The 72089-nt window shown below is 40.7% G+C and overlaps 1 protein-coding gene across 1 annotated transcript; it reads right to left on the bottom strand.

Moving 5' to 3' along the window:
- Window positions 1-14903: 14903 nt before the first annotated feature.
- Window positions 14904-44662, bottom strand: PDGFB (platelet derived growth factor subunit B). The gene is made up of 7 exons (XM_089674291.1): window positions 44344-44662; window positions 34154-34250; window positions 24710-24802; window positions 23716-23909; window positions 20946-21093; window positions 18465-18640; window positions 14904-16387 (listed from the first exon to the last, which is right to left on the bottom strand). Exons 1-6 carry the CDS (start codon window positions 44398-44400, stop codon window positions 18504-18506), a joined length of 726 nt encoding a protein of 241 aa, XP_089530417.1. The 5' UTR covers window positions 44401-44662; the 3' UTR covers window positions 14904-16387; window positions 18465-18503.
- Between the last annotated feature and the right edge of the window lie 27427 nt (window positions 44663-72089).

Raw genomic sequence — 72089 nt, 5'->3', positions numbered from 1 at the left:
AATTTCGGCCATGACTGTATAGTTGAAATGCATGTAAGGATTGGGGGGCTGGGAGAGCTGCTGCACACAGAAGGTTTTTTTGCCTTCATGCATATAATACATGAAGGTAAAAAATCTTGAGCCTTTACACCCACTTTGAGCCTGCAGACTGAATAAACACAAACTCTAACAGATACCTCCATAGATGCTATACACATACATTGATAAATCCTCCTGCTGGGGGCTGTCAGAATACCTGAACAGCAGCTGCATCTAATTGCATGCAGCCACTGTTTGGCCTACAATTTTCTGCCTGGGGCTTTTAATTTTTCAAATAAAGAGTGGAGGGTGGCATTACAGTAAACAACTTTCTCCCTATGACCATTCATCTCAGCCATAATGGGACTAGACTAGACGCTGCATGCCAACTCTCCAGACTTGCAGTTCTTGAATGCTAAGCAGCCAAACATAGCAAGTGACACTCCTAGAGAGGACGCTATTGCACCAACAATGTATTATAAAAGTTAATATATTCAATAACTAAAAATAAACTGTATATGTTCTGCCTCTCCATTCTAAGTACTGCAAGTGTAATCTCTATAACTGCTCCAGTTGTGGTAGGATAGCTGTAATTTATAATCTCAGTAGAACTGGCAGACAATGGCTTGATCCAAAAGACATCTTGCAGATCATAGAAAGCTTTAACTGGAAACTTGTGAAGATCTTGATAGCTGAACATTCGAAAAAATCATAGTGTGTCTAGCTCCAGCAGAATACAGTTCATGTTGGTGAATGGAGACTAAAGTATGAAGAAGAAGTAGGATGAGACTAATATAGAGCATCCCTTACCTACGAAGTGTGGTAGGGACAATTTTTTTAAAGGAAAACAAATGCATGTGTTAAATGATAGTATACTGTATATAAAATATAAATAAACATTGAAAATATGTAATACAGTCAAACTAAATGCCATTTGAACTTTAAACTTTTTTTTATTACGTAGGGAAAAGTAAAATCCCTGCTGTATTGAGTAGGGATGAAGAGGTGGAACCCGACTCCCCAACTTTTCTCCAGGAAACTTCCCTGTGCCAGCAGGGAATTAAACTTTTTTTTTTTTTTTTTTTTTGCAGCTGTTGCACTTTGTGGGAATAGGGAGCTGCAGACTGCTATGGGGGGAGCCTAAAGACTTGACCAGGAACCACTTTAAATGGGTACAGATCAAGTTTATTGCATGATTAATCCTTTCACTGTTACACATGTTAAAGCAAATTGATGAAAGGATGTAAACAACCAACAATAGTTCACTATCTGGGCACCTTCATTTTCTGATTGATCCCAAGATATCTACTTCCCCATCTGAGCGCTCCTCCGTCTCTCCTATTCCCTGGGCTCACCTTACTCCTTGTAGCCTGAGGCCAATCAATGGGAGCATTCAGGATGGCAGAGTGGAAGAATATTGTGGAACTCCAGTTGCCTGATATCTTTAACATGTATATATCACCATATCATCCATGTATGATGAAGCATACAGCTGGTAGGATTTTGTTCATGGCTCTCTGGAAAGTTGCTGGGGCATTTTGTAACTCAAAAGGCATCTACTTAATGTATATTGGAACAAACCCTTAGGGGTTACAAATGAAGTATTTTCCTTAGCAATTTTGGTCAGAAAAATCTGACAGTACCCCTTTGTCAAGTCAAAAATTGTCTAACGGGATGTCCCCATTATTGATGGGCTGCATGTTTGAGTCGAACGTACATTCGACTTGAACATAGGCCGTTCGTGTGTTCAGTGAACACACAAATGATACGGGCATTCAGCAAGCTGTTTGCCAGCCGCGCCCCAGAATGCACTGCACCCTGACAGCGAATTGTGATTGGCCAAAGCATTGCATCTGACCACAGGTCAGGTGCAATGCTTTGGCCAATCACAGAGCATGATGATGTCACAAGGGGGGCGAGGGTGATTCTGCATCATCACCCTATTTAAGAACTGTCATCACGGCACAGGTGTCAGACAGTGGAAGCCACTGTCGAGGGCGTAGCGGATTTTCTTTTTTTGGGTCGGCAGTGGTAGTGGGCATTGTGATTGATGTTGGATCTACTTTGGGGGACATTTTTTAAAATTTTTTAATAAAGGACTTGTCAAAGACTGTCTCCTGTCTTTTCTACACTATGATTTTTTTTTTTGAATGGGTAGCAGTACCATGTACCGCATATTCATTCACATGGGGGGGGGGACTGGGATCTGAGGGCCCCTCACTCGCAGACCCTTACAACCACTAGCCAGGGCTGTGGGGAAGAGACCCTTGTCCCCATCAACATGGTGACAAGGTGCTTTGGGGGGGAAGCCCCCCCAGCCCCAAAACACCGCCCCCATGTTGAGGGCATGTGGCCTGGTATGGTTCAGGAAGGGGAGCCACTTGCTTATCCCCCCTTTTCCTGACCTGCCGGGTTGCATGCTCAGATAATGGTGTGGTATAGATTTTGGGGGGACTCCACGCAATTTTTTAAAAGATTTTGGTGGAGGATTTCCCTCAGAATCTATGCTCGACCCGAAAGTAAATGTTGTCAATTCTTTTGATATTCAGCTGTCAGCGGGGACTACTAAAATACTGCATGACTTAATAATTTAACTCATGCGGTATTTTAGTAACTGAGTGGTATCGCATACTCAGATACGGTAAGATACTGCTCAGTAAATTGTCTCTATTCAAAGTTAGCGGTTGAAATTAGGTTCAAATGTTCAACTGCAAACTAAACAAGGTGGTGTTCAGCCCATCACTATTCCCCAGTCTGTCTTCAAGCTTGTTTGCCCAGGGCATGGGGTAAATGTCAAGTTTTGTCACTAAATTGAGCTTCCTGAAGTCATTGAAAAATCTCCAACTACCGTCTGGCTTTGGAACAGCTAAATGATTTCATCTGTCTATTTAACTATTTGCCTAGGGTCAAACTTTTTAGGCTAGCACTCCTACATCTACTCTAATTGCTGCAGCAATAAAAAAAAAAAACCCAAAACCTACTAGGCTAAAAGTACCTTTAACTCACCTAAACCAAGGTCAAGTGATGCATTAGGTCTTGATTTTTCCAGGCTGCAGTGGGAAGGTCTTTCTTCAGGTGCCTACATTCTTGCCTGGGTGGGATGGATGCTTCCTATTGTCTGTCCAGCAGCTGGGTGCTTTCAGACTCCAGAAGACTGCAATGTTTTGATAACCCCATGATGAGGAAATTAGTCAGTGGTGGGCACAGACTGCAATACTGGATCACAGGTTTGCACTCTCCGGAAAAGGACTGTGTTGGATCATATGACAGCAAACTCAGGTAAGTACTTTAGAGGACTTAAATATAAACAAACAAAGAAATGTGAGGTGGAAGCAGGGAAGAGATGTGGGATGGGAAGGATGAGGGTAATTAACATTTCCCTTGGAGATCGACCTTAAAGGCATTATACCCTTTCAAATGTTTTTGTTAACTTAAATTAGGTATTAGTGTAGTTACCACCCCCTCTATGTTGCATTGAAAATGTGGGCATGCTAATGTGATGTACTGTATATCAACTCCCAGATGCATGAGTGAGCTCTCTTTGTGTCTGTGAAAGCTCTGCCTGCTTGTGTCTGTGTTAGATCTAATTACTGTATTGCTCTCACCTGCAGGAGCACTAGACCTAGACTGAAAGGTGAAGTATTAACCAGTGCAGTGCCATGCTGAATGTTTCATGTTTCAACACAAAGAGAAACTGCTGAAACAGGAATATGAAGATTTACTCTACTACAGGCTGTGCATACAGGACAAACAATGACACCATGAAACTACATGTTCATTGTACATACTATGCAGGTGAAAAACAGGAGGTGCAGGTAGGAAGGTTTACATGCCTTTAAATAAAAACATGTCATGAGACATAAATGCTCTACAACAATGCTGTTGGGCCTTGGGAGTCTACATATTGCAGAGTAAGGAAGTAGATCACAATAATAATAGATATAAAAAAGTCCCAAATTTTAAAAAATCAATAAAGTTTTAGTGTTATTGGGATTAGGGGCAGTAGGGGGCCCCATGAGATGCCCCTGGTACCTTTTTCATGGGCTTTTTTGAGTTTGGGCAAGGACACAGGGGCCCCATGATCCCCTATTGCCCGGGGGCCCCATGAGTTGTCAGTCCGCCCCTGATTGTGATCCACTGTTACCCAGCACTATAATGACTCCCAAGACTGGATAGCATTGTTGTTCAGCGTGATACACCTAATCATGGGATGTATTGTTGAAGACCTTTTGGAAATCAACTGTGGATTCCTGCTATATAAGCTTGTCAGGATGGACACCAATTGGTGTTTTCTCGGCTACTTGCCAAGGTGAGCTACATACTGTATATTGATTTAAATTTTTATGTTCATCTGCCTATATGCTTAGATGCACTGTGCTTTTGTTTTTTAGGGTTTTCTTAAGAAAAGCATGACCTCTTTGTTTTGAAAATGTTTGTTGCCTGGCTGTCACGTTGATCCCATACCTGTCTGTTTTTCATGCAGATCCGATCGGAACACCCATTGTTCTCTATGGGGAGGCAGATGTAAATGGACAAGTGTCCCTTTACACCCGCCTGCATCCGATCTGATCCAGTCTGGCAAAAACAGATGGATGGAGATACGTTCACCATCCATCTAGTGCGCAGGTGTCAAACTGGCGGCCCTCCAGCTGTTGCCAAACTACAAGTCCCATGAGGCATTGCAAAATTGACACTTACAAGACTGACTCCCAAAGGCAGAGGCATGATGGGACTTGCAGTTTTGCGACAGCTGGAGGGCCGCCAGTTTGACACCCCTGATCTAGTGGATCAGATGTAAACATCCGTCCGCCCAATAGAAAACAGCGGGCTGTGCCCGTGTCCCCTCTGCACAGACAGAGCAAACATGGACCTGTCATAAACCTGCTCAGCAGGGATCAGCAGATATATCCTCTGCTGAGCAGGTGGATCTGCTTGATGTGAAAGGGGCCTAAGAGATTATGGAGAAGAGGAAAAGGGGGAGACTAGGCAAGATCTGTGCTTTTTGTAATTTATCAGAGATGAAGCAGGCAGGGTGACACCACGTGCTTAGAAATTCAGAGCTGCTTTGTTGTGTAAAAGAGAAAGGTAGAAACATAATATATTCTGGCACAGATGCAGTTATTTTTCTGTACCTGGAGCATTTTAGTCACCTATCTGTCAAAGTACATTTATAAACATTATGGTAGACAAGTAGTTAAATCAAGTTCACAGCTGCTGTTGTAGCTGTGAGTTTAATACCAATATTAAGCGTCAGTGAAGGGCTTTCCGATAAAAGTGATTGGACAGCTCTCAAAGGGGCACCCCCTTTGCCGTTGGCACCAGTGGCATCTGCGGTGGTTTCTGGACTCTCCTCTTCCACTAACTGCTTCCCTAGATAAAGCTGGAGGAACTCGGGGAACATCCATTTTCCAATCTCTCCTGCAACTAATGACACTGTATTGTATTGCTTCACTTTCAGGGTCACAACTGTCAAGATCTATGCTGGCATAGTTGCATTGGAGGGCAGGGGAAACACTGGGGGTCTTATACACGCCCAATGTCTCTATAAAGAAGAACTGTCACCTGCCCCTGCTATCGTATAGGGGACTTGCAAGCCCTCTATGTGACGACAATAAAGTAAAACAAATACATAAAGTATAAAAATGTATAAAACAAATAAAAATAATTAAAGAAAACATTTAAAGCACCTCCATCACCCCTGCAAACACTCCAAAAAAAAAAGTGCAGTGTAGAGCAAGCAAGTGTATATAACATCAGTTTCGCCACACATGTAAGGTATCATTGTGAATATCGGAGAGCAATAATACTTCGGTCATAGTTCATGGTTAACTCTAAACTGGTGACTTATAGGGGTTTATTTACTAAAGCTGGAGAGTCCAAAATCAGACTCCCTTCTGCATAGAAACCAATCAGCTTCCAGGTTTCATTGCCAAAGCTTCATTGAACAAGCTAAAGTTAGAAGCTGATTGGTTTCTATGCAGAAGGGAGTCTGATTTTGGACTCTCCAGCTTTAGTAAATAAACCCCATAATGTCTTTCAGTGCATTGCTTATGAAGATTTTGGGTAGCATATTTTTTTTCAGTTCCACAGGTGTAGTCAATTATAAGACTTTGCATGTTTGGTATTTATTTACTCAACACAACCACATCCTTTATACTTTGCTTTGGGTATAATATTGTGTTTGTTTTCAATAAAATGTATTTTAGTATTTTTTCCTGAAATTATGCATTTGATAAACAATATGCAAAATTAAAAATTGCAACTACACCAATTTACTCTCCAGGGTTTCTACTTTCCGAAAACCTATACATTTTGGGGGTTTACAGTAAAGCCTAGCACAAAAAGTGCAGATTTTAACGTGTGAAAATAAGAAAATGCTGTAGTAGACAAGTGGTTAAAGGGATAAAACCTGTTTTGCAGAAATGTAATAAATATTTTTTTTTTCCAGACATACACTTTAAAGCAGATTTTCATGCTCCCTATCCCACTTTTTTTTTTAACTCCCACTTACCTAGTTGCAGGTCCTGCACATTTAAGGTAATCACCCATCCAGTGGATCCAGCATTGTCCTGCTGATATCTGCTTCTTTTCTGCCACCACTCCCCTTGGTACCACACCACCATCTTCTTCTGTGACGTTATCTGTAAGCTGGCGGCTGTTTTGGGTTAGGCCATCGACTTCCTAATGACGCACCACCTGGGCCCGCCCCCTTCCTCCGTTTCCAGTGAAGAACTATACCTCCTGAGATGTGTGATGTACATATCCAAGGAGGCAGAGCAGGCAAAGTGCATGTCATTCACCTAGGTGAATGACATGCACAGGGGGGCAGCCCAGGGCTTTGTTAAAAAAAAAACCTAAATAAAGGACAAAAGAAAAGAATTCCTCAGTTCTGCAGAGGAGGTAAGGAGGGGTGAATGGGAGGCAACATGCCCTGGAGGGTGAAGCTCTGCTTTACTTACATGTAACAAATGCACAGTTCTGCCTTTACCTGAATTTATAGTAGTTGTAAAGGCTCAGGGTTCTTTATCTTCTTACATTTTATGCATGAAGGTAAAAAATCTTCTGTGTGCAGCAGCCCCCCCTAAAACCCACCTGAGTCTCACCTTGATCCAGGGCTGTGCACGAGAGCCTTGGTTCTCCCAGGTCTCTCCCTCTTCATTGGCTGGGACAGAAGCGGTGGCCATTGGCTCCCGCTACTGTCAATCATAGCCAATGAGGAGAGAGCAGGGGGTGGGTGAGCCACACTCTCTGTGTGAATAGACACACCGAGCAGCAGCTAGGGAGCAAGACTGCTCAGGTGCCCCATAGCAAGCAGCTTGCTATGGGGGCACTAGGCGGGAGGAAGGGGCCAGGAGCACCAGCAGGGGACCCAAGAAGAGGAGGATTGGGGCTGCTCTGTGCATAACTACTGCACAGAGCAGGTAAATATAAGATGTTTGTTATTTTAAAAAAACATTGCCTTCAATATCACTTTAAGGATGAAATAAAGCCAAAAAATAGTCATGCAAATGGAATTTTCAGAAGCAGATCAGCAATGTGAGTCTCTATAGTTTCCTCAGATCATTCCTAATATTAACAAAAAAATCTCTAGTCTTTTTAATTTTATGCTTCATTCACACAGGTGTGAATCAACTGTTTGTTTATGTGGCTAGAGCCGCTAGGTGCTGCATACAGGCAGTCCATGTAGGTCTATGGTGATGCAGTGGCAGCATGGACACAGCAGCTCATCCTTGACTGGCATGACGGTGTGCCTGCTGTGTGGGCTGCTCACCCTCACACCAGAGGCATAACTGGAATCTGCATGGCCCCCGGTGCAAGAAACCATAAATCGCCCCCCTGACCCCCCCCCCCCACCCATACATCATGGTCTAAAGTGCTCCCCTTTACACTAAACATCGCAGCATTCCCCTTTACATCACAGTCCACAGCGTTCCCCTTTACATCAGAGTTCTCCTTTACATCATGGTCTGTAGCATTCCCCTTTACATCAGAGTTCCCTTTTACATCAGGGTCTGCAGAGTTCCCCTGTTCATCAGAGTTCCCCTTTACATCACAGTCCACAGTGATCCCCTTTACACTAGGGAGAACTCTGCAAATCCTGATGTAAAGGGTAACTCTGATGTAAAGAGGAATGCTGCGAACCTTGATGTAAAAGGGAACTCTGATGTAAAGGGGAATGTTGCGGACCATGATGTATAGGGGAACACTGTAGATTCTGATGTAAGGGGGGGGGGGGGGATTCTGGTGACCAGAGTCTGCAGCATTCCCCCTTACATCAGAGTCCACAGAGTTCCCCTTTACATTAGTGTCCACAGGGTTCCCCCTTAGAGTGTAAGGGAGAGCTCTGCAGACCCTGATGTAAAAGTGAACTCTGTAAAGGGGAATGTTGAGGGCCATGATATATAGGGGGATACTGTAGATTCTGATGTAAGAGAGGGCTCAGGTGACCAGAATCCGCCTTATGTCAGAGTTCCCCTTTACACCAGAGTCTGAAGGGTTACTACTTACAGTCCCCCTGCCATGCTCCTGAGCCCGCCAGAACCTGAGCACCATTTGGCCATCTTAGGCCCCCCCCCCCCCCCTACAGTGGCGGAACACCAGGACCCAGTCGACCTTTGCAGCCCTGGTAGTTCCACCACTGCCACACACCTGTTATAAAAGGACAAGGGACTGGTTCCATGCAGCTGCTGTGTCCCAAAGGGTTACATGGGATGGCTATACACAGCACCAACCGCATAAACAAACATAGGATTCATGGTATATGAGCCTGAGTGCCCGTATGAATGAGGCATTAGCTGAATTGATCATTTGATTAAAAATGTTAGCATATCATGTTAGTTTATTTCTGTTTATAAATGTACAAACCGCAAAAATAACTGGAACTGGAACATGCATTTGTTATAGATTACAATCCTGGTTCTCATATTTTGTCTAAAGCTGCCCATACACTATACAAATATTTTCTAGTTCCTAAAGAACCACTCCCCCGAGTGACAAGTCGATGGAGCCAGACTTAAAATTGTCAGCTGAACAGCATCTACGTCCAATCAGATGCAGACACTGACTATTCTCCCAGGCGGGGTCGGCTGTCAGAATACACTAACTGCAGCAGGAGATTCGTCCATCTGCAAGGGTAGCGTGGATGGAGGAATCTGTTAAGATTTGTTTCATTCAGGATGCAGGCTGAGTGAAAGAAATCTATACGTGTATGACCAGCTTTAGTTTGAGCAAAATGCAGGAGTAGCTTGGTCCATGAAAGGGTTAATCGTAGACCCTGGAAGTGCATATATTGCTGTCTGCTCACCTCAAGCCTGACCTTACAGTCTCTGTAGGAGGGGCAGGTGAAGCTATCCCACCCTATTTCTTGGCAGGGCTCCTAAGTTTCAGAAGCAGCTGCTCGCAGCCTTTTCCAAGTTCTTTGCCATCTATAAAATCCCTTCTCACTTTCCAAGGGATATGGCAGCTACCTGATCCTTCCTCCAGCGTGGGGTTATCTGTGCAGCTGCTGTCTTCCATCATATGTCTGGGGAGAGGCCAGCTCCTTCTTAGGAAAAGTAGAGTAATTATTTTTTTTTACAGAAGTACAGAGGAAAATATTTGTCTTTATATTGGGGTGTATATAATTCAGTTATCCACACATATCAGTTTAGAGACATCATAAAACCATGTAATAAAGGACAAATATATTGCATCTAGAGGGATACACAGACATAAAGAAATAGTTGTGCTCATTTTCTGTTTACATGCATTCACATTTTATGTTTTCCATTGACACCTGTCAGCAGGATACCCAGTGCCAGATTACCAAATAGGCCTATGGGCCCCACACTGTTTAAGGGCCCCAAGACAATGGATCAAAATAATATTGATTTTCTCTTGAAAGAAAATAACGATGATGATTTCTTAAATTGTTCACAGAAGATAGAAAAAAAGAATCAACTCAAAGAGATGAAAACTTTACATAAAAGACTATAGAGAAAATACTGTATTAACCACTTGCCCTCCACAAAATTTACCCCCCTTCCTGAACAGGCCATTTTTTTGCGATATGGCACTGTGTTACTTTAACTGACAAATGCACAGTAATGCAATGCTGCACCCTAATGAAAGTTATGTCCTTTTTTCCCCACAAATAGAGCTTTCTTTTAGTAGTATTTGATCATCTGTGCGTTTTTTATTTTCTGCGCTATAAAAAAAAGACTGACAATTTTGAGAAAAAAAACATATTTTTGAGTTTTTGCAATTAAACATGTCCAGTAAAAAAAATGTAAAAATGTAATTTCATCATAAATGTAGGCCAAAATGTATTCTGCTACATGTCTTTGCTAAAAAAAATCCCAATATGTGTAAATTAATTGGTTTACCTGAAAGTTATAGCGTCTACAAATGGCGGTATAGATACTGGAATTTTTTTTTTTTGTAATGGTGGCAATCAGCAACTTATAGCGGAACTGTGGGACTGCGACAGGCATTCTGACAGTGGGGGGATGGGGGGGGATGACTGTCACTGACATCCCCAGTGACACCAATACAGTGATTGCTCACATTACAGACTGCTCTTAAAAGCTCATCTTCTTTCACCTGTCAGATTGTAAAAAAAAAATTGGTGCCACCTATGTACAGTATGTGCAATGTACAGTAGTGATGGTCACCTCCATCTAGCTGCCAACTTATGCAGTACTTGCAAGTAGGGCCCCAAAGTTTTCACTACCTAGGGGCCTTCACAGAGTTTAATCTGGCACTGAGGAAACTAAACATGCTTTTTACAATAACCATACAATAGATAATTCCTTGATTGTTTTCATTGATCTAGTCTGAAATATCCTTCTTATTGCCATCACACATGTACAGATCTCTGATCCTTCCTGCTAACAGGTCAAAGATTGGCTCATGTTAATAGTATTCTGTGTGCCTTCAATTGGTTGCACTTGGCTGGCGGCATTAGTGCCATCAGTAAATGTAAGCCTTCATCAAACCTAACACAGGTCCCTTAGTGCATTCTGTCGTGTTTTTATTAACAACTGCTCAAGTTCTGAAGGAGGAGGCTTTCCCCCCTGAATCAGATTGACTGTATGTGATGTTCTTAACCATTAAAAGTTTTAAAAAGAGAAGTGACACATCCAAGAATTCAAATCGTTGCAGAATTTCAAAGTTTCTCAGAAATCTTTTGCTGCACCATGTTTAAAACTGATCATAATAAGAGATGGTAAAATTGTAGAGTACTGATTGCCTTAAGCCGGCCACAGATAAATGCAATTTTTTTCCTGCAACCATGGTCAGTGTTGATGGGGGAATCCCTCCCGCGGAGCTATTATGTTCTCCCGGCAGGGAGGCGTTGGGAGGGCCATCTCTGGTGGGGGAACACAGATTATTGCTAGCAGCTATGGCCACTGGCAATTATGTGAAAAATTTGACAGGCTGGTGGCACCCAAGTCATATAACAATTGATTTGGGTACAATCAGCCTACCCATAGATGGTTGAAATCTCGGCTGGTGCCTGCTGAACTAGCTGAGATTTGAAACATCTATGGCTGGCTTTAGGCTACCTATAGTCCCGCAAGGGTGGTCAGATGTGCATGTACCTCACAAAGTATAAGTTGGCGGGTCAATGTAACAGAAACACCCCGTTGGGACAATGCCACCAACACCTCTTATTTTATGGAGGAACAACAGCAACTGGGGCAGGTTTGTTTTAACCAGTCAAATGGTTCTTCCAGAGATCAGCTAGCAAATTCAGAGCTCTCCATAAGTTATCACCCAATATAATTTATATCTATGGTTGTCTTTACTCCCAACAGAATTGTCACAATTAACGATCACTGAACAAAGGTACAATTATTTACACAGATTGAAAACCCAAATACATACAGTATACATGGAGACCTTGGTAACATTTACTTAGCTCCAGACTGGACAATCCAGTAAAAAAAAAAAAATCAACACCTTGCATTCAGTACATAAGCCTTTAAAATGTTTGATCCATGTACCAGTATAAACTACTTTTTTTATCAATATATAAAGTCTCAACAACAGACTCACCCCAAGCAATACGTTCAGTCACTAGTTTGTGAAATATCCCATCTTAAAATCTGGGATATTAGGGATGTGTTAAGTTCCAAAGGTCAGAGGGCACCAATATGACACCTAGGTCACAGAATGTGTTTTTTGTGCATTCACCTTTGAGCACTGCAACTTGTTCATCTTAAGCAAAGCACAGTGTTAGGCTGAACCTTCCAAAACAGGGCACAAATGTGATAACTATTACGGAGAACAAATATCACTTCTTTGACGACAAAGCAAACAAAGTCACTATTTCCTATTACTAGGATTGTTGAACCTATCCCATTAGCTCCTGTATTTGTTGTTATTAAAATACTTTTTAAATGGTCAAATGTTGTAAATGATGGCACACTGGAATTCTAGTATTTTTGACATGTCATCTCATACCACAGTTGTGCAGTGCCAGAATCACAGAAGGATATAAGTGAACATTGCTTTCCCAGAAACAGTTCAGTGGGGAGAAGATGGGTAAGTATTTCTTATTGGTGGTTCAGTGAGACATCTAAATCCCTCTGTGCCCACTCCACTGTTCACATCTCAAGAATCATCAGCTCAAATGTTAAACTCTGCAGAATCAGTCAACTGGATAAACAATCCAATCTACTGAGTCACCTATGTAATAAAGACATTTGCTGGAGCTGCCATTTACTCCAAATAAAGTACTTTTTAAAAAAAGTATCTGTGGTATTACAAGGCCCACTATTGGATGCCACAGAATATGAAAACCACTTACCAGGGGAAGTTCTCTGACCAGCTGATGAGGCCAAAACAGAAAATATTTAAACTATTTCACAATGTTAGAATCCACAGGATGGAAGACGTCACCAATACAACCTTTGACTACATAAGTGGCACTTGGGTGATCTTACTGAATATACTGTATTTCTTGCTGTAATGTATTATTCAGTGTCTTTTTCTCTTTTTTTTTGCTGCTACAGTTTAACAGTTTTACAATGTTGTCTGGCTACACTTTTACTTGTACCAGCCTGCATTTTTAGAATACAAGTGATCAGTCTATAAAAATCTTTTAATATATCTGAGCAGTCTCTGACAGACTTTTGTTACATCTGTGCAGTCTATGACAGTAACATAAGAGCAGTCTCTTGTAATATTTAATACAAAGCTACTGTGCTATCGGGGAAGGAAAACATTGGTAAGTATCTGCTGAAACTGTGCCAACTGCAGATCACCACCTGACAACATTAACCACACCAACAATTGCCGCCCCATCAATCCTGACACCTAACGTACTTATGAGTCCAGCAGATTTCCCAAGATATTTCTCACCACCATTAACTTCTGTCCTCAGTTGTGAACTCCACATATTTTAAGACGGTTACAGTACATAATTACTGCGAATGTACTTACATTGTGCAACACTTCAGTTATTTGACTAAGTTAAATCATAAGTTCATCGTTGGTAACATGTTACCCATATTCAGGGTGTAACATGCAACATGTTATAAATGGACCGGCCCCCGCTTCCTCCCGATACCCCATCGTGACAGCTAGCAGGGGATCTTCTCCTCCTGCTAGCTGTCACAATTTTAAAAACCATGACCGTGCCAATGAACGTGCTGTTGAGTGCTGTGGTAGTTCATTGATTCTTCCTGTCAGAGTGTATCTGCTTGCCTGTATGAGGTACAAACAGACAGATACATTGACAGGTCTGCAGGAGTCCTGCATGACTCCAGCAATCTGCTGATCACCGGTGCAATGCTTTCCATGCATCCAAAACAAAAAATAATAAATGTACATTTTTTACTTGCAAAAAAAAAAAGTGCATTTATTATTTTTTGTTAAAAGGTGAACTTATCCTTTAAGGGTCTGCTTCTCTTCCTATATGAGTCTATGGCAATCCAAAAGCAGGTGAAATGCAAGTCAAATGCAAGTCAAATGCACCAGCAATGAATACCAAATTAAGTCAGTTGTGTCTTAAATATGATGTCTGCATGTAGAAGCCCTTCAACATTGGCTCTTAGGTAATCTCCAAATGGATCATTATTCTAATTGAGCTTGAACTCAAAAGCTTTGTGCATATCTTCAGGTTGTTATGGCTTTCTTCCAAAGAATAGGACAGTAGTTTAAAGCAGTAATAAATCTGAAACCAATAATGTAATATATTGCAGCTTACCAATCATTAGACATGGTGGCTTCATTCGTTTTTTGGGTTTTTTTTTACTTTATGCCTTTTGTTTTCACCTGGTGATCTGGTCAACACACCTCCTGAATTAGAGTGCCCCCACTCTTGATGAATGAGCAAAGGGGACACTTGTAGACAGCAACATTGTCAGTCTAGGGGGAGGGTAGTGTTAGATGTACTCGCATATTTAGATACACTAACAAACTGAATCTAAACTTCAACTCACACTGCAGTTATACAAGCAGGTTTTACATAAATAAATAAAAGCCAATTGTTGTAAGCACCCCTGTCAGTGGTAAATGGTTTGTCTCAGCACTCCAACTGATACAGTTGTAGGACAGCTTGTTCTGTTGAAAAACAACAGACTTACTGGCTAGGTCACCAGGTAAAAATAAAAGAAAGAAATCCTATAAAAGAAAACCAATGCAGCCATCGCATATAAGAACTGGTAAGCTGCAATATAACAAATGTTTTCTTTTGTGTTTAATACCATTTTAAATGTAGGCTCAACTAAAATTATGTCATGGAAACATATGGAGATTTACAACTGAACCATATATACTGTGTAATACATATTAATAAAGGTTTGTAAATGAATGACATGGGTCACTAGAGCTGTGCTTGCCAATATAAAGGAAACCCCACAATTGTCAACTTTTCAGTTAAACATAATACATAGCAGTAGATTTGATTGCATTTTAATACAAATTGAGAATTTTTGTTGGGTTCTTCTTCATACAATTTAAATATTGCATATAAATTACTTTACATTATAGATCAATATTTTAGTTCTTTTTTAATGACAGGCAGAGCTGTGTGCAAAGAGAAAGGAATTGAAGATAGAGAGGTGGTTATTTACAAAGGGATTTAAATTCTACTCCAGATGTGCAAACCTCACAAGCTCAGACTTGATAGAAGGACACATGCTCTAAAAGATGAGGCCCATGTATTCTGGTGCCATAGTGAGTTTTGGAAATACCTCCATTTCCCAACTGTACTAGCATGAGGGAGGGTTGGTTCTGCTTAAAGTTGAAGCTCACATACTGCCGGCTAATGATATTTTGAAAAGTTCAGCAACTGCTAGTGATAGATGATGTCATATGTGTCTCAGCCAAGAGTTCTTATGATCCCATACTGGCTACTAAATCCATGCGGAGTGGAGAGAAGTGTCGAGACGTAGCTTCTGTTTTGCAGCAAAGCCCGTTTTCTCACCCCTCTAAACCAATGTAGAAACATAAAAGAAAGTCCAAATTATGTCATACATCATAATACTAGGCATTGGGCATAGTTTCTTGGGATGCAAAAAAATGGACTCTGCTTAGCCTGTATAGGGTAGCCAGGAGCACAGGTTTACATGGCTGGAGTAAACTTAAATGCATCGACGAACCACCTAAGTGTGTCAAGAAATCGTACAAGTGGCACAGATCACTGGGAAAGATTTGATAACAGCAAAAAATAAGAAAAGCATTAAGTCAGTCTTTAAGGATACATTCTATAACCACAGCATCAACATTGCACAGATGTATCTGCTGTTTGGTTGAACTACAACAACTAGTAGGCCTGAAGTTACAGTCACGGCAATTGTTATCCACTGTTTGCTTTCCCTGATACGGCCCATTAGCTTAGAACAGTAACACGCATAGCACGTACAGCTTATGACCTTTCAGTGTATATGACCTGGTAAAAATACAAAGCTGGGGGGGGTTACAAGGAAGTCAGTCCCAATCCCATTTTCCAGTCTCTGTCCTGCCTCGTGCAATCTGAGCAAAGGAAACAGATTTTTACAAAAATATGCATATATTTATATATAAAAATACAAAATAAAGTACATTAAATAAGGGGTCAATATACATCCAGTGAGTTCAAAGGATTTTGAGTTTCCCTATCCCTCTCACCTCCCATCTCAAAAAACATTCAGTCACTTAAATTTGTGGGGAAACTGGCAGTTAGTGGTTTTAATCTTGCTGAAGATAATGAAATGTACTTCTGTGAATCTCTTGTTAGGAGAAATATCCAGTGTGGGGTAGAAGGTAGAGATGGAATACAGTCTCTTTTTATTTGAAAACTGTCTTTGTGAAGCACCAGTGCCAAGTCCGGCATATAAAATAATGCGGTCATAGGTGAGCCGGAGGACCCCATGGGGGCCAAATGTATTCTTTAGTTATCCTGTAAAATAAGGGAGGAAATGTTAATGACTATAAAGTTATAAAGCAGACCCACCAACATAAACCATTCTCTTCAGGTTTTTATGCTACTGTTTGCAGAACATTTGGCTGAATTAAAATGTATGTGCACCAGTGATGGTCAAGACAACACTAATTATCAAAGTATAGCTAAACCCAAGAACAAAAATATAATATATTGCATATCCTTAGATGTGGTGCCTGCATATGTTTTCTTTTTTTAGGCTAAGTACATTTTCTGCAAGTCCAAAAATACATGTTCTTTCAGAAATCTTGAATCCTTGAAACTTCCTATATACTGAACTGAAATCTCAAATGACAGTATTTCCAGCTATCTTCTACAAATAACAATACACATACCCCTAAGTACTGGGGATGAGGGGGGGGGGGCATGTTTGTAGTCCAAATCAAGGGAGCAGTCTAGGGTGACAACACTGCTACTTCCTCACCCTAGGATGAGAATTGTGTTACTGACAGGATCATCAAGTAAAAAGCCTGAAAAAACACTAATACAGCCGCCTGATCTAAGGACAGGTTTGTTGCAATACTTTTTTTAAGTTTTTACACTTTAAGAGGAATAAATAGGAATATCGTTTGGATCACAATAGGGCACTTTCATCAATACTAGTACTGGTAATGCCCACATCTTCCACTCTGGTGGTGTGCATTGCGCACAATAGGAAATGAAAGTAAATATTAGGTTTTTAGTCTGGCAGCTAGGAGTGCATACACTAAGTTGCATTTTGCAGAAGTAACATTCTGTTCTCCAAACAGACTGATATTGTGTTCAGCTTTTAAAGCAATCCTGTACTAAGAGAATATGGAGGTTGTCATTGCTGATCTCTTAGATTCTAGTTGCCTGACTGACTTGCTGATCCAATGGCTTCAAAGAAACACACCTGGAGCAAATACACAAATCAGGAGTTCTGACCTCATTCTTACTTTCTAATTTCAGTTCCTGTTCTGGGTCAAAATACTAAAACCACAGGCAGTTATAATTCTTAGAAGGTGGATAGTGACGGCAACCCCATATTATTCTCAGTATGATTTGCCTTAAAAAAAAAACATTTATCTTAGACCACTTAATATTCTAATTGTTACAATAACTGAACACATGGGATTATTAGTGAATTGGTTAATTAGAGAAAGAAAGCATCTGTGCATTTGTAAAACATGGCACACTGGCAGTTTTTGGGCACAATTAAGGAAAATTTGTCTTGGAGACAAGCATATTATATCATGTAAATAATCCATCTTGCCAAAATAATGATTGCCTTGACAAAGAAGCAATAAGAAGAGATTAGCATTTCATAATATAGTGCTTTTAATTCTACTTTACTTATTGAGATTTCAGTATTGCAGCTTAGTTGTGAGACTCTCCCAGAAATCTTAAAAATCAGTGACCCTAACATTAGCACACTACCAACAACAGTATCAAAATGAATACAAGCATGTATAAAAAGAATTCCCAAAAAGCTTCATTGGAGTACACAGAGCATATACAGTGTCAAAATGACAGCCAGGATAAGCTGTGTAAAAATGAACCATATGACAAAGTGTTTATAAACACTGTTCAGGCAGAAGCTACCCCAATCCCACAGGAGATCACTCTACCACTCCACTACTATCTAGGGGTTATGGTCCACATCAAACATCCCTCAAATCAATAAAATTAGATATTTGAGGGATATTATATATATATATATACATATATATATATATATATATATATATATAACTTTATCTTAAGTAACCACACATGTATTGCATTAACAGGCCCAGAGCAGAAATGTAAAAATTTCTGTGGCCCATAGGTATGCACAGGTGTGAGAGCTGAAGTGGTTAAATAATTGTCCCTAGGTCAAATACAGCGGGAATATATTATACTTGCAGAATTAATCTTGTAACTGTTTGTAAATTGAAGCTGCAGATTTAAGGTTTAAAGATTTGCTTTTCCCATCCAATACCACTTAATCCCACTAGAACTTATGGCAAGTGCCTCTGGCAGTCCTAGGATTAACTGAATGTGTTAGAAATTGTGGAGGATTACGATCTCTCACCTGTTCAGTGACAGATACTAAGAACCATTTCCATGGTCACTACGTGACTAGGAAATCTCTCTGCTCCTTCTTGCTGGGAAAATACTTGAATTTTTTATTTTTCTTCTTTGACGGTCGAAGTGGGGGCTCTTCCTTTCGGATGGTAGTGGGGGGAGGCGTTGTAGTTACAGTTACACCTGTGAAATTTATAAAGAAATACAAAAGCCTTTAGGCCTGGTTCACACCACTGTGTTTTTTATTGCTTTTCGCAGAAATGCACTACAGTTTATTTAACATGGTTTCCTATGGGACATGCTGACATCTATGTGTTTTTCAGCCTCTGCGTTTTTGGAACCATTCACAGACTTTTTTTAAATGCAAAAAGCAGTGTTTTTGCTACAATAGAGTTCAATGGAGACGCTTCTGAAACACATGTAGTGCCTTTTTGTTGTGTTTTTATTCTGCCTAGCAACAAAAACATTTCCCCTTTAACAAAAAAACAACAAACAAAAAACAAAGCTGAAAAAATCCACAAAACGCAGTAAAATTGCGGCAAAAATGCATGTGTAAAAGCGCAAAGCAAAAGGCAAAAATCATTGCAAAAATGGATCAAAAGCAAACTGCAAAAATGTGAACCAGGCCTTAATGACCAAAGCTGTAATTAGAGTAATTCCAGAAAAAGTTACTTTTATGTAATTTTAAAAAATATATTGTTCATGCAAACTCTGCAGGAACAATGACTCTTCTCTGCTTCATGAAAGAAATGAACAATGGAAAGCAGATTTCTATGATAAATCAGCATTTAGTAGCAGGCTGGAACACAAATTAACATATAAACGCTCATGACAGCAAATATTTGTTCACATTTGTGAACATGCTTAGGAACAACCTAGACATTTAAACTGAGGATGACAATGTATTAACTATTCTGCTACAATAAATACAGAAAGCTGTAAGTATGTATTAAAATGTACTGACTGCATTAATAGGGAAATCAAGAGGAAATGTAAAAAAAAATCAATAGCAAGATCATGGAATCAACCAACAGCTGAATTGTATGATGTCAAACCCAACATGCATGGGAGTCTATTTATCAAATAACTCTTCACCCCGATGTTGGTGCAAGGTTATAAGATTTGGCTTTCTTACTACGAATTTTCCAAAATGATGCAGACAACACCGATCCCCAGACATAAGAGCTTTTTCATCCAGTTAAAATTGTAGGAACAGCATAAACAAACAAAGCCTTGAGACAGTCCGCTCATAAGGTCTTGTTTGTTCATGCTTAATCATAAGTGTTGTTTCTTTGTGATGTTTCTATACTTTTATCTAAATAAAGAGGTTGTTATACATGGAAAGCAATGTGCTGTTTCCCTTGTCATTGGTTTTTCTTTTTACCCCCGCCACCCCAACTGTGTCTTCTTCATGTCTCCACGCCGTTCCCTAGATCTCTACTTGAGTGTACAGACCATTTAAAGTCTAATTATATGCAGTCATAACTTTTGTTACTCATGCTCCAAATGCATAGCAATTATTTCTATTGATCTTAAATTGCACATGTGCCCAGACAATGAATGATACTGGCAATGGGTTAAAGGAAAGCCATCCCTTACCTCTCTAGCTGTTTGCACTGTGAACTAATTAAAGCTGAAGTTTAGGCATGGATATTTTTGCATAGTTACATTGAACCAGCTTGGATCAATATAAGTATGTATGGGCCATATTTGGCCGATCCCTGTGGAAGCAAATCACTGTAGTAGACACTGCTTCTAGAGTGATCACTGCTAGCTTCCAGGTCTTATGCCCATAACCACCCCATCTCCCCACCTTGTCCAATCAGAGAATGTCTTGCATTCTTTGAAAAAATTCAAGGTGTTCTCTGAAAGGAAGCCATGCTGAATGAGCAACTCACCGTGTTCACTAAGCAGCAGGGCAGCCACACAACATGGTACCCAAAAGCTAGAGCTGATCAGTGTCGTAGGCTCGACCAGGTATGGCATATGCATACTTACATTGGTCCAACCTGGACCAATGTATCTATACAAAAATTGCCATACCTGGAATTCCAATTTAATTCTCAAAGATCCCAACAAAGACTCTAGGTTTGAGTTGGCTTCTAACAGCTTAGAAACACTTAATGAGTGTCTACATTAGAGGGCGGCAGGTTACCAAGACAGTTATAGAGAAAAACAAGATTTCAGTGCCTCAGTTGTTAAGATTAATTTCTAAATAGTGCCTATAGCTACAGTGTGTCTGTTGTGTACAGATGGCTTGTTTAAAAAGTGTTTTATATTGCTTGTTTTTTTACTGCTCTACTCAGAATATGTAACTACTAGAGGGTGCATAAACTGGACAGGAGTTCACTTTGTGGACTTAGAACCCCATATCCCCAGCTTGTTCCTGTTACTTGTTAAAACTGAATAACATACAAATATAACAGTAATAAAATTTAGAATATACTTAGGATATCCTAAAAAGCAAAAATATTTAAAAGACAATTACCTGCAGCCCCCCTGTGCTCATGGGAAGTGTGGTGACCTCTGATAGGTAAGGAACTTACTGCCTCACACCTGCACTCCAAATGGTCCTCCAGAGGAATGGGGACAAGTTGAACATCCTTCTTGGATTTCCTGATCACAATTTTCTTCACCTGCATCAACAGCACATATATTAGAACCATTTTTAACAGCTGGATGACTGGCCCTACCAGTGTGCTGATTATTAACTCTAGTAAAATTGTCAGTAAACTGTACAAAGTAGCACTGTTTGATGCATGAATACAGCAGACCAAAGGTCAATCATTTCTAATATTTATATGCAATAGCCAGACCTGAAAGCTCTCCACTAGCCAATAAGTGGAAATGCTATCTCTTTTTGGATTCATAATAGAACATTAAAACAAACTTGGTTCTCCTCTTCATGTTCTGCCTGCAGAATCATCATACTGTGCATTGAGCAGATATTTCCATTGCCCCAAATCGCAGATTCCACAATACAAATAGTCCAAACAGGAATTTTCCATAAAAAACATCACACTTTTCCAAAGCACAGCAATTTCCTGGAAAGTACCCCCAACAGTGGGTACATAAGCAGCATAATGAGAGAAATTCTTTCCTGTACAAAATCTGTTTAATGTACTCATGGACTCTGATTTTATTTTATCTTTTTAAACTAGATCTTGTTTCTACACTTGTGGATGTAAAATGTCGGGAAGCTTCTTTTTTGTACTACATTTTTTTACATAATAAACATTTCTAAAGAAGCCCAGTAATGAAATGGCCTGGCTACACATGCCATACTGTCAGGAAATTTGGCAGGCTGTCAAGTAAAACATTGCTTTGATCCCATGGAAATGGGGAGGACTATACATTCCAGGTGGAATATTTTCATTTTTATTTTCCAGTGTGAATGTGTATTTTCAATTAATCCAAGTTTTATAATGCCTAAATTATGTGATATTAATCTAAGCTTTGGTGCAGCTAACCATGAAGATGGCATTAGTAGTCAGAAACTGCCAGTATGAATGAGTGTAATCATTAAGGCTTGATTCACACCTTTGCCTTTCTGCTCCATGCATTTTCTGTTAAAATCAAAGGAAACACATCAAAATGCATCTCAAAGCATGCCTTAAGATGTACATCAACACATCCATGCACCATGGCACACATAAACACATTACAGTGTGAATCGGTGTGCGTTGATGCGTGTTAACATTCAAAGTGCATTTCAATTGAAAATACAAGGCAATACACACTAACTGCAATCAGCGTGCCTTGACATGCATTTTGATGCATTTCCACCTATTTTAATGGAATGAATTGGGGACAAAAACATATGTGTGATTTCAGCATGCCTTTTGTCGTTTTATCTTAAAAATCGTTATTGCTGGACCCCTACACCAACCCAAAGTTTTCTATGCTATACTGAGTTTTTAATGCAGTAAAATTGTAAGTGCAGATTTGGTACCCATAAAAAAGCTGATTAAAAAGCATACTGGTTAATTTAAGATTACAGTAAATGGAATGACAACATATTAGATATCAAAAAGGCAGATGGAAAAATCATTTACACTATCAAAAAGTTTGGCTCAGATGGCCTACCACATTAGTCTTTTGGATTTTACAAACCTGCTGAGGAGTGCAGCCAAATCACATGGTGAATGGGTGGCATAATCAATAGCAACCAATCAGTATGGGTTTTCAGTTTAATCAGATTGTAGAAACTGATTGTTAATTTGTTGCAGTGGCTTGCTATATACATTTACACTTTTTGCCTTATTTAATTTAGAAACTCTTGTTCTATGTGCAAGTTAATAAAGCTGAAGTTGATAAATTGCAACAAATAGCTTTTAATACAGTGGTTATGCGTTTGCAGATTATTTCTCTACCATGCAAGGGAAGGAGAAATATGGTGCTGGGGTGACAGAGATATTGGGGTTCCAGCACTGACAATTATTAGACAGAGGCATTACTGGGTGGGATTTTTGCAGATGTAAGACATTGTAAGGTAATGCCCTTGGAAACGTACACAGTGTCATTCCTCATATCCTTCAGTCTCAGTATAGAAGGGGGTGTATTTGACTGCCAAGCCAGTGGTTGAGTGTAATGTGGTCACAGGTTTTTCAATGAATAGGAAGATCAGTGGTGAGAACTTGATCCTGTTACCAGGCAGAAGATGAAAACTAGTAGTATAGGAAGTATTTTAGATCATGCCACTTAAGAAGCATGGTAGGCTAAGGGTAGGCACAGTACTTGGCATAAATCTGCTTTTTGTTTAGACTTCAGCTGTAGTAAGTTACAGTGACCAACAACAGTCCATTTGGCTGAAATTAAACCAGTGCAAGATGTGTCCTAATGGGCTGTTATGGGCGAAAGCATTAAAAACAGGAACTCTTTACTGAAGGCAGTATCTTATTTAAGCTCATGTGCCATGTGGTCTATAACTTCTGACATATGCACCATGACATGCGGTATTTGTGTTTATTATGACTGACTGTCTGATCAAATCATGTAAGGATAACCAGTTTAAAAAAGCAACCATTTAGCTGATGTTTTAGACAGGAATTTCATCCACTGAATTTCTGATGAGACCTTGGTTAATGCTTTTAGACTTTTTGGTTGGTTAACGCTTTTGGACTTTTTGTGGATTTGTAACTTTAACTATGCATTGCTGACATATCCAGTACCTGTCAGTGCAGTGCAGGTTCCCAGCTACTGTACATATAACATTGTGAGAATTGAAAGGTAAAAAAACCCACAGAGGTATGTATTACCTGCACATGTCGGATGCGCATGCGGGATGGAACACATTTTATGTGTCTGGAGTTACAACACCCTGAGCACCTCTCAACCTCCACACATGGTGGCTGCACAAGGAAGTTGGCATTGGTTGGATCGACCATCTGGCGGGTGATTTCAAACACTTCTGTTCTGGGTTTGCACTCTGCGATCTGAGCCTGCTGCGCATCTGCAAACAAGCAATATATCTGGTCAGTTATACAGTGAATAAGCTTCTGCAAGTTTTAAATAGTGTGTTGAGTTCATGTGACAGAACCCTGAACTCACATCAAAGATACACGGCACAGAATTTCTCACCAGTGACAGAATGCTTGGCTACTACGAGAGATAGATTAAGGTAGAATAAGCCCTAAGCAAGGTAAAATCACTTTGATTACACTGATCAGGATTAGATAAGGACAGGCACAGAGCTGCTTACTCATTTGCACTGCCGCTATTGGCATGACCCATCCCCATCATCAAACACCAACTAGCAACTGACTACAAGTGCATGTATTCTCTCTTGTGACATGACAGGCAGTTGAACTACCTCAACTAATTTTTAACATAGGCTATACCCCATAGACATCCACCACGCTATAGGCTCCTGACTAGGTTGCCTTGTAAATCATTTGGCTCTGACTACTACTTAAATGTTGCATCTTTTATCATCTGATTTAATGCCAGTGGATTGCAAACCAATAACTGTAATATCTGTTACCATGCAAATCCTTTCCTTCTAATAAAGTTGGAGGTTGTGCAAAGAGTGCTTGTCTGATATCACCCGTCTCATGAAAATGTTTGTTATATACTATGAACAGCTGTATGCTTTCTGACATGTAGTTGAGAAACCTTTGTATATGCACAAGTACACACTGTGAGTACAATTTTGATAAACCCAGTTAACCATAAAGTAGGTATGCATGATGTAATTTGCAAGCTATGCCTCTTTGTCATTGAGAAATGGTTTAGCCCAGGGATATCTCTTACCTAAGCTGCGAATGACCCGGGAGTGGCTGGAACTGCCCCTAGGCAAACTTCTTGTTTCATTTCTGGTTAATTCATACACATCGTCCTCATCATCTAGCAAGGGAAACAAGATTTAAAAGAGATTTAAACATTTCCATCTACTATATAGAGCCATGTGTACTTCAAGGTCAGCTTACAAAGAAATGGGTGCACTGCAGAGCAAACATCAGCTGTGGTTAAAGTTTAGATTATATCGCTAAAGCGTGCGGAGCTGTAAGATCTGCAATTTTCACGCTTACATTGTCACAGATTTGCTTCCTGTAAAAGTTAATGTGTCCATTAATAAACAAACTAAAAAGTACTTCACTTTACACGGCAGATGGTAAAGATTAATAGGTGTTCTTAAAACAAAAAAAAGAGAAATAAGTCCTATGGGCAGTGCAGTGGCACGTGGAGAGCATTCATTCTTTGCAGATAGTAAGCTATGTGGCTATGTGCATGGAGTCTGTGTTTTCATTGGTATCTTCTAGTTGTTCTGGCTTGTTCCCAGAACCTGTGAACATACAATGACGTTATTTGGCGTCCACCCAAAATTACTACAACATAGTGGGAAACTAAAATTGCTTTTGGACTGATCTGAAAGGGTCAAGGGTTTCTGGAAATTATGTCAATACAATATAAATTAGTAAAAATATATAATAACAAATAAATACATAAATAAATATAAAAATAATCTGCATTAAATATGCTGCTCTGTGTTTGTCTCTATTTTGACGATATTTACAGTGCATTTGCCTATCAACATAGAAAGCAACATCACATTAAATCAGCAGGAAACGATTTCTAACGTTGAGCAGCAAATGTACATCAGAGCTTTTCTATTGCCAGTTCTGATCAATCAGAATGTCTTTATATTTCCAGCAATAGCTGGTATCTGACTGCTTGCTATTGGCACAAATAAACTTAACTTAAGGATGTATGTAAAACATAAGCACGAGGGTATAATAGAAAAAGGACAGTTAAGTGGGACATTCCACTTTTGAGTTTATATAATAAAAGAAAAAATTTCAAGGAGTGGAAACTGCATTTATTTTTCAACAAACTCCCCTGCTATATTTATGCACTGCACTTATTCCAGCTTTCAGCTAATGCCTGAAAAGCTTCAGCATAGAAAAATCTGACAGTATGCCTGAACCATCCTAGAACAGCCTGTTTCACTTCATCATCATTGTGTTCACTGCTCCCACAGCAAGATAAGTCTCTTGTGAAGTCTATGACAGGTTATGTGTCGATTATCCAGGATCAGGCATTCCACGTGCTGAATATTCACAGGAATGACTGTTGTGGGCTGGGAACCATCATGGTTGGGATCATCACTGATGAAAATATGACCATCTTTGGATCGTTTACACCACTGAAATATCTTACTGTGGCTGAGCATCTCATCAACATACTGTGTGAAGTCTTCTGTAGATATCTGTGGGTTTTATGCCTTCGTTCACAAGAAGCTTTAGCACCACGCGCTATTCCATGCACGCACTAACACTGTTGTCTGCCATCATGATTAACAGTCTCTGGACTGGCCTGCGACATGTGCACCGCCTATCAGTAATAGGACACACTTGCCACTTACTACTGCATGTAGTACCACCACATTAGGAACCCTTTTTATACCTGTAAAATTAAAAGTCCCGGTTTGACTTGAACACCCCTCGTATTTTACAGCTTTTTGTTTTAGCATAAATATGGACTACATCTACGTAATGTTAACCGCATGCATGAACTTTTGGTTATTTTTCAGCATGTGCTCAGAGCCCACTGTGCTTTTTTTTTCCAATTTTTACCTTTAAGTGCTACTAATAAGAGTTATATTCATAAAGCAGTGACTGTGGCATTCACCAAACATTCACTGCAGGTTAAATTAATCAATCACTGTAATGTAAATTACAAGCCCCAGAGAAGATCCACCTGTAGTAAACATTTGATGAATACCATATTCACTACTATATAAACAAATCCCAAAGAATTTTAACATTGCAATGAAAGATCTCCAACAATGCTTCATACCTGAGGACAGAAGCAAACCACAAATGTATGTGTACACTAGCCCCAAGGATAATGTGGAAAGTGTCACAGCTCACAACAACCAATCACCTTTCACTCGGGTGAATTTTTTTCTATACTCACAATGAAAACAGGATCCTACTAAAGGACATCCATGTGTTTAGCACTGTTAACAAAACAAACCATAGTGAAGGGGAGTGGGCATTAAGAGGAATGACATCAGTGTTTCCCCCAAAAACCTGGCACCAGTAAAATCACATCCTGCTGAGAGCTTCTATGGAACAAGAAGAATGCTGATGTGACCATTCCCTATCTCAATATGCAGTGGATGCCTCATTTACTTAGAGCCCAAGGGGGATAGTTAATTGCATTTATCTAATTTACAGTAAGGTATTTAGGATTTAGAATTTGGAGCCTGAGGAGGTTGTACTGTATCATTCCATCTAAAATAGATTTACATAAGGAGAAAACACATTGCTAAATGTTAATCACATGCCCTACTTGTGTTTCTTCATAGAACCTTAAAAGAAAATTTAAAGTGTATGTAACCCTAACAAAGAACACCTCTCATATGCTCCATTTTGGTCTGTTAAATATATCATTAAAAGGGTTTTGTTACATCAGTTTGATAAGTATTAAAAATACTTGTTGATCCCACCAGAAATCCATTGAATTTGTAAGTTCTTATAAGCTCTGCAATGTTATCTCAGGCAGTATTATCAGCTCAGTTCCCAGTTCACCTCTGTGGACCACAAAATGCCCTCTCCCTATATTATAGAGATGGGGAAACTGAAAGAGGTTCTGTAATCCTAACAAACTTCCCATCCTATGGGCTTCCATAGTTACAGAACAGTGATTTCTAAAACAGGAAATGTGTTGCTGGCTGGATAACCAGGTGCAAATAAAGAAAAATACAATTTTGTGCTGGGGTTTAGATACACTTTAAGTAAAACATGTTATGGGCTGGATACTCTTAAATAAAATACTATTCATATATACAGTGCATCCAGAAAGTATCCACAGCGCTTAACTTTTGCCACATTTTGTTATTTTACAGCCTTATTCCAAAATGGATTAAATACATTTTTTTTCCTCAACATTCGACAAACAATACCCCATAATGACAACGTGAAAGAAGTTCATTTGAAATCTTTGCAATTTATTAAAAATAAAAAACGAAAAATCCACATGTTCACAAGTATTCACAACCTTTGCTCAATACTTTGTTGAAGCACCTTTAGCACCAATTACAGCCTCAAGTCGTTTTGAGTATGATGCTACAAGCTTGGCACACCTATTTTTGGGCAATTTCTCCCATTCTTCTTTGCAGTACCTCTCAAGCTCCATCAGGTTGGATGGGGGCATCAGTGCACAGCCATTTTCAGATCTCTCCAGAGATGTTCAATCGGGTTCAAGTCTGGGCTCTGGCTGGGCCACTCCAGGACATTCACAGAGTTGGCCCGTAGCCACTCGTTTGTTATGTGGGCTGTGTGCTTAGGGTCTTTGTCCTGTTGAAAGATGAACTGTCGCCCCAGTCTAAGGTCCAGAGCGCTCTGGAACAGGTTTTCATTAAGGATGTCTCTGTACATTGCTGCATTCCTCTTTCCTTCGATCCTGACTAGTCTCCCAGTTCCTGCCACTGAAAAACATCCCCACAGCATGATGCTGTCACCACCATGCTTCACTGTAGGGATGGTATTGACCAGGTGGTGAGCGGTGCCTGGTTTCCTCCAGACATGATGCTTGGCATTCAGGCCAAAGAGTTCAATCTTTGTTTTATCAGACCAGAGAGTTTTGTTTCTCATGGTCGTAGAGTCCCTCAGGTGCCTTTTGGCAAACTCCCAGCGGGCTGCCATTTGCCTTTTACTGAGGAGTGGCTTCCATCTTGCCACTCTACCATACAGGCCTGATTGATGGAGTGCTTCAGAGATGGTTGTTCTTCTGGAAGGCTCTCCTCTCTCCACAGAGAAATGCTGGAGTTCTTTCAGAGTGACCATCGGGTGCTTGGTTACCTCCCTGGCTAATGATCACTGATTTTGGCCGAGCGGCCCCCTCTAGGAAGATTCCTAGTGCTTCCACACTTCTTCCATTTACGGATGATGGAGGCCACTGTGCTCATTGGGACCTTCAATGCTGCAGAAATGTTTCCATACCCTTCCCCAGATTTGTGCATTGATCCAATCCTGTCTCGGAGGTCTATGGACAATTCCTTGGGCTTCATGGCTTGGCTTGTGCTCTGACATGCACTGTTAACTGTGGGACCTTATATAGACAGGTTTATGCCTTTCCTAATCATGTCCAATCAACTGAATTTCCCACAGGTGGACTCCAATCAAGTTGTGGAAACATCTCAAGGATGATCAGTGGGAACAGGATGCACCAGAGCTCAATTTTGAGTGTCATGGCAAAGGCTGGGAATATTTTTTATTTTTTTATTTTTAATATATTGCAAAGATTTCAAAATGAACTTCTTTCACATTGTCATTATGGGATATTGTTTGTAGGATGTTGAGGAAAAAATTTAATTTAATCCATTTGGGAATAAGGCTGTAACATAACAAAATGTGGCAAAAGTTAAGTGCTGTGAATACTTTCTGTATGCACTGTATTTTATATGGCACAGCAAAAACAGAATTTGTATTTTATAGACAATACAGAACCCATAAAAGATACAGAGATCCCACAGACATGTTAAACTATAGCCCGCATTTGCCCTATACCATGGTCACACTGTCACCTTGGCAGAAACCTCCCAGTCTGCCTATCTAGAAGGGAAACATTAAAATGGACCTGCTAGAACAATCACTTCTCTTGAAATAACAATAGCATGAAGGGGCCCAGTATATGAACACATAGATTCCAACAAAATCATCATCAACCCTTGATAATCATCGTCATCATCAATCACAATCAAGTTCATACCATGATGATTCTGTGGAATGATTCCATAGGGATGGATCTTCTGACCACCAACTTACATCTACAGTTATCCTTAGACTGGCCATAAATGGATTTGTCCATCCACCCAAACAAGGCACCCGCCACTGTCAGAATACATGAATCAATCAGCCACTGATCGTTGGATAATTTTTCAACATGTCTCTTTGACTAGTAATTTAGTAATTGACTTTTGTTGACTGGGGCAGATCACACCGTAAAATGAAATTCAGATCGGCAGAATTTCGATCAGTGTATGGTCAGCTTAAGGCTTCATAACATAAAATATCACAAAACAGTTGCCACAAACGTTAAAGCTTGTGGAGGTCAGGTATATAGCATTTTCAAAAGAAGGCAAGCATTGTCATTTCTCTTAGTATAGGTTTGCCTTAATTGTGACTTGAAGAGAAGTTTGGGTCTTATATGGATATGGATTTAGGATCCAAGGTCCTCCACAAACACAAAAGGGATGATTTGAAGATAAAAACAGGTACTTTCAGGCACCGCCAGGCACTAGGTGTGGCCAGAGTAAGGCTTAGTTATACTTAGTTTGATTTCTCTTAATCATCCCCACAGGCTAAATGAGAAAAGTCAATTGATTCCCGCTATATAGCATCTACTCTTATTTAGTTATTGTACTCAGATAGCAGCAGCACCCGTGATTATCTGAATGCCCGGACAGTGAATGTATCAGATTGGAAGCAGTCATTGTTCTGCCAACAATTTTCCATCTGGTTCCTTTGATTCTGAATTCAACTTTTGCCGAGCCAGGAGGTACCAATGGGAAAATTCAGCAGGAATCTCCCTAAGTTTGAGCGGTGTGTGACCAGCTTAAGCCTAAAGCAGTAAGTTAAGCATTTTGAGCTTCCAACATGTTAATCATTTTTATTAAACCTATTACATGAAAAATTATTATAAAATGGATAACAGTGGTTTGTATATCATCACACCTGGCTATTACTAACTACCCTCAAGCACTACTCTAGCAAGTTTGGTGATAAATGTCATTAAAGCACACAATAAAACTGACAGTAGTATATAACATGTATATGAAATTACAAAGTCTATATAGTTCAGTGTTAATATTATTAACTCATTTATCTCCCTTGAAAATATATGTTATTCTGGGAAAGGAATAAAAGAAGACAATGGCTATTATTTAGATTTTTTGTAACCCTCAGTAAGCTGTGTTTCCAAAACAGCCTTTCACCACACCCTGTCTGTATGAGAACACACCAAGGACAAACAGTGAATAGACCAGGAACTGCTGGGGTCTGACTGTCCCCAGGCTTATTAATGACACTGCATTGTGTATGTTACAAATCATGAAATTACCATTTCTAGAAATGAATGAGGCTTCTAGAAGGAATTATAACACACTGGAGTTTCTAAAGTTCACTGTAAGCACCCAAATCCTCCACCTACTTTGTAAACGAGGTTAAAGTACATGCCCAAGCACATATGGTTAAGACTGGAGGGAGTGTTCGGTCAGTTTTTTTTACAAGAGATTTCTCTCAAATGCAAATCAAAAATAATTTAGCTTAAAATAGTAAGGAAGATGAATATAATTTGAACAAAGTCATTCTTTACTATTTAAAAAAAGAATAGTTTAATTATAAAGTGTCTTTCAGCTCGGCACAGTTAACTTTTACTAGTTCTCTTGTTTTCCCCCCAAAAAACAAGGCAGCCCATAGATGAGTCATTTTATTTCATTCAAACAGTGGGTTGAACGAAAAAAAATGACTTGATTTCCCTATCCACACACTCGATGTGGATGGGGGAATCCTCTCTTGTGAGCATTTGTATTCTGAAAATGGGGAGGCTTTCTCACAATCAGAATACACTGATCACCGCCACTGGCTATGGGCAGCAGCACTGATCAAGTGAAGAAAATCCGACAGGGCAGTTGTACAAAAGTGGATCTGCTTCTGTAAACCCTCCCTCCCCAAATACATGGATTCAAATTTGGACGGTCCCTGCTGAACAGGCTGAATTTCAATCCATGTATGGCAGACTTAATAAAGATATAACTATATTTAGTTGATTTAATGCACTACTGAAAGTATAGCTCTTTAAATGCACTAGTATGAACAGTTTGTAGATAAACCAATTTGTCTCCCCAATTTTGAATCTACTCTGATATTTACTATGACAGAAACTAAAGCTTGAAACAGGCTAAGCGTACATGCTGGGAAGACATTTTAAACCTATAGGTGAGTTTTTAGTTTGTAACAGGCAATTGTGGGGCCTTCACCTTAACTGACAAAACATTCCTATATATGATTTGACTTTCATGTTCATTTAGGAATGAACATTGAAAAGTAAAAACTTTTATTTCCCTCTACACGGGAGAGAGAGTCTTACTGATAGGATAAACAGCTGCATCCTGTATGGAGCTGTCATCTTTCATTTATACAGATCAGCTTTTTTTCAACTGGGGTTCCGTGGTTCCATGAATCCTTGAGAACCAGTGGACTTCCCACCTGATAGTGCCTGCATATTTTTGGTACCAACATCACTCAAAAAAACCTCCTCTCATTATTCCATGTACATAACCACCACAAAAATTATCTTTTTAACTGTCTGTAGGAATGCATATTTACTACTGATCATCAAAGTAAAGGGGCACAAAGGGTTCCGTCTCCACCAGCCGCCAATGTTAAGGGCTTTTTCTCCACTAACCACCATGGTAACGGGTTCCTTCTCTGCTAAACACGAATGTAAAGGATTCCTCCTCCACTGACCACCAGTGTAAAGGGTTTTGTCTTTACTGACCGTCAATTTTAAGGGTTCCTTCTCCACTGACTACTAATTTAAAAGTTGCCTTGTCTGCTGATGTAAGCTGTACAAAGCATGAGATGTTAAAAAATGGTCTGTTCTAGGTTACCCTAAGTATGTTACATTGTTTTATTATTACATCTACAACATACTGATCATGCTAATATACCGTGAGCTGTAGATATAATAATTTGTAGCTGAAGTTTCTGGATACTTGAACATTTTTTAAAGGGTTTTTTTTATATTATAAAGGTTGAGAATGGCTGGCCAAGAGGATCAAGAGACAATTGGACACATCTAAAATAAAAATCCCTTTAAACAAAATCTGATGGAGGTTGCCATTGCTGACCTTTCCTTTTAAAAGAGTGACAACAAGTGGACATTATCAGAAGGAGGTCGGCAGTGGTAACCTCTGTATTTTTCTCATGACAAGATTACTTTAAGGGTCATCCCCTAGAACACTTTCACAATAAAATGTAGATAATACGCTAGAAAATGTTGTGTGTGTGTGTGTGTGTGTGTGTGGGGGGGGGGGGTATGTTTTGTTACTTCTGTGGTGATTGTTACTTCTACAGTCTATCCAAATAAAACTAGCTTGGAACAGGACAACGCATCTGTTGCTTTTGCAGCATTCACATTTGCAGCAGTGTTCACTCCCATCTAAATTTATAAATAATAATTTATTGTTTATAGAGGAAGGAGATAATTAGGAACTCATTGGTTTGCAGGAAGATAATTTCATACCAGGGAAGCATACACGGTACAGATATAAACAAGGCTTTTCATCAATTGTTTTAATATAATTAGGAGGGAGGGTTAAAAACAAATAGCACATCTGCCTGTTTTAAAGTGGAAATACTTTGATTCATATATATATATATATATATATATATATATATATATATATATATACAGAGAAAGGCATATCATTTATGAACCAGGAAAGGGCAACCAAGTGCAGAATCCTCCTTGGCTGCATCCCTAATAGTTTCATGCCAGATTCCCATTGGCATGGCCATGGTTTAGCACCACTGTATGTACTCCGTAGGTATTAATAGCACACACAGCTGCTACAGCTGGATGAAGTCTGGAAAGGAGAGGGCGGTTAGTGGAAAGGGGGGGCGCAAGGAATTCTTTTTAAGCACAAGCCAGAGATGGAGACTTGCACAGCAGACAAAGAGGGGAAGTTGTGTCCAGACACAGATAGCCGAGTGCAAGGGTCTGACGTGCGTACAGAGACAATAGCAGAAAGGGAGGTCGCAGTGCCGCATAGCAAACTCTGTGCTCCTGGCTGGACTCCCTGCACACATGGGTCAGCCCTGTGTACTCATTAACCTCTAGGCTGGGGTGAAATATTGTGTGTGTGTGTGTATATATATATATATATATATATATATCTATATATATAATTTATTTATTTATTTTTTAAATTGCATTCTGTAGAGTTAAGCTTTTGGCAATAGTGGGGAAAAGGTTGAGTGGCCATTGACATGAAAATGGTTTGTACCCACAATATAACAAACAACAGAACATTTCCAGCAGGCACATGCACATTATGATCACTCATAAATGATTTACAATTTGTTACACACAAATGTAAAGATTATAAGCATCAAACCAAAAACTTAATCTGTATATAACCATCTTCAAAAATTTGTATGAAAAGACAGTTCTGTAGAGATTTACCTACGGAATCTATTTTCAGCAGTCTTTGTATATCGTTTATAGACTTGACAGATCCTGCTGCAATTTTCTCGTACATTTCTTCTGGAATAGGGTCCCCCTGTCAAAGAATTAGTAGTAAAAAATGAATATGATTATCAGAGAAGCATGTGTAATAATTAGTGAAAATAAATAAAAAGAATAAATCTATATTAAGAAAACAGATTTACATATTCATTTTAGAGTAAAATGAGCAATGACCATCCTTATCATCAGCAGACGTTCACAACCTACACGGAATGGCTTATCATGTAAATAGTTTAAAGCATCCTCCTCACAGGACTGAGTCATGTACTGTCACTGAATATCATATCAGCAGACTGTCTACAGGTGGAATATTTGCATTCAGTCTCTAAATTGAGATTGTTTTCTCTTTAGGTGACATGACTGAATGCTACATGTACATTTGACATGATTTTCAAATTTTTTGTACTTTAAGTAGGGGCATGGTATTCAATTAAAAATGGTGTGGTTCTACAAGAGTGAAGTTATGAATTTAGCCCCCTTGCTCCTACAGTAACCTTACTGTCCCAATTTTCTGATCTCTGCAAGTTCCCAGCCACCTTCCGTAGAATACTATTGGACCCCTAGCCAAACACACCACCTTTGCAGATTAATACAAGAAAATATTTTCTTATCATCATTTAAGGGTCCCATACCTAATACATGACATCACTTCTGAAAAGGACAATCATTCGTCCAATATTCTCATCGTGTGTACGGGGCTTAACAGATCACTTTGGGGTTCCTGGCCAACCCACTAACCATTTCACAGATTACAGAGGGGTCCCCAGCTAAAGCTCTTTTAAGATTAATGTGGGGTCACCAACAATCCACCCTATTTTCTTCAAAGATCACAGTGGGGTCCACAGCCCTTTCCCCTACACCCTTACAGATCCCTTGGGGGTCACAAGCCTATCCCATCCTAATAATATTAGCGCATAGACTACTGTGGTACCCCCAGTCAATTCCACAACCCCCTTCAAAGATCACTGTGGAGTCCTCAGCCAAACCCCCCATTCCCTACACAGGTGGAGTTCCCAGTACTCCATTTGCCGATTGCTATGTGATGCCAATCATCCTCATAACAACATCTATTTTACTGGTGTATTAGGATGACCCCCCCTTTATAAGTAGGATTCTTAGCTAGTGTGTCCAAGCATGTTTCTACCACTAAACTAACCTGATACCAAGGGTTAGTAGGCCAGAGGACAGTCATGAGGCAGCATGGGAAGTGTCCACTATTGCCCATTAGAAATGGAGCAAAGCAGAGAGACAGCTACACGACACCACACTGATAATGAACAGTGTCAGCCTCACATTGCCAATAGCCAAGTAAACTGACCATTCAAGGTTGCAGAGCCATGTATGAGGAGGCCTAACACACAAGTAATCAGGAACCAGACAATACTTTCTGGTTGTATGGGAGAACACAGCTCTGGGCACAGCCCAGGACACAGCTGTAGCAGAACAATGGATTAAAAAGTGGAACTGTCCTCCCAAATCCAGGACAGTTAGAAAATATGGAATGTTTGACATGGTTAACTCTTCAGAAAACATGAATGGATGCTTCAGGAACAACTGACGCTTTGCTGTTGAACAATTGCAGCGGTACACATGCGGTACACATGCAGAAAAATGAGGATAGATTGCATATTCTTGGTAAGGGAAGAGAGCAATGGTGATGTGAAATGTGTAGCCACCCACAGCAAACAATCTTATTTTACTTTCATGGAAAGAGATGAGGAGAGAGATGAAACCTCTGAAAGTTCAGTAGCACAAAAACCTTCTACCACTTTAAATTTCAAAGCAAGCTGCATTACAAATTACAATTACCATAATTTATTATTTTTTTCAGGTACTTATAGAGTGCCATCAATTTATGCAGTGCTTTACATATATATTCATATATGTACATTCACATCAGTCCCTAACCCTCAAGGGGAATACAATCTAAGGTCCCTAACTTACATTCATACATACACTAGGGCCAATTTAGACAGGATCCAAACAACCTACCAGCATGTCTTTGGAGTGTGGAAGGAAACTGGAGTACCTGGAGGAAACCCATGCAGGCACAGGGAGAACATGTAAACTCCAGGTTGGTGGTGCCGTAGCTGGGACTTGAACCAGCAACCCTAGTACTGCCAGGCAGAAGTGCTAACCATTTAGCCACTGTGCTTGCCATCATTAACTGTTCCATTATTTTGTGACAGTAATTCCATACCAGGATGTATGATATTTAGGTCTGATCAGAAGAGTTAAATGAATACAATGATAAATAAAAGTATTAACATTAATTAGGTGGCCTCTCCATTCTAGTCACTAAGCTGCCATCAATGTGTGTTGGGGGAGTCAGATAAAACATATCAAGTCAACAGGAAACATCAGAGCACATTTAATACACAGTTTGAATCCCCTTCTTGAATTCTGTGAAGGTGTTCAGGCTCTGCACACAGTTCTCCCACACATAAAAACCCAGCCCAGAGAGAGAAACAAGCCAGGACAAAGAAAATTCTGGCATGCTGCCTTTCTAGGAAAGAAATACTAGGACCACAAGGAGAGATGCCAGCTATTGTTCAGAGAAATGAATGCCCTGATGCAAAGGTGAGAAGGCTAAACAGAGAAAGAGGAGCTGAGGGAGAAAAGGATTCGAGGTTGGCAATCCTGAACCACTTGCTGAAATATTAGCCATCTCTCTGCTTTAGGCACAAGAATCTAGATAAGCCTCAGCTGCAGTGGAACTAAAGGTCCCAGGATTATTGACAGCATTTTGCTGAAAGGAGGTGCTGCTGCTTCTGTAAGTGTGTTACTGAGATCCTGCTCTACAGCATTCTGATTAACTTGACAAGTCTCAGGCTGCATACACACTTGAGCAATTAGAAGTGCATTTCCCAAAGTGCTTCAATGCTCAACATCAAGATTCCCATTATATTCAGAAGTGCCTGTTCACACTTGAGTGTCATGTCACCTAAAGCTTCAAAAAGTACATGAGCTTCTATGAGGCAGAGTTGTGTGGTTTTGGTCTATAGACTTCAACTGGAGCACCTGAAAAATATGTGTCACATGCATTTTTCAGCCAAACCAACGGAAATGTATTGTATTTATTACAGGTACTTATATAGCACTGTCAATTTACATATATATTGTACATTCACATCAGTCCCTAACCCCTTAAGGGGTGTACAATCTAAGGTCCCTAACTCACATTCACACATACAAATACTAGGGCCAATTTAGAGAGGAGCCAATAAACCTACCAGCATGTCTTTGGAGTGTGGAAGGAAACTGGAGTACCCGGAGGAAACCCACACAGGCACAGGGAGAACATGCAAACTTCAGGCAGGTGGTGCTGTGGTTGGGATTTGAACCGATGACCCGAGTACTGCCAGGCGGAAGTGCTAACCATTTTGCCACTGTGTTGCCGTAATGTATCAGGACCAAAAAAGCACAACTCTGCCCCAAAGAAGCTGCTTTTTTAGGCTACGTTCACACTAGCTTTGTCAGCAGGTGTCAGACAGGCGTTTGGGAAGCGTTTTTAACGCTTTTCAAATGCCTATGAAAATTTTGAACATGGCAGCACACAGTGCTGTTCACAAGGAAGTGTTAGTGTCACGTCGCGTTGAATTGCGGCAAAACTGACGCCTCGTGTCCAGCCAGGAGGAATTGAAGCCTCCCATTCAAGTCTATGGTGCCACTCCGCAAACGCCTGGCAGGCTTTTGCGGTGTGGTTTCTGAGTGTTAATACCATTTAACTTCATTATAGGAGTTTGTGGTGCAGTTGTAACATTTGGCAAACGCCTATCAACTGCCTCAAAACAGCGCATAGGACGTTTTGGGAGCGTTTGGGGAACGTTTGAAGAGTGTTAAAAATGCTTCCCAAATGCCTGTCTAATGCCTGTCAAACGCTATAGGGGCGTTTGGCAAGAGTTAGAAATAAAGTCAAATGTGAAGGAGCCCTTAAGCTTTAGGCGACACAATGCCCAGGTGTGAACGGGCACCATTAAATATAATGGGAATCTTACCTCTATTCTACTTGTACTAACTAGCTTTCCTTTGGCTAAAATAAAAATGCTCAAGCTTGAAAACACCCAAAAAATGCGTGTACAAATGCGCATTAAAAAACTTTTCAAAAACACTTGAAGAACCTCAAGTTCAGGTGTAAACCTAGCCTGAAGAAAAAAAAAATGCAGATGAACAGTAAGCATAGAGTAAAAATACAAAAATGCTAATGTGCAAATATGCCTTATCTATGAGGAATGTTAAGAGAACATTGCTATTATTAAATAAAGATAAAAGTAGCAATAAACTGAAGACTTGTAAAAAGAAAAAAAAACATACTATAAACAAAGAAACAAAAGAGGCAAGGAGGTCCAGACATCCTGACATGTTGCACCTGTACTGGAAGGCAGCCAAGGAACATGTATCATTACAAGCACTACTTCAAACCCTGCCCAGTCTAAGCGGCTCGAATGTTTTCACATTCCTGTTATGTCCTGCCAGGCAGGTAGGCAACAGCTGGAAAGCCAGCTCAAGTCTACCCCTGCTGTGACACGTGCTGTTCAAGTTCAAAATGTGGGGCACCACCAAGCCCATCCTGTACCAATCCCTATGTATCAATCCCGAATGCTGTTACTTCAGTCAACCACAACTGGGATCTACATGCATATCTTTGACTTTACTTGGGGAGAAGCTATTGGTTAAGACCTAAAACTGAGATGAGATAATTCCTGTCTTCATTACAGTCAGAAACCAGTGTACGTGTATGGGCACACTGTGACCTCCCAAGAACTTCGAGGAAAAATAAACGACGTGAAATGGATTTTCCTGGATAACCATTTACAATGATGCCATTTCCTCAATGTATAAACATCATAGGATCACAAAGCTAACAGACAAGGATAGAGATTCTTACGGTCAAAAAAATGACAGTTATTTTTCAACTAAGAGTCAATAAGAAATGAAGATTACAGTTACATGGCTGAAAAAAAGATCATTATCCTTGTGTTTAAAGTTTGTGACTAGAATTCTATTCATGTTTCTTTCATGAATGTTCTACAGAATAGTTATGTGCCAGTTAGATTTTATGTGTGTTACACCTAATCAATAATGAAAAGCTAACGGCTGTTTTCCTGTTCATATTTGTACATCACTGACCAGCAATGTACCAGAGCACTTCACTGACCAGCAATGTACCAGAGCACTAAACTGACCAGCAATGTACCAGAACATTTCACTGACCACCAGTGTACCAGAACATTTCACTGACCAGCAATCTACCAGAGCATTTCACGGACCAGCAATGTACCAGAGCACTTCACTGACCAGCAATGTACCAGAGAACTTCACTGACCAGCAATGTACCAGAGCACTTCACTGACCAGCAATGTACCAAAACATTTCACTGACCACCAATGTACCAGAGCACTTCACTGACCAGCGATGTACCAGAGCATTTCACTGACCAGCAATGTACCAGAGCACTTCAGTGACCACCAGTGTACCAGAGCACTTCACTGACCAGCTATGTACCAGAGCACTTCACTGACCAGCAATGTACCAGAGCATTACACTGACCAGCAATGTACCAGAGCACTTCAGTGACCACCAGTGTACCAGAGCACTTCACTGACCAGCAATGTACCAAAAACATTTCACTGACCACCAGTATACCAGAACATTTCACTGACCAGCAATGTACCAGAACTTTTCACTGACCAGCAATGTACCAGAGCACTTTGCTGACCAGCAATGTACCAGAACATTTCACTGACCAGCAATGTACCAGAGCACTTCGCTGACCAGCAATGTACCAGAACATTTCACTGACCAGCAATGTACCAGAGCACTTCACTGACCAGCAATGTACCAGAGCACTTCACTGACCAGCAATGTACCAGAGCACTTCACTGGCCAGCAATGTACCAGAGCACTTCACTGACCAGCAATGTACCAGAGCATTTCACTGACCAGCAATGTACCAGAGCACTTCACTGACCAGCAATGTACCAAAACATTTCACTGACCACCAGTGTACCAGAACATTTCACTGACCAGCAATGTACCAGAGCACTTCACTGACCAGCAATGTACCAGAGCATTTCCCTGACCAGCAATGTACCAAAACATTTCACTGACCACCAATGTACCAGAGCACTTCACTGACCAGCAATGTACCAGAACATTTCACTGACCAGCAATGTACCAGAGCACTTCACTGACCAGCAATCTACCAGAGCACTTCACTGACCAGCAATGTACCAGAGCATTTCACTGACCAGCAATGTACCAGAGCACTTCACTGACCAGCAATGTACCAGAAGATTTCACTGACCAGCAATGTACCAGAACATTTCACTGACCACCAGTATACCAGAACATTTCACTGACCAGCAATCTACCAGAGCACTTCACTGACCAGCAATGTACCAGAGCACTTCACTGACCAGCAATGTACCAGAGCACTTCACTGGCCAGCAATGTACCAGAGCACTTCACTGGCCAGCAATGTACCAGAACATTTCACTGACCAGCAATGTACCAGAGCATTTCACTGACCAGCAATGTACCAGAGCATTTCACTGACCAGCAATGTACCAGAGCACTTCACTGACCAGCAATGTACCAGAGCATTACACTGACCAGCAATGTACCAGAGCACTTCAGTGACCACCAGTGTACCAGAGCACTTCGCTGACCAGCAATGTACCAGAGAATTTCAACGATCACCAATCTAAGGAGCATTTTTCTCAATGGACATCAGTGTAATGAGGCCCTTCTCCACTTCCCACCAATCTAACGGTGCCCTTCTCCACTGACCTGCAAACTAAGGGACCCTTCTCAACTGAACACCAATGTAACAAAGCACTTGACTGAGCAGCAATGTAAGGAGCATTTTTCTTCCTGACCACCAATGTAAGGGGTACTGCACCAGTGTAATGGGGACCTTCTTCACTGCCAACCAATCTAAGCAGACTCTTCTTCACGGAGTCACTGTAATAAACCACTTCATCACGCACCATTGTTAGAGAAACCTCACTGATTACCAATATAAACGGGGACTTCACTGACCACCCTTGGAAGGGTACTACGCTGAACACCAATGTAACAGTGCACTTCATCGACTAGCATTGTAACAGAACAGTTCACTGTAAAGAGTGCTACAGTGGCCACTAATGTAGTGGGGCCCTTCTTCACTGCCCACCAAACTAAGGGGGTTCTTCTTCTCTGACCACTAATCTAACAAAACACTTCACTGACCAAGGGAAACTCCACTAATCACCAATGTAAATGGGAACTTTACTGATCACCAGTGTAAGGCAAGCCACAGATCATGCGATTTTCTTTCCTGCAACCTCAGGTTTCAGAAAAAAAAATTGCTTGATTCCCCCATCAACACAGTTAGTGTTGATGGGGGAATCGCTCCCGTAGGGCTATTGTGTTCTCCTGGCTGGGAGCCGTCCCTGCTGGGAGAACACAATGATCACTGCTAGCAGGTATAGCCACATTCTAAAAATCTGACAGGCTGGTTGAACCCAAATCAATTGATTGGATTGACTTGGGTACAATCAGCCTGCCCATAGATGGATTGATTCTTGGCCCATCTCTGCTGAACTGGCCGAGATTTGATCCATCTGTGGCCGGCTTAAGAAACACTATGGCGTCCATCAATTTAATAAAGAATATCACCGCCAATGTAAATGGGATCTTCACTGACCACCAATGTAAATGGGAACCTCACCGACCACCAATGTAAAAGAAAACTTCACTGATCATCAGTCTAAGGGACACTATGCTAACCACCAATGTAAATGGGAACTTCACTGACCACCAATGTAAATGGGAACTTCACTGACCACCAATGTAAATGGGAACATCACTGACCACCAATGTAAATGGGAACCTCACCAACCACCAATGTAAATGGGAACTTCACCGACCACCAATGTAAATGGGAACTTCACCAACCACAAAAGTAAATGGGAACTTCACCGACCACCAATGTAAATGGAAACTTCACCGACCACCAATGTAAATGGTAACTTCACCGACCACCAATGTAAATGGCAACTTCACCGACCACCAATGTAAATGGGAACTTCACCGACCACCAATGTAAATGGAAACTTTACCGACCACCAATGTAAATGGGAACTTCACTGACCACCAATGTAAATGGGAACTTCATAGACCACCAATGTAAATGGAAACTTCACTGACCACCAATGTAAATGGGGACTTCACCGACCACTAATGTAAAAGGGGACTTCACTGATCATCAGTCTAAGGGGCACTATGCTGACCACCAATGTAAACGGGAACTTCTATGACCACCAATGTAAATGGGAACTTCACTGACCACTAATGTAAATGGAAACTTCACCAATCACCAATGTAAAAGGAGACTTCACTGAGCACCAGTCTAAGGGGCACTATGCTGACCACCAATGTAAATGGGAACTTCATTGATCACCAATGTAAATGGAGACTTCCCTGATCATCAGTCTAAGGGGCACTATGTTGACCACCAAGGGGCACTATGTTGACCACCAAAAGAGCACATCACTGACCTCCAGTGTAAATGGGGACTTTTCTGTCCGCCAATGTATGGGGGCACTACTTTTCTACTGACCACCAATGTGAGGTTTCTTTCCTGGTCATCATCATCATTTGTTGCATTTCATTATTTTTACGGAAGATATTTTGTTGTGTAGGGCAGCCTCATGTACCAAATACAATAAGTATTCCACATTCCTTATTCATTTATTTATGATTATGCAAAACCTTGCTGCTCATGCTACCTTCCTGTGAGCTGTGGATATACGTAACAATAATAATTAGGAGTTCATCTAAGACCTGAATGTTATTTCAAGAGTTATGTGATAAAAAGGAGGATAAAGGCTGATCTAAAGGAACCCATCAAAGATACTTATCACTGCTCTTTTTTAACTCTCTCCAACTTTGCCTTCCTATCTCCTTCACGCCTGTCCTCTCCCTGCCTCCCAGGCGAGTATTTGTGTTGTAATGTAACCTGCCCTCCTCAGGCATCTCAGAACCCTGTCCCTGAGGCTGCACATTCATTGCTGTGATCACACTTCCGCAAACACACTCAGTCCCTGGCAGGTGCAGAGAGCCACGACTTGGGACTGTACGGGTCACCTCTACAACTGGCACCCACTGCCAACCACCTTCCCACCTCACCCATGTACAAGCACAGCATTCCCTGCACTCCTATCATAGACAACACACAACAGATCTATGGAACTGTCACTTCTCTGCGTGCACTTTATACCAGAAGTCATTATTCTATGTCCACCAAGGACTTTGCTTTCCAGATTCTGCCATGGGCACCTAATAGAAAGTCACCATTATCACCAGCAGAAGGACAGGGTTAGTTTTAGGGGAAAACATCTGTGCCATGATTTCAACCTTTACATATAGAATATCACAGAGATCCATGAAAGGATGGGAGATTTAACAGATCCATACAACACAAATGAAAAAAAGAGTAAAATGAGTAAACACATAACAATAATATAAGAAAAATACTAAACAAATATAATAATCCTAATAATATAATGATTATAACAAAATATTAGTTTTATTGATGATAATAATTATATTAATAAAATAATATTGCTGATAATAATAAGAATAATACTTATATTAATAAAATAATAATGATAATAAAAAAAGGAATACTAACACTAACAAACACCACATATGATACACTTTTGTGGGCTGACATTGTGGGACTGATTTATTAATACCTTTACCTAAAATTTGTACAACTTTAACCCAAGATTTATGCAATTTTCTAATCGGATCCAATTAGTAATATCCTGGGTGAAAGCTGTGTGAATTTTGGGTGAAAACATTCAAAAACAGATCCTTGTACGTTTAGTAAAGCCAAAAACCAAGCTGCTTCCATCTGATGTGTGCTGTATAATGGACAGTCCACACTACAGACAGGACAGCGCTGGCCATACAGTACAGCCAAGGTGCACAGCCAATCAGAAATCACCTTTCATTAGTTCAGCATATACTCACTCATGAAATCTCATCTCTGATTGGTTGCCATGGTAATGTACAGTATTTGGTGACTCTGGTAAAGCTGATGATTGGTCAGGATTATCCCGGATGATCGGACTCACCTCAGCACGAACCGCATAGAGGAGCCCCACATACATTAGCAGACCCCCCAGATTCATCCTGTAGTCCGGGGCAGAATGTGTGGTTCATGTATATAGCAGCTGTCAGCTCGGTGTAGACAGGGAATGTGACAGCGGCGTCCTCCCCCCTCCCCGGAGAACAGCGATCCTTATTCCAGAGTCCGGGGGATGGAGAGGAGATGCCAAGGTGCCAGGCGGAGGGGAGGGCTGGCTGGCATCAATAGTCCATGTCCGCTCCACATGTATACACGACCCGGGCACTGCAGGCACGGAAAGTCAGCTCTAGTCTTTAGATGTCGGAGTGAAGGGGCGGGGCAGGGCGGGGCGGGGCCACCACTCGTTCTAAGGTGTGTAGGGGGCGGGATGATGGGCGGAGCGACACTGACACCGCACACGACATGTGGTCAAACCATCCGAATCATTTACCAATGTGTTATGTGTGAGTGCTAATGATCGCAGGGGACCTCACACCGTGATCAGCACCTACTGACTGCACATGTCACCCTGGGGGGGGGGCTTTATGGGACCTGGATGGACTCTGGACACATGGACCTATTCAGGGAAATACTAAAACGAATGGCACAATGGAATGCCCATAGACTTTACCAGGGCAGCGGAATGCCCATAGACTTTACCAGGGCAGCGGAATGCCCATAGACTTTACCAGGGCAGCGGAATGCCCATAGACTTTACCAGGGCAGCGGAATGCACATAGACTTCACCAGGGCAGCGGAATGCCCATAGACTTTACCAGGGCAGCGGAATGCACATAGACTTCACCAGGGCAGCGGAATGCACATAGACTTTACCAGGGCAGTGAAATGCCCATAGACTTCACCAGGGCAACGGAATGCACATAGACTTTACCAGGGAAGTGAAATGCCCATAGACTTCACCAGGGCAACGGAATGCACATAGACTTTACCAGAGCAGCGGAATGCCCATAGACTTTACCAGGGCAGCGGCATGCCCATAGACTTTACCAGGGCAGCGGAATGCCCATAGACTTTACCAGGGCAGCGGAATGCACATAGACTTTACCAGGGCAGCGGAATGCACATAGACTTTACCAGGGCAGTGGAATGCACATAGACTTTACCGGGGCAGTGAAATGCCCATAGACTTTACCAGGGCAGTGAAATGCCCATACACAATAATGGAACAGGAGGAAATGCCCATAGAGAATAATGGAACAGAAGGGCATAAAGGAGGGAATGCCCATAGACAATAATGGAACAGGAGGGAATGCCCATAGACAATAATGGAACAGGAGGGAATGCCCATAGACAATAATGGAACAGGAGGGAATGACCATAGACAATAATGGAACAGGAGGGAATGCCCATAGAGAATCATGGAAAACAAAATAGAAACTCATTTGCAGGCAAATCTGAGAAACAGCAATTTCACCTTTCCCACAGGTGTTCCCCAAGTAGAGCAGCAGATTGTAAAATTGAAATTCTTTGGGATTATAACTGTTTTCTATGGAATGACAGATAAAAGACACAAAGGAATGCCCATAGAGTATAATGGGAAGCAAAATGTGATCTGGAGTCGGAATCATTAGACATATCACATACATCCTTAGCATTGAGATGAAATGGGATTATCATTGTTTTCTATGGAATGACAAAAGTGAATGACAGAAGGGAATGCCCATAGAGTATAATGTGGAGGTCAGCAACCAGTAGATCATGATCAACCTGTAGATCTTGGCCAGGTGACTGGTAGATCACAGGGCTTGCTGACCCACCATCCCAGAGCATCAAACAGAGTGCAATGTAGTAGGGAGCAACAGCCGCATAAGTTGATGTCTCCTCTGTGGTGCTGCTCCTACGTTCTGTCATGGTTGATGGGTTCTAGTCAGTGTCGTCTATCAGTGCCACTTATCAGTGCTGCCTTTCAGTGCACATAAATGATGTCTGTCAATACCCATCAGTACCACCTATCAGTGCCATTAATCAGTGCCCATCAGTGCTGCCTACCAGTGCAGCACACAGAACGCGGCGATCGGGGATACAGCGGATCACCGATTGCAGTAAAGAACCAATGACGTAGGCTCTACCATGGGATCAGCTGTCTCCAATCCTGATTGTCAGTGCAGTCCCATCAGTGCTGCCTTTCAGTGCCCATCAATGCCACATATCAGTGCACATCAGAGTTGCCTTTCAGTGCCCATTAATTATGCCTATCAATACCCGTCAGTGCCAATTAGTGCCATCTATCAGTGCCAGTCAGTTCCGCCTATCAGTGCCAATCACTGCCACCTATCAGTGCCACATATCAGTGCTGCCTTTCAGTGCCCATCAGTGATGTCTGTCAATACGCATCAGTGTCGCCTATCAGTGCCTCTTCATCAGTGCAGTCTATCAGTACCCATCAGTGACACCTATCAGTGCCAGTCAGTGCCACCTTTTCAGTGCCCATCAATGATGCCTGTCAATACCCATCAGTGTCATCTATCAGTGTTGCCTATCAGTGCCCATCAGTGCAGCCTCATCAGCACACATCAGCGAAGGAGAAAAATTACTTATTTACAACTTTTTATAACAGAAACTAAGAAAAACATTTTTTTTTCAAAATTCTGTCTTAATTTGTTTATCAAAAAATAAAAAACCCAGTGGTGATTAAATACCACCAAAAGAAAGCTCTATCTGTCTCAAAAAAAATGATAAAAATTAGGTTTGGGAACAGAGTTGCATGACTGCGTAATTGTCATTCAAAGTACTAGAGCGCTGAGAGCTGAAAATTGGCCTGAGCAGGAAGGGGGTAAAAGTGCCCTGTAGGGAAGTGGTTAAAAATCACCACTGAATATGGAGAGTATGTCTGCTAACGATTTATTTGGAATGTTGAATGGTTTTGACACCAAGTCACATCTTACCTTTCCTTATACCCTAAGGACATTCTCTTTTGTCATTCACCTTTGTCGTTCCATAGAAAACAGCTATAAATCCCAAATGATTTCAATTTTACAGTCTGCTTGGGGAACACCTGTGGTAAAGGTTAAAGCGGAGTTCCAGTCTTTTTTTAAACTTCAAATATTTAAATTGCCCCTTCAATGTACAGTGTGAAATGGAAATAATTTTTTTGTTTGTTTGTTTCTAAATACCTTTATTATAATTCTTCGGACGGCACTTCCTGTCTTGTCCGTCTAGGCAATGACGTCATTAGGCGATTCCCATTGACTCCTGGGATATCAGCGTCATCTACCCCAGGAGTCTTTGGGAAGCCTAATAATGTAATATGATTGACCGGTTGCCATAGCAACAGGGTGGGAACTTCCGTGACGCCACCATTGCTACGGCAACCTGCACTAAACACAATATGCTGCGCAGTGTCATTACTGCGCAGGCTCAAGATCGGGAGGTGCATGCTGGGTAGCCAGCTGCACCGAATCCCGGAAAAAGACACAAGTGGGCCTCAGATGCCCACATCATAAATGGCCACCTGCCTGCGTCTGAGATCAGGTACATTTTTAAAGATTTTAAGCTAACCAGCACGAATACTGTCCTAACAGTATTCTTCTATAAATGTACAAGTAACAACAATCACAAGGGAATTTAAAAAAAATTGATTATGGGGAATGGAGCTCCGCTTTAAATTACTGTGTTACTCAAATTTGTCTACAAATGAGTTTGTATTTTGCTTCCCATTATACTCTATGGGCATTCTCTTCTGTATTTCACTTTTGTCATTCCATAGAAAACAGTAATAATCCCACTTTATCTCAATTTTTAACATCACCACTGAATTTAGAAAATATGTCTGCTAAGGATGTATGTGATATGTCTAATGGTTCTGACTCCAGGTCACATTTTGCTTCCCATTATACTCTATGGGCATTCCTTTGTGTCATTTATCTATCATTCCATGGAAAACAGCTATAATCCCAAATGATTTACATTTTACAATCTGCTGCTCTAATTGGAGAACACCTGTGGTAAAGGTTAGTTTGCTACGTGACAGATTTTTTTTTGCAAATAAATTCCTACTTTGCTTCCCATTATATTCTATGGGCATTCCTTTGTGTCATTCCACAGAAAACAGCTTTAATTCCAAATAATTGTATTCTTACAATCTGCTACTCTACTTGGGGAACACCTGTGGTAAAGGTGAAAATGCTGTGTTTCTCAGATTTGTCTGCAAATGAGTTTATATTTTGCTTCCCATTATACTCTATGGCAGGGGTGTCAAACTCCATTTCATCATGGGCCTTATTGTCATTATGGTTGCCCTCAAAGGGCCAGTTGTATCTGTAAGACTAGATGTCCAGAGCACCCCACCCCCCATTACATCAGAAGTCAAGAATCCCACACCCTGCCTAACATCACCGTGTACCCCCTTTTCTGGGCAGAGCTGGAAAGCAGAAAGGGCAGGGTCTGGAGAAGGACCAGAGGAGGAGTGGAGTCAGTTACCAGAGTCTGCTGAGTGCTGAGACCAGGGGAGGCAGAAATGAGGGGGTACTGCAACTGCACTGAGAGGTGCAAGATTTGGTAGAGGAGTTCTATTCTCCTCTTTGCTGCTGACTGCTAAGACAAGGTGAGGGCGGAGACAAGGGGGTACCTGCAGGAGGTGCAAGGACCACATGAAATGGCCTGGAGGGTCGGATTCAGCCAGCGGGCCTTGTGTTTGACACCTGTGCTCTGTGGGCATTCCCTTCTATCACTAACTTTTGTCATTCCATTGAAAACAATAAAAATCCCACTTAACTTCAATTTTTAACATCCCCACTGAATGTGGAAAGTGTGTCTGCTAAGAAACTATGTGATATGTTTAATGATTCTTACTCCAGGGCACATCTTGCTTCCCATTATATGCATTCCTTTCTGTCATTCATCTGTCATTCCCTAGAAAACAGCTATTATCCCAAATAATTTTATTCTTACAATCTGATACTCTACTTGGGGATCACCTGTGGGAAAGGTTCATTTGCTATATGATTTTTCGGCAAATAAATTCATATTTAGCTTCCCATTATATTCTAAGGGCATTCCCGTCTGTCATTCACCTTTCTCATTCCATAGAAAGCAATGATAATCCTGCTTAATCTCAATTTTAAACATCCTCACTGAATGTGGAGAGTTTGTCTGCTAACGTTATTTTTCTATACCTAATGGTTTTGACCCCAATCACATCATGCTTCTTATTATACTCTATAGGAATTCCCTTCTGTCATTCACCCTTGTCATTCCATGGAAAACAATGATAATCCAAGTTCATCAATTTTAAACATCACCACTGAACGTGGAGAGTCTGCTAAGGATTATATTTGGAATGTTGAATGGTTCTGACTCCAGGTCGTATCTTGATTTCCATTATATGCTATGGACATTCTCTTTTTTCATTCACCATTGTCATTCCATAGAAAACAGTTATAATCCCAAATGATTTTAATCTTACAATCTGGTACTCTACTTGGGGAACGCGTGTTTTTCCGATTTGTCTACAAATGAGTTTCTATTTTGCTTCCAATTATATTTTATGGGCATTCCCTTCTTTCATTCACCCTTGTCATTCCATGGAAAACAATGATAATCCAAATTCATCAATTTTAAACATCACCACTAAACGTGGAGAGTATGGCTGGCCATACACTATACAATTTTCTTGAGACTTTTGCTTTAGACTTACCAAAAACCATATAATATGAGGTCAAACCTAAACAACACTTTCAATTGTATCCAATTAGGCAGGCCCTTGCACTGCATAGTTAAAGGTGAATCTAAAGGAAATTGGGCAGAAATTGGACAGAAAATTGTAAGAAAATTGTATAATGTATGGCCAGCCTATGTCTGCTAAGGATTATATTTGGAATGTTGAATGGTTCTGGTCGCATCTTGGTTTCCATTATACAGGTGAAACTTGAAAAATTAGAATATCGTGCAAAAGTTAATTTATTTCAGTAATGCAACTTAAAAGGTGAAACTAATATATGAGATAGACTCATTACATGCAAAGCAAGATAGTTTAAGCCGTGATTTCTCATAATTGTGATGATTATGGCTTACAGCTCATGAAAACCCCAAATCCACAATCTCAGAAAATTAGAATATTACATGCAATCAATAAAACAAGGATTGTACATAGAACAATATCGGATCTCTGAAAAGTATAAGCATGCATATGTACGCAGTACTTGGTTTGGGCCCCTTTTTCAGCAATTACTGCCTCAATGCGGCGTGGCATGGAAGCTATCAGCCTGTGGCACTGCTGAGGTGTTATGGAAGACCAGGATGCTTCAATAGCGCCTTCAGCTCTTCTGCATAGTTCGGTCTCATGTCTCTCATCTTTCTCTTGGCAATGCCCCATAGATTCTCTATGGGGTTCAGGTCAGGCGAGTTTGCTGGCCAATCAAGCACAGTAATCCCACGGTCATTGAACCAGGTTTTGGTGCTTTTGGCAGTGTGGGCAGGTGCCAAGTTCTGCTGGAAAATGAAGTCAGCATCCCCATAAAGCTCGTCTGTGGAAGGAAGCAGGAAGTGCTCCAAAATCTCCTGGTAGACGGCTGCGTTGACCCTGGACTTAATGAAGCACAGTGGACCAACACCAGCAGATGACATGGCTCCCCAAATCAACACAGACTGTGGAAACTTCACACTGGACTTCAAGCATCTTGCAGTGTGTGCCTCTCCATTCTTCTGGGTCCTTGGTTTCCAAATGAGATGCAAAAGTTGCTCTCATCAGAAAAGAGGACTTTGGACCACTGAGCAACAGACCAGGTCTGTTTTTCTTTAGCCCAGGTAAGACGCTTCTGATGTTGTTTGTTGTTCAGGAGCGGCTTGAAAAGAGGAATACGATATTTGAAGCTTATGTCCAGGACCTGTCTGTGTGTGGTGGCTCTTGATGCACTGACTCCAGCCTCAGTCCACTCCTTGTGAAAGTCCCCAACACTTTTGAATGGCCTTTTCCTGACAATCCTCTCCAGGCTGCGGTCATCCCTGCTGCTTGTGCACCTTTTTCTTCCACACTTTTCCCTTCCACATAACTTTCTATTAATGTGCTTTGATACAGCACTTTGGGACCATTTCCAACTTCTTTTGCAATTACCTTTTGAGGCTTTCCCTCCTTATGGAGGGTGTCAATGATGGTTTTCTGCACAACTGTCAGGTCAGCAGTCTTTCCCATGATTGTGATTTCTACTTAACCAGACTGAGTGACCATTTAAAGGCTCAGGAACCCTTTGTAGGTGTTATGGCTTAATTAGCTGATTAGAGTGGGACACTTTGAGCCTAGAAGATTCCACCTTTTCACAATATTCTAATTTTCTGAGATTGTGGATTTGGGGTTTTCATGAGCTATAAACCATAATCATCACAATTATGACAAATCACGGCTTGAACTATCTTGCTTTGCATGTAATGAGTCTATCTCATATATTAGTTTCACCTTTTAAGTTGCATTACTGAAATAAATGAACTTTTGCACAATATTCACATTTTTCGAGTTTCACCTGTATGCTATGGACATTCTCTTTTTTCATTCACCTTTGTCATTCCATAGACAACAGTTATAATCCCAAATGATTTTAATCTTACAATCTGGTACTCTACTTGGGGAATGCGTGTTTCTCAGATTTGTCTGCAAATGAGTTTCTATTTTGCTTCCAATTATATTTTATGGGCATTCCCTTTTTTCATTCACTTTTTTCATTCCATAGAAAGCACTAATAATCCCACTTAATCTCAATTTTTAACATCCCCACTGAACTTGGAGAGTATTTCTGCTAAGAATTTATGTGATATGTCTAGTGGTTCTGAACCCATTATTCTCTATTGGCATTTCCTCCTGTTCCATTATTGTCTATGGGCATTCCATTGCCCTGGTAAAGTCTATGGGCATTCCATTGTGTCATTCCTTTTATAATGTCCCCCTGCTGACTGCACACATCACCCTGGGGTGACTCCATGTCCCCTTCATGGACATAGAACATATGGACCTACTGACTCCATACATCACCCTGAGGTGACTTCAGGTACCCTGGATGGACAAAGTCATATTATATGTAGATATACTGACTGCACACCTCACCCTGGTGTGACCCTATGGACACTGCACAGACATAGGACATACTATCTGCACACATCACCCTGGGGTGATTCTGTGTACTCTGGATGGCACATGGACCTTGATAAATGCACCATGTGTGACTACTCTGCATACTCTAGATGTCCAGTGATCAGGATTAGAACTAGGGATAGGCTTGTATCTGTTCAAAAACAGGGTCCAAACTCAGAATTCAGATTTCATTCCTGATCCAATGAGCTGCAGGCTGGAGATTCCCCACCCACAACTGGTTTATACAAAGGGGTGGGTATTCTTGTGACATCACAGCACTAATATGGCCACATGGCCATTAACCACTTGCCCTCCTGAGGATTTACACCCCTTCCTGGTGGTATTTGATTGCCTGTGCATTTTTATTAAAAAAAAAATAAAGACCAACAATTTTGAGAAAAAAAACAATATTTTTGACTTTTTGCTATTAAACATGTCCAGTAAAAAAGTAAAAAAAGCTAATTTCATCATACATTTTGGCCAAAATGTATTCTGCTACATGTCTTTGCTAAAAAAAATCCCAATACGTATAAATTAATTGGGTTACGTGAAAGTTATAGCATTTACAAATGGCGGTATATATACTGTAATTTTTTTTTTGTTACTAGTAATGGCAGTGATGAGCGACTTATAGCGGGACTGGAGCAGACATTCTGACACTGGGGGGAACTTACTTGGTGTCTCTGACATCCCCAGTGACACCAATACAGTGATCAGTGTTAAAAAAAAAAGCAATGACACTGTACTAATGGCACTGGGCAGGAATGGGTTAACATGAGGGGCGATCAAAGGGTTAACTGTGTGCTGGGTGTGTTTTTAATATGGGGTAGTGTCTGTGTGTTTCACTGTAAGCACACTGCTTTGGATGGCTGTGCACAACCACCCAAAGCAATGTGCCCGAGCTGACAGGGAGAACTGTTAGTAAAGAAAACAGTTCTCCTCCCCGTCGGAGATCCTCGGTAATCACCGGGCGTCGGTGATTGACAGCCACGGATGCAAATGGCGGCGCAGGTACGGCGCGCGCCCCCTACCTGGAAATGCAAAATTACATACATATGCATGATTTTGAGCACCTATGCCACCCTGTAGCAGGTTAAAGGTCAGTGATATTGACTTTGTATGGCAATGTGGCCATATCAAGCCAATGATGTGTTGTATACATCAGTTGAGGAATCCCCAGTCCACAGCTCATTGGATCAGGAATTAAATCTGAATTCTGAGTTTGGACTCTAACTTGATTCCAAACAAATGCAAGCTCTTCCCTACTTGTAAATCATAGGGGTTGATTTACTAAAGGCAAATAACCTGTTCACCTTAAAAGGGAAGTTGTACTTTGCCAAGGAATTCACCCTTGAGCTTAATCAAAATGATGTTAAAGGCCCATTGTTTTAAAAAAAAGAGGTCATACTTACCTGCTCTGTGCAGTGATATTACCTCTTCATCTGACCCCTGCCAGGGCTGTCTGCCTCTTCCTACTACAGGTACCACCTTAGCAAGCTGTATGCTATGGGGACACCTGTGTGAGCGCACTCCCAAGTATCCAAAGATATGCACAACGCCAGTAAGCCCCGCCCCCTCTTCCTCCTCACAGAATCTGACTGACAGCAGCAGGAGTTTATGGCTCCCATTGCTCTCAGTGTCTACTGTAAGACCAGGCAAAGAGGAGAGCTGTGCTACAGCCAGGGAGAGCGCTGGATGGTGACATGACTTATGTATTTAGGGATGAAGGGATTCTTGTTTTTTACCGTAACGCAGGGGGGAAAAACAGTTTGAATTTAGAATTTTAATGAATGTAGTGAAGTTTCACTTTGCAATGATTACCCAATCACATGGAAGGAAAATAAAAAAAAAAACAGCATTTTTGTTGGATATGATTGGATGCTAGAACTCATCTCATTCATTAGGACAACCTATTTGTCTTTAGTAAATCAGTCCCATAGTGTCACTCAGCCTCCCTCATCCTATCTATGTCCTGTGATTGCAAACCTGACTGGAAACTGTTATAAATGACTTCCTCTATAGATAGGATGGGGGTGCTGAAAGTCACCATCATGGTCAATGCTGACTGCTGGACAACCAGAGCGTGAAAAGACATCAATGGGTTTTTTATTTTTTGTGATATAAATGAAAAAAGACTGAAAAAAACTTTTTTGAGTTTCAAAGTTTTTTGAAAAAAACTATATTTTTTACTTTCGGTTATAAAAAATATATAGTAAACTCAAAGTTAGTCATATATTTAGGCCAAAATGTATTCTTCTACATGTCTTTGGTAAAAAAAAAAAATCCCAATACGTGTATATTAATTGGTTTGTGTGAAAGCGTCTACAAACTATGGTTTATATATTGGAATTTACGCAGCTTTTACTTTCTGACTGCCTATCACATTTCTTGATGTGCTAAAATACCAGGGCAGTACAACCCCCCCCCCATGACCCTTTTTTTGGAAAGTAGACACCCCAAAGAATTTGCTGAGAGACATGTTGAGTCTATGGAACTTTTTATTTTTTGCCACACATTTGTAGAAAATGACAAAAAAAAAAATCTATCTATCTATATATACAGTTGCAAGAAAAAGTATGTGAACCCCTTGGGATTACGTGGAGTTTTGCATGAATTGTGCATAAAATGTGCTCTGAACATCATCTAAGTCACAACAATAGAAGAACACAGTCTGCTGAACATAATACTACACAAACATTAGATGTTGCCATGGTTTAATTGCACATAACATGTAAACATTCACAGTGCAGGGAGGAAAAAGTATTTGAGGCCCTAGCTTAATGACTTCTCCCAGTGCTAATTGGAGCCAGGAGTGAGCCAACCTTGACTTCAATCAGTGTGATGATATTGGATATGTTGCTGACAGCTGTCCTGCCCTTAAAAAACACACATCTGTTTTGGGTTTACTGGTTTCAAGAAGCACTGTCTGATGTGAACCATGCCTCGCAGAAAAGAGCTCTCAGAAGACCTACGATCAAGAATTGTTGACTTGCATGAAGCTGGAAAGGGTTACAAAAGTATCTCCAAAAGCCTTGATGTTCATGTGTCCACGGTAAGACAGACTGTCTACAAATGGAGAAAGTTTAGCACTGTTGCTACTCTCCCTAGGCGTGGTCATCCTGTAAAATGACTGCAAGAGCACAGCGCAGAATGCTGCATGAGGTAAAGAAGAATCCCAGAGTGTCAGCTAAAGACCTACAGAAATCTCTGGCACATGCTAACATTTTTGTTGACACATCTACAATAAGGAAAACATTAAACAAGAATGGAGCACATGGGAGGACACCACGGAGGAAGCCATTGCTGTCCAAAAAGAATATTGCAGCACGTTTGAAGTTTGCAAAAGAGTACTCCAATTAGTTTGCAAAAGAGGCTCCAATTAGCTCTGGGAGCAGTCATTAAGCTAGGGCCTCACATACTTTTTCCTCCCTGCACTGTGAATGTTTACATGTTATGTGCAATTAAACCATGGCAACATCTAATGTTTGTGTAGTATTATGTTTAGCAGACTGTGTTCTTCTATTCTTGTGACTTAGATGACGTTCAGAGCACATTTTATGCCCAATTCATGCAAAACTCCACGTAATCCCAAGGGGTTCACATACTTTTTCTTGCAACTGTATATATATATATATATATATATATATATATATATATTTTTTTTTTTTTTAAATAAAGTTGTCAGTTAAATGATCTATTGCTCACTCATGCCATGAGTATATGTGGAATAACACCCCAAAACACATTCTGCTACTTCTCCAGAGTATGGGGATACCACATGTGAGAGACTTTTTGGCAGCCTAGCCACATACACTCCCCCCAAATCCAATGATCACCTCCAGGATTTCAAAGGGCGTATTTCCTCATCACATCCTCACTACCTATTGCAGTTTCGGAGGCCCTAAATTGCCAGGATAGTACAAACACCCCCCCAAATGACCCTTTTTTGGAAAGTAGACACCCCAAGGAATTTGGTAGAAGATATGATGAGTATTTTATAGATATCATCTTTGTCACAGGGTTTTGAAAAAGAATAAATGAAAAGGAAAAACACATTTTTGTTTTCTTTCTTTGTTTTCCAAAAACTTGTGGCAACAAATGAGATCTACAAAATACTCACCATACCTCTTAGCAAATACCTTGGAGTGTCTACTTTCCTAACCACTTGAAGACCAAGCCTTTTCTGACACTTTTTGTTGTGCTAGAAAATTATTTTGAACCAAACATTATATTTCTTTTAAAGCAGAGGCTCTAGAGAATAAAGCAGTGGGTGTTGAATTTTTTTATGTCACATAGTATTTGTGCAGTGATTTTGCAAACACAATTTTTTTGGAAAAACACTTTTTAGAATTTTAATGCACAAAAACATAATATATTGCCCAATTGTTTGATAACATATAAAAGATGATGTTACATCGAGTAAATGGATACCACACATGACATACTTTAAAATTGCACATGCCCCTGCAACGGCAGCAAATTACATAAATGTGTAATATCCATAGGCGACAATTTAAAAGTCTTTACAGGTCACCACTTTAGATCTACATAGGAGGTCTAGTGCTAGAATTACTGCCCTCGATCTGACGTTCGTGATGATACCTCACATGCGTGGTGCAATCTCTGTTTACATACCACCATGGGACCACCACTTGCGTTTGCCTTTGCGCGTGACCACGGGGACGGGGGTGGGGGTGAATTTTTTTTTAATTATGTACTTTGCCTTTTTTATTACTTTTACACTGTACCTTTCATTTTTTTTTTTTCGATCACTTTTATTGTTATCACAGTGAATGTAAATCTCCCCTATGACAGCAATAGGCAGTGACAGGTATTCTTTTCTGAGAAATCTGGGGTCTATTAGGCTCTAGATCTCTCTTCTGCCCTTAAAGCATCTGATCTCACCAAGATCGGTGTGATCAGATGCTTTCCCAATTTTGAAATGGCGCTGTTTATAGCCGGGGAAATGGAAATGAAATGCTCGTAGTTTCCAGTCTTTTAGACCATAGAGATGATTGGAGGCATTCCAGTCTCCGATAAGCTTTATTGTCAGTCAGCGGAACTGCCAGCTGCATATTTGGGTTCCCCAGTGAGATGGGAGAGCCCAAGAAAACCTTGGAAGGCAGCGGGAGGGGTGAGGGAGTCCCTTTCCGCTGCTTCGAAAAGCGATCCAGCGGCTAATTAGTGGCTAAGGTTGTTTTTACATGAAAGCCGACCGCCAGATGAAAAAACAATACCAGGATAATGCCTGTAGCAGTAGGTATAACCACTCAAAGTCCAGAGATGTACTATTATGTTGCTGGTCCATGTTGAGCATATAGTGGATATAAAAGTCTACACACCCCTGTTAAAATGTCAGGTTTCTGTGATGAAAAAAATAAGACAAAGATAAATCATTTCTGAACTTTTTCCACCTTTAATGTAACCTATAAACTGTGCAACTCAGTTGAACAACAAACCAAAATCTTTTATTTGGAAGGAAGTAAAAATAAAAAACTAAAATATTATGGTTGCGTAAGTGTGCACACCCTTAAACTAATACTTTGTTGATGCACCTTTTGATTTTATTACAGCACTCAGTCTTTTTGGGTATGAGTCTATCAGCATGGCACATGTTGACTTGGCAATTTTTGCCCACTCTTCCTTGCAAAAACACTCCAGGTCTGTCAGATTGCGAGGGCATCTCCTGTGCACAGCCTTCTTCAGAGCACTCCACAGATTTTCGATCGGAGTGAGGTCTGGGCTCTGGCTGGGCCATTCCAAAACTTTAATCTTCTGGTGAAGCCATTCCTTTGTTGATTTGGATGTATGCTTTGGGTCAACTTTCTAGCAGAAGCCTGAAGGTTTTGTGCCAATATTGACTTGTATTTGGAACTGTTCATAATTCCCTCTACCTTGACTAAGGCCCCAGTTCCAGCTGAAGAAAAACAGCCCCAAAGCATGATGCTGCCACCACCATGCTTCACTGTGGGTATTTTGTTCTTTTGCTGATGTGCAGTGTTGTTTTGCGCCAAACATATCTTTTGGAATTATGGCCAAAAAGTTCAACCTTGATTTCATTAGACCATAACACATTTTCCCACATGCTCTTGGGAGACTTCAGATGTGTTTTTGCAAAATTTAGCCGGGCTTCGATGTTTTTCTTTATAAGAAAAGGCTTCTGTCTTGCCACTCTACCCCATAGCCCAGACATATTAAGAATATGGGATGTTGTTGTCACATGTACCACACAGCTAGTACTTGCCATATATTGCTGCAGCTCCTTTAACCTCCCTGGCTGTATTCCCGAGTGTAGCTCAGGGTTAACTTTCAGTACCTGAAGCGGTAACCCCGAGCTACACTCGGGATTACCCTGCAGCATTGCTCAGGGATTCCCTCTTGCACTTACCTTGTCCTGCGCTCCTGCGATGTCCCCCCTGCCGGCATCCATCTTCCGGGTTCCGTTCCCTGCGAGCGTTCGGGACGTAGGAGGGATGGACAGGCGGGCAATTCAAAAATTTGAAAAGTGACATTCACTAAATACACTCAAATCACATAGTATAACATTACTGTATCAAAGCATTTCACATACATTTTGTCCCTAGTGCTTTGTCCTGTGCCCTGCCTGCATTTTAACTGTTCTTTCTGCCTTGAAAATGAGAAACGGCGTTCAAAAAGCGTCCCTTTAGGTCAAAAGTGGTTTTAGACCAGCTAGAGGACAGCGATAGTAAATTAGAACCACTTGCAGAATTGAGTGATAATGATTTGTGGGGAAATTTATCATCAGACACTGAAAACGATTTTGCGACTGAGCTCAGCGATGTGCGAACTTGGAGCTCTATTTCAAATTTAAGTGTTTTTGGTTTGATTATATTATTGAATTAAGATTATTATTATTATATTATTATTTTTTATGATTATTTATTATATTATAATTTATGATTTCGTTTTTCAAATTTTATCATACGGGATGTTTACTAGACTCTTGTTTGGACAGATTTCAGTGAGTTATTCCTAAGAATTACAGGCCTACAAAAAAACAACATATTTTCATGCAAAAAAATGTACCGCTTTGAGCACAGAAATATTGACATAATCAGACCGCTAGGGAGGTTAATGTTGCTGTAGGCCGCTTGGCAGCCTCCCAGACCAGAGTTAAATGTGCTAATCTAACATGTGCGTGCAAAGGGGGCAGCGGGGGCGCATGCATGCACACGCGCACATGGAAATAGCAATGTAAGAGTACGTCATTTTGCCTAGAGCCCGCACATTGTTAGCAGGTGGGCGGCAAATAGTTAAAAAAACGTAAAAAATAAAAAAAAATTTTCTCAATAATAACATTTTACATTTTTTTTAAACATTTTCTTTTTTTTACTTTTTTTTTTTAATACTTTCATCAGACTTCTGCAGTGTTACCATAGTAACATTGTACTACTCTAGGGGGGTGATCAGGGATTTTTTTTTTTACACTATGCATTGCATGAGCAAGGCAGATCATGGCTCTGCAATGCACAGCTTGCTTTGAACTGTCATGAATGTGTTACGTTCATGAAAGTTCAATATAATATTGATCTGTGATTTGCTACTGCTGGTCACATGGTACATGGTGCTGTGATTGGCCCCATGTGTCATGTGAGCGCTATGGACCAATCACAGCGGTCCAGGAACAGAAGCAAAGCTTTTATGAATCAGATTGATTCAGAAAAGCTTTGTTGTCATTGTGATCATGTGATCATCGGGTCCTGATTACCAGGATTCTTATTCTGCTGTGTACGGTAGACTTGGGGGGGTAGGGCTGCACACCCGCTGAGGCACACTGCGCTCCCCTGTGCTGGCAAAAGACTAGGAATCATCTTTAAACTTGCATTGGTCCAGCTTGCTTACATCATGTAGGAATGATCCGGGTTCAAATCCAAACTCGGTCTGGAGATAGTCCCGCAGCTACAAAGAAAAAAGGGGAAGGGATGCTTGTGACATCATTGACCTAATATGCCCATATAGCCCTTTGTACATGGGCAGCTGCAGAGCAGGGAATTTCTTGCCCCTCCCCCCCTCCCCAATCAATAGAGCTAACTTACAGTTCTGGACATATCCTAGTTTGGAATTAACCAAGCTTATCCCTGGTTGCATCTAATTCTTCAAATATCACATCCAGAGGGCTGCTGAGAATTCAGAAATTCACTGTAGTAGTCTTTGCTACACACAGTCACTGCTGCTCAAACAACTTGTATTCTGACCACATGGGGTAGCTCACTCGCTTGCTCGCTCACCATTCAGAGTACTTTTTCAATGAACACAAGGTTTTCTGTAACTGTATGTGTAGTGCCCTCCTAGTCATCTAGGGGGAGCTAGACTCCAATGATTAGACGGGCTGAGTAGCAGCCTAGGTGTAATAGTCAGAGGGTCAAATTTTGGTCAGGAGCTGGAAGGCTCTGCAGACTCAGTCCGCTGAAACTTTCCCATGCCTAGAACTTTGGAGAAAAGGAACTCTGACCAATCCCCAACAAGAGGCTTGGCAAGGGATCAGAATAGCTCTTAAATATGAGTGAGCCTGTCCAGCAGGGGAGGAAGTCAGGTGGAAGAGTCAGAGAGGAAGATGCGAGGCTGAGGAAGGAGGCTGCCAGAAAGCCCAGTGGGATGGGGCCTGCCTGCGAGCCTGGAGCTGGAAAGGTGGAAAACTCCGAACTCATTGGCCCCCTGAGAGAAGACCACCTGTACGGCACTGAAGGAGCAGTCCAGCTGCAGCCAACCTGCAAGCAGTACAGGAGAGGAGTTGGATGAGCACACCTGCACCCCCTGAGCGGATAGGGAAAGGAACACTCTGCTGGGAAACTGGATTAGACCCCTACTAGTGACTGGTCACCTCTCTAAAGGGACAGGAGCCAGATCCCCTGCTTAGAGTTTTTGATGTCATTTGCCTCTCCTCTCTGCCTTGTCTAATCAGTTTTCCTTGTATTCATTAAAAAAGAGATGTTCTTTCACTGGTGGAGGTGCTAAGAGAGCGACCTCCTGGGTTCAGTATACAGAATGCAAATTACTGTATGTGAGACAGATTACTACAGGGAGTTTCTTCATCCCCAGCTGCCCTCTGGATGTAAGATAGGAAGAGTTAGATATAATACGCTGCAGCAAATGGAGGGTTTGGATGAATTACACTAAGAGTTGGAGGTTCTTAAAGGGGCATTAACTACCAGGAGTGTGCTATATACAGAATGCAGAGTTCAGGAGTGTGTTGCTTACAGATTGCAGACTTCAGGAATGTGATTTTGTACCAAGTGCAGAATTCAGGAATGCGCTATGTACAGAATTCAGGGTTCAGGAATGCACTTCGTACAGAGTGAAGAGTTCAGGAGCATGGGGGGAGGGGCTGAACATGTGAGGAGCAGGAGTTCCAGATGCCCGCCATGTACGAGAAATAGCTGCCTTACCTGTGACCCAGGCCGGTGCGGTGTCAGACTCTGAGACCAGGCAGTCCTGGTGGTGGTCGGAGGCAGGTGATGGTGGCGGCCGGAGTTGAGTCCCTAGGAGAGCCGGCGGGTGACGGTGGGCAGCAAGGTGCACTGGAACCCCGATGGATTGGGAGAAGGAGGCGGTGGCAACGGAGGAGAAGGGGACGGTGAGAGTGTCCATGTGACAGCCCATGTGACTGTGGCGGCAACTTTGAATGTGGCAAACTGTCCCAAAGGTCCAGGAGAGCAGTGAGGCTTTGTGGATGAAGAGGAGGCAGTGCACTGGAGGAGATTCCCTCTGGATTGAGACAGCAGTCTTGGGAGACCCTGAGACCCCATTTGATATATAGAGACCCCCCACTGATTTACCTGGACTCATTTGGAACTTGGCACGGAGGCCACGGCTGGGACTGAAGGTGCACCGGGATAGAACAATCCTATTCGGTTGGCACAGAAGGTGGTGGTGAGTTGCCGTGGGTAACGGCAGGACATTTAATCTTTTGTTGTACTTGATGTAATTGTTGCAATATTTGCTGGGGTTCTCAGTGATTGGCGGAACTTGGTAGATCATTCCTGCTCCCGAAGTAACACAATAGGGGCTGTAAAAGTCATCAGACGAGTCTTTCCTTCGACTGCAGTTGTGCATTAATTCAATGGCAAAGTCTAAAGAGATGAAGAATAGATCAGCCAAAGAAGGGGGGAGAAACCCCTCAAGCAAACGCAAACACTAGTACAATAAGGAAATATTTGCCTCTGCAGGAGAAAACTCCATAGAATTTAACCCAGGATAAACAACAGGAGAGAACTAGAAAAGGTATGGGAGGTCAATCAAGATTGTCATTTGGGACACAAGAAGTGAACGAGACTAACAAACTGATAATTGGGGATAGTGTAACAAAACAAAGTGTTAAGGAACAACAGGGAGCTTTGTCACAAATACCTACAAAATCTGAAATGGCGGAAATGTTCGAGAAACTGGAGATGTCTATGAAAAATTAAATGGCGGCAATACGTAATGATCTAGGTCAAATGTTGACATGAGGGGAAAATGGAGATACAGGCGCATTTTATTACTAATCTAGAAATGCAGGTTGAAGAAATGCACAGAGAACAGAGAAAGCTCTCATTTAAATTAGAAGATCAAGAGAACAGAGAGAAGAGATAATTTAAGGATTCGCGGTTTACCAGAAGAGTCCCCAGGGGAGGACTTGCGGGATAAAATAAAGAGAGTGCTTAATCCACTGATAGGTAGACCCGTAATAGAACACTTAAAAATGGAGAGAGTACATAGGATTAGGCAACCGCAAGGAGTGACAGCAGATTTGCCTAGAGACGTGATTATTCGATTCCATCACTACGAGGATAGAGAAAGAATATGGAAAAAACTCAGAAAGACCACTGAAATAAAATATGGAGAAATAAAGATGCAAATATTTGCTGACATAGCATCTGAGACATTAGCCAGAAGATCTTTGAAACCATTGTTGGAACAGATAAGGGAGAAAAAAGTTTGATACAACTGGGGTTTCCCAGCCTGTCTGATTGGGTGGAAAGACAGGAAATCAGCAAGACTGAGATTCCCAGAATTAAGTGACTTCTGCAAAGAATTTAATTTACAAGAAATGGACATTGTGCGGTGGTCGGGGGGGGTCTATGGAGAGCTCGTGGCCGGGAAAAGAAAAGTGGCAGATGGTAAATAAAAAGAGAAGGTAAACCAGTGTGGGATGAGGAGGGGGAGAGGTGGAGGGGTTGAGGGGTGGGGAAGGGGAGAGGGGGGCGACCCCCCCAGTCTCTCCTATGCCCCAAAAATAGTTTTTTCCTTTTCTTTTTTTTCTTCTCTCTCTGCTTTTCCCTGCTCCTTTTCCCCCATCGGGGTTGCAGTTCCCCCGTTTGAGAAAGTAGGAGGGTTAGATAGGCAGTAGGAACTTCGTAGAAGAAGAGAAGGAAATGGTGGGACATTTGGAGGTCAAATGCGCTACCAAATTTAGATCCCCCATGTTGCGAGATAGGGGGCGGAGTGGGCACGTGTGTTTAGAGTTTCACCCTAATATAGGAATTGTCAGTGGGAATATCCCACGACAAATTCTAGGGCAATATCTAGGCCAGAGTTTTTTTAGAAGTAATATAGGGAAAGGGAGGGTGGACAGAGGGGGAGGGAGGGGAAGAGGGATGGAGGGGGGGGGGGGGAGGTCCTTGTTCTAATTTATCTAGGTCTGTATCCCTTTGAAGGGAAATATAGTGGAATAGTGGAGAAGTGACACAGCTTTTGAAATGAGTTTGATCAATTTTATAACTTATAACATGAAAGGATTAAACTCCCTGACTAAAAGACATGAAATACTTAGGGAAATCCACTAATATTCTATGGATGTACTGTTTTTACAAGAGACACATATACCTCTCATGACACAAATGTCAGGTTATATTCAAGGTATTATCCAGCCTGGTATTATGCCAATTCATCAACAAAAATAGCCAAAGGAGTAGCAATTGGATTCTCAAAACATGTAAGTTTCATGCTGGAAGAGAGACTGGTAGACCCAGAAGGTCAGTTTCTTTTACTGCGAGGAAAATTACAAGGAGTTGATTGTACATTAGTGAACATCTATTGCCCAAATAACAAACCAGTAGTGTTTCTGGAAAGTATGTTAGGAAAACTTAATGATTGTAAAAGGGGTAGTCTGATTGTGGCAGGAGACTTTCATTTTTGTTTGGCTCCATGGAAGGATGCGTCATCAAGTGCTTAGAGAGAAGGTGGTATAAAATTAAAACAGGTGAAAAAGAAATTACATCAACATCAATTGATAGATACGTGGAAAATAAAACATCCAAGAGAAAGGGATTATACCTTTTTCTCTCCAGCACATAGATCGTATTCACGATTGGACTACATAATGATCAAACACAGACAATTGGAGTCATTGGTTAAGTCTAACATTGAGGTTATGTCTGTGTCAGATCATGCACCTGCCACAATGAGACTACGTGTAGGAGGGGAGCAGAATAGAATAACTTTGTGGAGATTAAACAAGATGCTTATACATCCGGATTTATAGAAAAAGGTTAAGGAAGGAAATAGAGCAATTTTTTCACTGAATGAGACCAAGGAGGTATCTGTTGCTACAATATGGGAGGCACACAAAGTGTATATAAGGAGAATTTTGATCTCAATGAGGGCAGAAAAAAAGAAAGATCGGGAGAAAAAATTAAGGCTTGTTATGGAGGAGTTGTATAACCTAGAACAGTTACACAAAAAGAAATTGGATTCAGATATATATCAGAAGATAACCCTTAAAAGAGATGAACTAAAAGATCTTATGGAATTGGAAATGAGGAGGATTTTTAATAGGGTCTCAAAAGAACGGTATCAGTGGGGGAATCGACCAGGGAACTATCTAATGAAAAGAATAAAGGAAAAGAAATCAAAGAATTATATAGAAAAAATTAAAGATGAAAAAGGAGAATTGGTATATTCCACCACTGACATCGCTAATACGTTTCAAAACTAGTATAGTAGGTTGTGTGATGTAAAGAATGGGGGCAAGAAAGAAACAGAGGAGGAAAGAAAGGGAAAAAGGCAGGAGTATTTAAAGGAGGTGGGCCTACCAAGAATCCAGAAGAAAAGTTAGAGGCCCTAGAGAGAGCCATCTCCCAGGAGGAAATTATTTTGGCATTGAAGAGTATGGCAGCAGGAAAGAACCCAGGCCCTGATGGATATATGGTAGCCTATTATAAGAAATTTAAAGACATGCTGGTTCCTAGAATAGGCACATATATGAACGCGTTAGGAGAAGGGTTGGAAATGAGAGAAGAATCATTGCAAGCATATATAACAATTATACTTAAAGAAGGGAAAGACGGTGCACAATGTGCCAACTATAGACCTATATCATTACTAAATATAGACACTAAGTTATATGCAAAAATATTAACAACTAGGATAAAAGAACTAATGCTGGAATGGATTCACCTGGATCAGGTGGGATTCATCCTGGGCAGAGAAGGGAGGGATAATGGCCTGAGATCACTACTTCTTTTACAAACAAGCAAAGAGAGAGAAGCTGCCGACAATACGTTTGTCCATTGATGCTGAAAAAGCTTTTGATAGGGTAGATTGGGGATTTATGATGGACATGTTAGAGGTGCTGGAATTAGGGCCCAAAACGTTAAAGTGGATAAAAGGGATTTATAGTGGCCCGTCAGCTGCTGTAAAAGTAAACGGGTCCCTCTCACAGTTCTTTAACCAATTCAATACCGGGCAATTTTAAACCTTCCTGCCCAGGCCAGTTTTCAGGTTTCAGCACTCTCACACTTTGAATGGCAATTGCGCGGTGATACAACATTGTACCCAAACTAAAATTTTATCAATTTCTTCATACAATTAGAGCTTTCTTTTGGTGGTATTTAATCACCACTGGGGTTTTTATTTTTGTTAAATTAACAAAAAAAGACCAAAAATTTTGAAAAAAACACACATTTTTCTTTGTTTCTGTTATAAAAGTTTGCAAATAAATAATTGTTCTTCATAAATTAATAAATAGGCCAAGATGTATTCTGCTACATGTCTTTGGTGAAAATAACCCAAATTAGGATGTATTTTTTAGTTTGTAAGAAAGTTATAGAGTTCACAAACTATGGTATAGATCTGAAAATTGATCAATCCTGAAGTACTGACAGCCAATCTAATTTCTTGAGGTCCAAGAATGTCAGAATAGTACATATATCCCCCAAATGACCCCTTTTTGCAAAGTAGACAGTCCAACGTACTTCATAAGAGGCATGGCGAGTTTTTTGAAGTTGTATTTGTTTGTCATAATGTTTCGGAAAATGAAAAAATTAAAAAAAATAGTTTTACTATTTTTCTTTTACATATTGTCACCAGTGCAGTACAGCATCATCATATAACTGGCATGGCGGTGATCAGGGACACTGACTGATGAAAGTATGAAAAAAAAATTTTTTTTTTTTTTATTAAATTTTATTTCTTTTTATTAAGATTTTTTTTCATATTTCACTATGACCAAAGTAGTACAATGTTACCATAGTAACACTGTACTACTTTGGGGAAGTGATCAGTATTTTTTTTTTTTTTACACAATTTGCTTTTAGCAAAGAATTACTTTGCTATAAGCAAGCATTTACCTGAATGACATCGATTCATTCAGGGTTTTTTTTTTTTTTGTGCTTAGCTGTGATTTGGCCACAGCTAATCACATGACATGTGCATGTGATTAGCTGTGACCATTCACAGCTAGGCACTAGTATACAATGGATGGCATGAGTGAAGCCATCCATTGTATACAACTGTCATGTGACCTGCTGTGATTGGTGACAGCAGGTCACATGGTACGGGGGCCGATACTCAGATCTGTCATCGGCCGTGTCCGAGGTACACGGCCGGTGACAGATCGCGCCGCTGCGCGGCTCTGCAGGAGCGCAATCTGTGCATGTGCGGGAGGACGCCATATGGCATCCACCCAGAACGCTGATGACATTTGCCAGCTGCCATTTGGCCATAGGACGGGCGGCAAATGGTTAAAATTAATAATGGTACAAGACAGGGATGTCCACTTTCTCCCCTGTTATTTGTAACATCTCTGGAACCCTTACTAGCGATGGTCAGAAAGAATGTAGATGTAACAAGAATTAAGATAGATGAAGTGGAACATAAGGTAGCAACCTATGCAGATGATCTGTTCTATATGGTGAATCTCAGATTATCGCTACCAAATTTAATGAGATTACTAAAGCAATATGGAGAGTTATCAAATCTGGAGATAAACCCCTCAAAGTCGGAGATCTTGAATATTAGTCTCACAAAGATAGAGAAACAGACCCTACAAAAAGAATTGCCATTTTCCTGGAGGGAGAGGGAATAAACCAAGAATTAAATATGAAGTATTGTGTAAAAAAAAAAAAAAAGGAAAAGGGGGGATAAATCTGACTAATTTTAGGAAATACTATTATTCAGTACTACTTTCACGTATTGTAGATTGGACACATAATGCATAAGGGAAAGGTTGGGTAAATATGGAAGGATTTTTAAGTAAGGCACAATTAGAGAAGATTATATGGATATCACATATGTTTTGTATCTTAGATGAAAACACTAGTATGTTAACACGTAAGGTACTAAGTGTGGGATGCACTGCATAAGCAAATGAATTGGAAATATAACCCAGTATTGATTCCTCTGGTGGGTACGGAGAATTTTCCACCAGGGAAAGATAATATCTGGGGGAAATGGATTAAAGATGGAAATGCACGTTTGAAGGATATAGTTGATATAGGAAAATTGTGCACTTTTTAAAATTTAAAGGAAAAAAAAGATTTATGCTTCACATTAGATGAATGGCGGTACTATCAGCTAGGACATTTTGTTGCAGTGCTCCCAAAACCACTGAGGACACTGGAGGATATGTACCCATTAGAAAAAATGTTGAGTTCAAACATAATACAGAAACATGTTCTGATCCTCCTCCGTACTTAGAGAATTGGGAAAAGGAGCTGGGATCAAAATTGAACGAGCAACAAAAAAATCATATGTTTAAATTAACACACAAGGTGACGAATATGAATGCAGCTGAAATGAATTCTAAGTACTTAGCGAGGTGGTATATCACACACCGAGTGTGGCACATAAACAATGATTAGATGTCTCACCATTATGCTGGAGAGGGTGTGGGAATAAGGGAACAATGGCACATATATGGTGGGATTGCCCTAAAATTCAGAAGTTTTGGCAGGAAATAATCCAATATATACAGGAGATATCGGGGACAATTGTTCAGAGGGATCCGTGGGTTTGTATATTTTATAACACCAAGATTTCTGTGAAACAATAAAAAAATAGCGTATTATATCACCTAATTAGTGCGGCCAAAAGTCTTATCCCTAAATATTGGTTAGTCCAAGAGTCCACAAAAATAAAGGAGTGTATAAAGAGAGTAGAATACATATATAAGATGGAGGAGTTATATCATATGGAAGAGGATAAAATGGAAACATTTGTGGAGTAGATGGTATGATTTTAAATCATCTAAAAGATATTGGGAAGTGGTAGGAGCTTAAAGTAGTAAGAGTTGGGAGAGTATGAAAGGGTAACTTATTTGCTATAGGGCTCTATATGAAGGAAAGGGATATAGATATAGATAGAAATATATAGAAAGACATGGGAAGATGTGGGGTATGGGTGGGGTGGTAACGAGGGTGAGTGGCGTAGGGAATAGGTACAAAAGTATGTAGTATTTATGTATTTAAGAATTGTTGGACACAATGTGGATTTTTGTAATGGAAAATATTTAATAAAAGATATAAAAAAGAAAAAAAAAGAATAGTTCAGGAGTGCGCTATGTACAGAGTATACAGTTAAGGAGTGCACTGCGTACATTGTGCAGGGTTCAGGAATACACTTTGTGCAGAGTTCAGGAATGTGCTATGTAGAGAATGCAAGATTCAGGAATGCGCTTTGTACAGAGTGCAGAGTTTAGGAGTTCGCTATGTGCAAAGCACAGGGTTCAGGAGTGCGTTTACATACAGAGTGCAGGGTTCAGGAAAGCATCACATACTTACATTATTTTAGTAGAAAACTGGCATGTTAATAAAGCTGCAGCACAATAACATCCACTATACGATCTGCTGATGGCGTCACATTAGGTCCTATTGCTGTGTGAGTGGAGTGGGATTAAAGAGCTGGAATATATCATCCACTGGGGGTATGTTTGGGATTCATCCCTCCAGCTGTTTTTGCTAGTAGGTCCTGATAAAGGCAAACAAAGGGCCGCATCTGGCCCCAGGCCACAGTTTGGAGACCACTGATCTAGTGGGAGGGTAGTGTTAGACTAGAAGATTTAGATGGACTTGACTAACAAAGCTGAAGTCCAACTCATTTTTCTTTAGCAGTTACATCAACATTTTTCTTTCCTTTTGGGAAACGTATTTGACATAAATGAATAAAAGCTGACCATTGTAATCACCCCTGTCAGTGGTAAATTGTTTTTCTCAACCTTCAAACTAAGTAAGTTGAAAAACATCGGACATACTGGCTGGATCACCAGGTATAAACAAAGAAAAAGCTATAAAAAGAAAATGAATGCAGCCACTACATCTAAGAAATAGTAAACTGCAAGAAAATAAATTTTTGGGAGGATTAATACCGCTGTAATGTTGATCCTGGCAGCTGCTGCTTTTTCGCTGCTTTTGTGTTCTGCTGTTGTTGGCATCCTGTGCTTCTCATTCTCCACTAGTGATGGGTCGGACAACCCCCGTGTTCGGTTTATGGTCGAACGTTCGAACCTAATAAACGTTCGACCGCAAACTTCAAACTCAATGCAAGTCTTTGGGACTTGAACTTGTAAATTCAAAAGTGCCCATTTTGAAGGTTTATGTGCACGTTATTGGCCATAAAGGGGCATGGGGACTCGAGTACTGCTCTGAGGGACATGAATCAGTGAAAATATTTTTTTAGAAGTACCGTTTTTAACGTCCCTTGCGGTATGATTATGTCAGTATTTCTGTGCTCAAAGCGGTACTTTTTTTGCATGGAAATATGTCGTTTTTTTTATTGTAGGCCTGTAATTCTTAGGAATAACTCACTGAGTCTAGTAAACATCCCGGGTATGTTAAAATTTTAAACACGAAATAATAAGTTATAATTTAATAAATAATCATAAAAAATAATAATATAATAATAATTATTTTAATTCAATAATGTAATCAAACCAAAAACATTGAAATTTGAAATAGAGCGCCAAGTTCACACATCACTGATCTTAGTCGCAAAATCATTTTCAATGTCTGATGACGCATTTCCCCACGAATCATTATCACTCAATTCTGCAAGTGGTTCTGATTTACTATCGCTGTTCTTTAGCTGGTTTAAAACCGCTTTTGACCTAAAGGGATGCTTTGTGGACACCATGAACTTTTCTCAGTTTCCAGGCAGAAAGAACAGTAAAAATGCAGGCAGGGCACAGGACAAAGCACTCGGGATAAAATGTGTGTGAAATGGTTTGATACAGTAATGTTTTACTATGTGATTTTAGTGTATTTAGTGAATGTCACTTTTTTAAATGTTTAAATTTCCCGCCGGTTAGGTCCCCGTACATCCCGACGTTGCAGGGAATGTAACCCGGAAGACGGATGCCGGCATCGGCCAGAGGAGATGGCCGGGGACGCTGCAGGGGGGACATCACGGGAGTGCAGGAAAAGGTAAGTGCAGAAGGGATCCGGGAGCAACGCTGCAGGGTAATCCCGAGTGTAGCTCGGGGTTACCGCTTTTGGTGCTGAAACTTTACCCTGAGCTACACTCGGGAATACCTCCAGGGAGGTTTAAAGGGACAGTCATTTTTCATTGCTTAAAGTAGCAAAAAAAAAGAAAAAAGAAATATTCCTGTAAATCTCATGCATGGGGGGTCCCCTTAAATCATCTGCAAAGTTGCACATTTGTACAATGTATAGAACCTGCTGCAGCAGGATTGACATTAAAAAAAACCCCATTTATATAAAAAAAACAGAATGGGCCCTTTAGGTCTGCTAGAAAGGTTAGGAAGGACTCCACAGTAAAGATTTTTTTTAAAAGTGCATGGAGTTCCCCCTAAATATCCGTGTTAGGACTTTTAAGGGGAACTCCCCTCCTAAAATTGGGGGGGGCTGCATGGCGTTCCCCCTAAAAGCCAAAAATGGTTGTTTTTTGTTTTTTGTTCAATTAAAGGAAATTTTCAAAAGTCTGGTATCTTTATTTTTTCCAAACATAACCCTTTAGTGAATGGGTACAGCTTCTTCTCTCTTCCTCTAGTCTATGATCTTCTCCTCTGTGCCTCTCTCTTTCTTCCCCACTCATATCCTTCCCTGCATCACCCAATGTCCCATGATCAGCTGATGCCTTTCTCTGATCTGCTGTCATGATCAGTTTTAATTCTGCCTCCTTTATGCCCCTATGGCCCACAAAGTTACCTTTCTGCCTCCTCTACCCCCACTCTAAAATTCCATATTTACACAAGAAGAATTTTGGATTTTGTAATTGGTGCTAAAGGTGCTTCAACAAAGTACTGAGCAAAGGCTGTGAATACTTATGTACATGTGTTTTTTTTTTCGATTTTTATTTTTAATAAATTGCAAAAAATTCAAAACAAACTGCTTTCATGTTGTCATTATGGGGTATTGTTTGTAAAATGTTGAGGAAAAAAAGGAATTTAATTCATTTTGGAATAAGGCTGTGGCAAAAGTTAAGCGCTGTGAATACTT

Source organism: Staurois parvus, unplaced genomic scaffold (assembly GCF_062004578.1).
Source record: "Staurois parvus isolate SC_StPar_1 unplaced genomic scaffold, SC_StPar_1.0 ptg000149l, whole genome shotgun sequence".
In the NCBI taxonomy this organism is placed as follows: domain Eukaryota; kingdom Metazoa; phylum Chordata; class Amphibia; order Anura; family Ranidae; genus Staurois; species Staurois parvus.
Note: the sequence above shows the minus strand (reverse complement) of the source record. Positions and strands in the feature narration are given on the sequence as shown.

Bases quoted from the DNA above. Each gene is read 5' to 3' on its own strand.
- PDGFB (XM_089674291.1), bottom strand. From the start codon at position 44,400: ATGAATCTGGGGGGTCTGCTAATGTATGTGGGGCTCCTCTATGCGGTT. The intron at 21,094-23,715 runs GTAATACATACC...CTGTTGATGCAG, and splicing joins TGCGCATCCGACATGTGCAG to GTGAAGAAAATTGTGATCAG. The intron at 18,641-20,945 runs GTAATTGTCTTT...TAAATTTCACAG, and splicing joins TGAGCACAGGGGGGCTGCAG to GTGTAACTGTAACTACAACG.